The sequence below is a fragment of the Neolamprologus multifasciatus genome, chromosome 4 (genome assembly GCF_963576455.1).
Source record: "Neolamprologus multifasciatus chromosome 4, fNeoMul1.2, whole genome shotgun sequence".
NCBI lineage: Eukaryota > Metazoa > Chordata > Actinopteri > Cichliformes > Cichlidae > Neolamprologus > Neolamprologus multifasciatus.
In genome coordinates this window covers 10,217,726-10,289,814 of record NC_140442.1, presented here as the reverse complement: position 1 = coordinate 10,289,814, position 72,089 = coordinate 10,217,726, and the positions used below count along the sequence as shown (strand labels likewise).

At 37.5% G+C, this 72,089-nt stretch overlaps 1 protein-coding gene across 1 annotated transcript; it reads right to left on the bottom strand.

The window, feature by feature from the left end:
* Positions 1 to 12,354: 12,354 nt before the first annotated feature.
* hs3st2 (heparan sulfate (glucosamine) 3-O-sulfotransferase 2) lies at positions 12,355 to 41,811 on the bottom strand. Its single transcript, XM_085157509.1, has 2 exons — positions 40,732 to 41,811; positions 12,355 to 13,858 (listed from the first exon to the last, which is right to left on the bottom strand). The coding sequence occupies exons 1-2, from the start codon at positions 41,238 to 41,240 to the stop codon at positions 13,240 to 13,242; spliced, it is 1,128 nt and encodes a 375-aa protein (XP_085013635.1). The 5' UTR covers positions 41,241 to 41,811; the 3' UTR covers positions 12,355 to 13,239.
* Between the last annotated feature and the right edge of the window lie 30,278 nt (positions 41,812 to 72,089).

The following is a 72,089-nucleotide window of genomic DNA, read 5'->3' as shown; positions in this document are numbered from 1 at the left end:
AATCCAAACTTGGAGCTGATTAGTTAGTTTTTTTAAAATTAGTTTAAAAAAAAAAACTGTGCAAAAAATGTTTTTCTTGTTTGTTTATCAAATAGTGCCTTCTAGGCTCCATAAGATTTGTCTGGTGTCCCTTTTTCATATTATGTGTCAACAGTGCAATGTCAGCATTTCAGTTCATAGCACCTCATTATACTGAAATCAAACTTGGTGTGCTGAAAAATGACAAGCCAGCTCACGGTCACTAAATGGGGAAAATGCAGCGGCAGTCACTTTAAAAGCTGGACGGGACAGTGCATTGCAGCGTGAAATATTCGTAGTATTTTGTGATAATCGGTACCAAACTGCAGCTCTGTGTTGAAATGCATCTCCTGTCGACTTAACATGGTCTCTCTCTTTGGATGCTCATCAGACTCTCTGTGCAGCAATATGTGTGACCTTTACATGATGGACCATGTGGGGCCACGGTTCTGACATATCGTTTTGTCTTGGGAGTATTTGGCAAAGAGGCTCAACTCTCCTCAGTGCAAGAAAGCATGACAGAGTTCTGGAGTTTTTGAAAGGCCACTATCCATTTTCAGAACATTTAACAAGCAATTAGGGCACACTGCTATTGCTTGGCCCCATGAATCATATCTCCTCAACCACATCATACCCCTTTATTTGCTCTAATGTGAAAAAACATTGAGTTGTCTTAGTGATAAAACAGAGTTGAGTTTATGCTTGCCAGTTCTACTTCTCTAAGTTCTGTAAGTGCACCGTGATGAACTTCAACTGAAACTGTACCCTCTACATGCACATTGTTCTGTTAGTTAAGTGGGAAAGTATTGTTGCAAACATGATGTGGATAAAATATTGAAGTACTTTTTTGATGTTGACATAAAAATGATAAGAAATAACAAATGAGTTTTAATGACCAAATTCATTATTAAATAGCACTACAAGGTTCACTAACTGTTATATAATTTCTTTATTCAGTGTTTTTTATTCAGTTTTAATTCTGCCAGAATTATACAGTAAAATGATCCTCTAACAAGAAAAAGAAATAGCTCAAATTCAGTCAGTAACATAAAAACTCCCCTCAAATTATCTCTTTTTTGGAAACTTTCTGTGACGTGAAAACAATGAATTCTAGAAAGGTGGGGAAAAAACTGTATCAAAAAGTTTTTGGAGCATAGTTGACTCTAGCTTTAACTACTGGTATCATACTTTGGTACTCTAAGACTTGAATAGTCCTTGAATTTTGATATGTCATCATTTTTTTATTTCGTTTCTTGCTGCTGAGTGAAGCACATATGTCATTCATTTTGAGAGAAAGAAAAATGCATTTGGAAAACCTTCACCATGAGCTCCTCGAAGACGCTTGAAGCGTTGGCGTGTTTTAAAGAAACAGACATTCACTTCAAAGTCAAGCATTGATTTCTGGCTGTGTTAAAGCACCAACACGACTTCTAGAAAGAGAAAAAAAATCTGCAGCAAATAGAACTGCACTTGTTCTTGACACTTTGTGGTTAGTCACTGCTCAACACTTACAGATAACACAATATTTATATAAGAGCAACTGCAGAGCAAACATGATAAAAAAAAAATAAATTCTCTTGCTTCAGTCTCAGAGAAAATCTAGCATAAAACTCTTCAGTACAAGCTGTTTTCTGTTAAATATTTACATGCTGGAAAGTCAAAAAAGGTCTCTGTAAAGTCCTGAAACTCATGATTACAAATTGAACTCTCATCTCAGAGTTGTTTCATCACCTTCTGTTACTATCCAAATAGTACGGCCATTAATAGAAGAGATTCTTGCCACGCTTTTCTGTCTTTTTGTATACAACCAATGTTTTATTCAACTGAATCGTCTTACACAACTTTGATACTATAAGACAAAGGCTGACAATTGCAGTGGAGCTCACTGAAAGTCCCAGTTATGTCAGCAAACATTAATCCTCTTACATTTCGAACCCATGTAGAGTAACTTGTCATGCATTTCACATTGATTCTTTGTTGCTTGCATATAGCTGTAAAGCGCCTCTGCCAGCTACAAGCCATTAAGCTGCACCCATTTCACAGGCAGAGAGAACAGATGAGCCTTGTTATGTCTTTACCTTCTCTCTCAAGATTTTGAGGGTGTGTTTGAAATCATTCAGACTTAAATAACTGTACTTCCACACGAGGAGAACTGATGAAATCTGACATTAAATGGGTGATTTTCTCTCATTTGCAGAGAAGATTGTTGTTTTAAGGGTTCATTAACATATCATTTTAAGCTCTTAGCACGTAGTGTTGAAAAAATGCCAAAATGAGGCATGCATTAACACACACTGCCCGTGTCTTCTTGGGGTCTGTTCTAAATTTTTCTCAGCGTGGGGATATTGCCAAAGTTTAAATGCTTTCTATAAAATCAATAACTGTGCTGCAATAAGCAATGGATTGCAGAAAATTCTAGATGCATGAATTAATAAAACCACAAACATCCACATTAATCATATTCAGTCTTTAGAAGCAGCAGACTTGTTTAATGATCAAAATACTTAAATCTTCAGGTTATCTGTCTATGATGAGCTGCAGAAAGTCTCATCTCGCTATAACTTCAACCACTGCACAATCTAATTGAAACAGTCTCTGTGTGCCATAGCTTAATTAATTTTAATTCTCCTTTTCTTTAATTTTAGCCCTTATCTACGTTCTACACTTAAAATCAATTATATATTTTTTAAATGGTCTCTGTGACCATTTCTTTGATGTATTTTTGTGTCTTAGTGGGCTGTTGTTCAAAGCAGTCATAATGTTTGAAAGTTGCTATTGATATAAACTTACTTTGGATGGCTGTAGCTTTCTGTTTGTGCCAAGTTTGTCATCTTTGAGGTTGTGAGCTTAATGTTTGAAATTCTGATGAAAAGATCAATACTTCTTTCATATCTGTATTTTTCCAATTCATAATAAAATATGAATAATATTAATAAATGTCCTGGCTTGGCAGCGCCTCGTTAGCCCTGTTATTAGCACATTTTCTCTATGTAACCAAAGTGTAAAAATAATAATTTTAGCTATTGTCACTGAGTAATGTTTTCTGGGCTTATACCATGAATCACGTTTAACATACCTGTAATATCTGACATATAATTACAATTTCTATTCTATTAAATTAATTAAATATGTTCATTAGTTTCTGTAAAACTGTTTTGGCCTTTTTCTTTCATCTGCAACCCAAGAAAACATAAAAATGGCAGCAATTAAAAGGACATGGCACGCCTTGTTTTAGGATGATGTCACTGTATTAAGGTTTATAGAACAATATTGCTTTAAACAGGAAAAAAGCATGAATAATGTTGCTGCTTAAAAGTTCTGTTTGTTGATTGAGGCTCATCAGAGAAAGACAAACACTGTAGAATATCTTTCAAATGTATACACTCTCTTACTGCCTGCTCACTGACATCCAGCGGCTTTTCCAGGAACGGACGCTATTTTCCAGAGAACTGATTGCTCTGTAGGTGGTGATTTCATACCCCTTGATCTCTTATCTACAGTATTACCTGCTCCTGAGTATGTCTGCTGTGTAAGTTACCACTTCTTACCTCAGTAAGAAGTGAAACACCTTTGTAACCTTACGTTTTCTCAAATCCTGTTTATAATGCTGTGTTTCTTTTACCTCAGAAGTCGGATGTAGGAGCTGCGAGTAACGTCACTCCCAAATTGTTCACTTTTCAGAAGAATAGCAAAGAAAAGAAAAAAATACAGATTTGTTTTGCTCCCTAGCAAGGTGAAGACATTCATGCGTCACTAGAAATACAATGCCTCTTTTCTTAAACGGAGGCTGTACAGAGCCTTCTTGGAACTTTTTTCAGTTCAGTTCAATTCAAATTGGTTTCATTTACATAGCGCCAAATCACAACAACAATCACCTTAAGGTGTTTTAAATTGTAAATAACGATCCTACAACAACACAGAAAAAAACACAACAATCAGACCAACCCCTCCAAGCAAGAGCTTGGCGACAATGGGAAGGAAAAACTCCCCTTTAACAGGAAGGAACCTCAGCAAGAAACCACACAACCAGGATCAGGGAAGGGGAGGCATCTGCTGCGACCAACTGGGGTTGAGGGGAAAGACAATGTGGATGAGACGCAGAGATTAATAACAACTAATGATTAAATGCAAAGTGATGTATAACCAAAGTGAAAGCAGAGAGTGAAAAGATGTGAATGAAGAAGAACTGCTCAGTGCATCATGGGAAGCCCCCAGCTGCGCAGGCCTATTGGAGCATTACTAAGGGAGGGCAGAAGAAAGTCTGAAAACTGAAGGCTCAAGCTTGTCTACTGTTTACATGCACTGCGGCCATCTTGGATGGTGATGTTGGAGATGTGCGACTTCTCCAAATTGAGACTTGGAAGTCTGGATTTCCAATTTCAAAGCAGCAGTAGTGCAGACCTCAGTGAGTTCTGTTTGTCAGTCAGACAATCCTTAATTTGTCCCTAAATATGTGACACAGAGTGTAATACTTTGTCATGACCATTGTATGGGCGCGGTTTTAATTAATTCAGTCTCTTGATCTCTTTTAAATAACCCTGTTTGTCTGTTAGTTGTCTTCAGTATTTTTTTTTTGGTACATCTTAGTTTTTCTTTGCGTCTTTGACCTGTCCCTGCCTCTGTGATACCCTGATTATTTAAACCTGCTCCTAATTACCTTGGTATATTTATCCATTTATTTTCTTCTGTGTCCTTAGTTTGTTTTTCTCTCTCTCACCATTTAGTTGTTTTTAAGTCTGGCTTATCCTTTTTTTTTTAAATCTTCCATTTGCTTTAAACTTGTATTTTTTATTATTCCACTAATCTGCCTTTCCTCTTTGTCTCAGCATCTACCTTTATGTCCTTACACTGAACTACATAAAAAGCAGAATAGTTTGAAATCCAGATAGATGCCTCTCTCTCTTAAAAAAATAAAAAAAATCTTAAAAGCAGTGAAAACCATTGATGCCCATTCTCCTTTGCATAAAGAAATATACTGCACAGTCAAACAATCAAAGGGTATGAGGAAGAGTAATCGGGGCAGAGAGCTGGTTGGAGTGAGCAGCAAATATCTTAAAATATTTAATATGTGGGTTGGGGGTTGAGGGTTGCTGAAAGGCGAGACGGAAAAAGATAAGAGAAGGAGTTGGACTGAAACTGACTGAATAAGCCCATTTTCTCTGAAAGCATGAAAGTAATGACACAATGGAAATGCTTTAATAAGTCACATTACGCTAAAGCAGAGCCAGTGTGATTGCAAAAAACCTTTGCTACAATCTAAGCTAATTTCTCTCTAGAATTCATCCCAGGCAGACAGAGGCAATCTCAGTGGCTTTGCATTTGCTCTGATTATTGTCTCCTGTTCTCCAAAGTAAGGCCATTAGTTCCACAATTACAGAGAGTTATATTCAAAAATGATTCCCCATTCCCCCCCCCCCCCCCCCCCTAAAATGCCTACACATTAAGGGTCAATGAGGCATTATATCAACAGATCACGTCCTCATCCATGTTTATGACACTGATGGCATTTTGCTCATACCCTGAAAACAATCATGGCAGCTTTATAGTTCCATTTCATTAGAGATGCCTTCATAAATCTCAACCTTACATTAATAATTATGTCTGAACAAGCAGCACAAATATGCAGTATCATTCAAACAAGTCAAACACAAGTATAATTCTTATAATTTGTAATTGTAGTATAGAGACTAAGAGTTTAAATAGTGTACAATTGTGCAAGCATTGTGCTCATAGTGGGAGCAGAGGTGGTTGGGAACGTTTGATAGATCACCTGATAGTGGGTGAGATATGTAAAGGAGCAAGTAAAAATGTTGTCCTCAAAGTTGTTGTTTTAGAAGCAGGAAAAATGGGCATGCACGAGGATTTAAACAAATTTAACAAGGATGGAACAACGGTGATCCAGCAACAGAATCATGGGTGGCCAAGGTTTACTGATGCATATGGAGATTGCAGACTGGCCCCTGTGGTCTGATCCAACAGATGAGCTTCTGTGGCTCAAATTGCAGAAACATTTAATGCTGGTTATCAGAGAACATTATTTGAATGCACAGTCCAGAGCAGTTTGTTGTGCATGGGGCTACACAGCCACAGACCAGTCATCAGTCATGCTCACCCCTGTCCAACACCTAAAGCTCCAACAGTGAGCATCAGAACAGGACTATGGAGCAATGGAAGAAGGTTGCCTGGTCTGATTAATCATGTTTTTTTTTAATATAAATGGCCTGTAAATGGTAAATGGCCTGTATTTGTATAGCGCTTTTACTAGTCCCCTCTAGGGACCCCAAAGCGCTTTACACACCCAGTCATCCACCCATTCACTCTCACATTCACACACTGGGGGAGGCAAGCTACAGTTGTAGCCACAGCTGCCCTGGGGCAGACTGATGTCTTTGGCATGTACTACCTACCTAAACCAGACCACGTGGACTGTTTCATGGAATGGCTGTGCCCTCTTTCAGCAGGATAATGTACCCTGCCACAATGCTAAAATGATCCAGGAATGGTTTGAGGAGCACAACACCACGTTTGAGGTGTTGACTTGACCTCCAAATTTCCAAGATCTCAGTCTAATTGAACATCTAAAGGGATATGCTGGTCAAACAAGTCTGAGACCCATGGAGACCCAACCTCACAACTTACAGGACTGAAAGGATCTACTGCTAACATCTTGGTTCCAAATACCACAGCACACCTTCAGGGGTCTAGTGGAGTCCATGCCTCCACTGGTCAGGTGTGTTTGGCAGCAAAAGGGGAACCAACGCAATATTATAGCAGATGGTCATAAGTTCATGCTTGGTATGTTTTTTTCATATTCCAAATGTATGAAAAAAGAAAAGGCACTATATAAATTATCATGCAATTCATACGTTTTATATATTAGGATATAATAAAAATCATCTGGTCCTTAGCATGTCCTAAAATTACTTGAATACAATCTCTGATGAACACAAAGCACATGGCATATTACACACAATCATTATTTATTGTACTAGGTGTATGTGAGAAATTATTGGCCAGCAGTAAAAGTATTGAGATTACTAGTTTAGATGTTCTTTTTTTTTTTTTTTTTACTAGGAGTTAAGTTTATGTTTTTTTAAAATGATATTTTATTCATTTTCACCACCTGCTCAGTCTAAAAAAGTTTTCAGAAACTATGAGCTTCTTGTAACTGAGGCTGATGGGCTCTGGGATTTAGTAAGAAGAAGAAGAGTAGTGGAAGTTTGGGTCAGTGGTGGTCATTTGGCTGAGCTCCTTTTTTTTTTTTTTTGCTAAGCAATCTTGAACATGCTGCCAGGCACATTCACATAGCTGAAAAAGGTCTTAATTAACTAGTTCCAGACTACATTTATCAGGGATCCTGGAGAGTCTGTCTGTTATCATTGCGTACCTCTGCTTCTCCTTTGGGAGGTCCCTTGGGCACAGTCCTGTACACTGAACTGACTTTGTCTGTGATCCCACTTTTAAATGGAGGGCAGCGGAGAGAGCATATTCCTCTGACAACCCTGAATAGTTGCTCGTCTTCCAAAGCTGCCGCCTCTGTAATAGTTTGCCATGTGTTCTCCCAATGTTTTTATCAAAAAAATTAAAAAATAAATACAAATAGCAGTTTAGTTTTCAGCAGATTATTTGCAAATTTTAAATATTGCATTATATACTGACATAAAGTACAGATTGTTGCTAAAAGACTGTTTACCAGATCTCTGTAAAGGAGGGGTTCAATGTATTTGGCAAATATGCTTTAGAGATTTTGAATTTCCCCCATTTTGAATTAAGATCAAATTAAGATTTTTAACAGTATTGATACCAAGGATTCTATCTTTGTCTCCTCCAGCTGACACAAACTCAGAGATTGACACCTGGTGTGGTCGTATGGTACTGTATCCCATCTCCTTCAAGGTTCAAAAATGTGCATTTCTAGATGTATTGAGTTGCTGCCACGTGATTGGCTTATTAGATATTTGGATAGCACTTTCTATCACAGCACAGTAATAAAGTGGAAATAGTAGATTAACAAGGCAGAAACACAATGTGATAATGTGGTATATTCTAAATTGTTACCATGCATTTATCAAAGTAGTAACCAAGTAATATCATGGTAACAACAGTGGTTACAGTTGATTTTATGTAATTGGATAATGAGGGCCCAAAAACTGGGGGTTATAATGTGGAAATACAGCTTGGTAATAAAGTGGTAATAGTAAGGTAACAAGGCCGAAACAATATTGTAATAATGTGGTAATTTCGAAGTTATTGCAATTAACTGTGGTAGTTTCTGTGTAATAAGCAAGAAACAGACCAGCAAAATGCAAAACTGCCTGTTTCTATTTAATAACATACTAATAACCTAGCAAACTGTAAATGTGTGTGATTATTACCAGGAAACACAGGCATTCCTGATAAAGTGGCTGGTGAATGTAAATTCAGCACTGAACTAGTACCTATATGCATTTTTTTCTTATTTTTCCAGTAAAAAATATCATCCAGAAGAACGATGGAGAAGAATCTGCAATGCTGTTGGCTGGACTGCAGTAGAGGCAGTTTCTTTTTGGTTGTTTGTTTTTTTCTCTTTCTTTTTAAGGAACATTTCCTTTCAATGATAAAGCCATTGATGGATAAAAATAAATGACCAAATCTTTTAATCAAATAAGCATTTTGCATTTACATTCTCATACTGTCACAATTAAGATAATATATATATATATATATATATATATATATATATATATATATATATATATATATATATATATATATATATACTTGCATTTGTTTTATGGTATTTAATAATAAGTAATGTTTTAATGATTTGCATTAAAAATTGGGAATAGCTGAGTGATTCAGACATTGGTCTTTGGGTTTTTTCTCAATGTTACCATAAAGTTGATTTTCGTCCTGATATATAATAGTAGTGTTCTTTCATATTTCACAAGAGCAGTGTAATGCAAATCCCTTCTGTGCTTGCATTCGAAACAATATATTCGGTAGCCTCGAGGGTGGCTACCGACTGCAGCGGTCTCCTAGGAGCTGGTACGCATCTTCCACCACTACTGCTTAATTAGTTGAGTGTGTGCCTGGAGACCAGTTCTGCACTTGACCTTTCTGAAGGTAAGGCAAGCAGCACATGTTCAACAGACCAGAGGAAATGAGGTGAGGGGAAAGGTTTTTACATTGCTTAGTGGTTGTTTGCATGTACATATAGCAGTTGTGCGTGTGTGGCTATGTTACTCCTCTTTCTCCCAAGAATGTGTAGCACTCTTAATGGGAAGAATTTCATTAGTGCGGCACAAAAATTTGTCAGTCGCATCAACCATGGAGAAATTGCAGAGACATTTGAAACGTCCTCAGAAAATCCTAACATGCATCTGCAGTGGAAATAAATCAGTTTTGTACATCCTTTAATTTAGAGGAAAAGCTTGAAGTACTTGAAGATGCACAGTGATAGAACATATTCTAGGAAATACCTTGGGGAATGATGACATATTCAAACAGCGCATCGATGCAGGTAGAGGTTACTGCGTATGCCATTTTAGTATTTAATGAGATTTCATCTAGAGGGGTTTCTGGCTGCCAAGTTTCAAATCATCTAAAAGAAAGTCTGCTCTTCTCATTGTCCATCGAGAAAAGGGACATCCTCATTATCCTCCATGGCTTTGGCTCATTAAAGGGGACAAGGAGATGTATCCATATAAATACTGTCACACTAGACTTTTTGGGAGAAATTATACATTCCACCAAGAAACAAGTTGGGGATCAGTTTCCACTGCATGTGGAAATGTCAAGAAATTGAATATAAAACAAGGCACACTAGAGAGAACAAGTCTACAAATATTCTAACATTTTTTAATCATTTTATTGTTATTTATTTATTTATTTTTAGACAGGGTATACGAGCTAGAGAATATAAATAGCTGTTTTTCTTTAGATGTCTTACCTAAAATACAGTGGCACACACGCACAGACGATTGTGAAGTGTGTGAGAAGTTTCAAGGTTGAAATATAAGCTCAATAGACTTTTATAATGGCAGTTTCAAAAGCACTCTGCAGCTTTAGAGTCCACAAGAGGTGACTGTAAAAGACATATTTGAATTCTGCTTCGTTATTTATTTTTATTTAATAAAAAGGAAAATAAATGGACTCCATGGTAATGGATTTCAGTGTGTACGGCCAGACATTTCTGATGAGTAGCAGAGGTGTATTTTACCTGGGAGTCTTTCAAAGTTCATGACATTTACAAGAGCTTCGTTGGTATTTACTTTGAAGGTTAGAAAGGTTAGTCAGACAGCTTGTGAACCTTTGTTTCTTCATAATGAGGAGTTAATACAATATATACATCAATGAACTGTGTGCTTTGATTGCCGCAGCTACATCTGTGACATTGAAGGCGTAGGTTGTCTTAAAAAAAAAAGAAGAAGCAACAACAACAAAAATATAAATGTGGAAAAGCTATGTGGCCCAGTGCAATATGTTGCATTTAGTTAAGGAAGTATGAATATTTCCAAAAAAGTTTATTATCTTTTAATAGAAGTCACACGGGGGAAAAAAGTCATATTTAGGACTGATAACACATGAGAGTATTCATTGGGTATCATATGGTGGCAATGATGTGGGAGCTTTTCCTCAGCGCCATGTCATCAAGCTCTAAGCATTCTTGGGGAAAAGTTATAATTAACTGAGCAGAGATAAAGTTGAGCTTGTTGCTAAACTGGTGTGTCTGCTGATGGCTCACTAAGTAGCAGGCAGCTGAAGACAGCATTGGCAGGTTAATCAAAAATTAATGGGGAATATCACAAATGACAGTTTAAATACTGCCGTTGGCCGACGGACATGTACCGGTGGAGCACAGTCGGAATGCAAGTGAATATCTAATTTCCTTAATATGGAAGGTCACATTGTCACATTTGCACATTAGTCTAAGTGTGACTAGATAGAACTACTGAATTTAAAGCCCTGTAGCAGGAAATTGAACAATGAAAGTGAAACACCTATAGAAGAATTTACTGCTTTTCATATGCTAAATATGCAAGAACTAGTTTGAAAATTAGTATAGCAAATTGGTTCAGCCAGGATCTTTCCTTGGATATATATATATATATATATATATATATATATATATATATATATATATTCTATATTCTATATTCTAATATAGAATATTCTAATATGATCTACACTTTCAAGATGAAGCTATCCCGTGTCATTGCTGTGAAACATCACTGAAAATGACATTGTGAGTCTAGGCATTTTCATTTGAAGTTTCTATTAAGTTTAGCTGATGTCATGAAAAGTGTGTGTAATTTTTATTTGTAAAGTATTAGATTCAGATATTTTCTGAATACATACAGGTGTGTGATAACACAATGCCCTAATCTTGCCCCTAGGAGTGGACATCCCACCAAATTCAGCCCAGGACCAGAGTGTGCAGTACTTAGAGAAACTGCAAAAAAACAACAACCAAGAGCTATCTCAGTCTCTACAGTCAGACTCTTTAAGCTCATCAGTACTTTTGAAGATTGACTTTTTGTTTTCATTCATTTTCTCCTTTTTTTCTGAGAATTTTGGAGTCATCAGTGGAAATCATTAATGATTATCAATAATGACCACTCTGATTGGCTTCAGGGTGAAATTTATGTGGTTAATGTGGCCCCTGCATGGTATGTACCACCGGCTGATAGAGGAAGTGGCTGACATCCAGAAGTCCCACCAGTGGCTGCACAAAGCTGGAAAGAAAGACAGCACAGAGGCACTAATCATGGCAGCATAGGAACAAGCTCTAAGTACAAAATCAGTAGAGGCTGGGGTATGTCACACCAGGCAAGACCCCAGGTGCAGGCTGTGTAAAGATGCCCCTGAGACAATCCAGCACATAACAGCAGGGTGTAAGGTGCTAGCAGGCAGGGCATACATGGAACGGCATAACTAAGTGGCCGGCATAGTGTACAGGAACATCTGTGCCGGAGACGCCTCATAGGGTGGTTGAGAATGACTGATCTGTCATTCTCAACCAACCTAAGAAGACGAAGACGGCTGTAGTGATAGATGCAGCGATACTGAATGACAGCAATATCTGGAAGAAGGAACACAAAAAGCTGGAGAAGTACCAAGGGCTCAGAGAACAGCTCAAGAAGATGTGGAGGGTGAAGATATCAGTGGCCCACTGGTAATCAGAGTACCCGGTATGGTGACTTCCGTCTAGGTGAGTGGCTCCAGCAGATCCCGGGAACAACATCGAAGATCTCTGTCCAGAAGAGTGCAGTCCTGGGAACAGCTAAGCTACTGCGCAGGACCATCAAGCTCCCAGGCCTCTGGTAGAGGACCCGAGGTTGAAGGACATACAGGGGCGAGTGGGGAATTTTTTAGTTTTTTTTTTTTTTTTTATCTCAATAGATAACATGGTTGTGTATAAGTGATCTTGTATGATTAGTGCTTTCTGGGACAAATGTCTTTATTATATCTCAATTATAAGATTATTCACACCAAGAATTTAAAAAAGATAAAACCTTGAATGTAGTCTTTTATTTTGATGATCACAACAAAAATGTAAGCACAGCAAGAGTTGAATGAGTTCAGCAAATTCTAACCTTTATCAGTAATACAGAAGCCATTTTAATAAAGGTGATGATTTTTATTCACATTTTATTTATTTTATTCACACAGTTTCTTAATTTTCCTTGTGAGCTTTTGTCAACAGTAAGGCAATAAAATGCATTGCAGAATAACTGACAGGCTGGTTTTATTATCTGCGACATCATGTTGAGTGCTTTTTGACAGTAAAGACAGTGCTTCATTTCCAGCAGAAATACTGAATAAATAAGCAATCTTGTTAATGAATATTCAAGCAATGTAATCTTTTTATGTCTGGTGGTGTGACTACATGACTAAGCCTTCTAATTCATTAAGAAGGTGTTGGCTACTTCTTAATGAATTAGTTAATGGAGAACTATTTGCATGTTAATGAATTCCTAATGCCATGTATGACAAGAAAACTGTGTTTGTATATATTAAGTGTTTTCTTAAAGAAAATTTTGTCCCCAGAATGATTGGGAATGTTGTGAAATCCTTTCTATATTTAAGCTTTGAAGTCATAGTTCTATATCATTTCTTTTAGATCTTTTCTTTAATCTACATATCTCAATAAACTTTTCTTTCAAACATTTTGTTAAAGATACATTTCTCCAGTGGTACAGACATTTTAATAAACAACACTCTCTCAATAAGGTACATTCAATCCCACTTGAAGTCTTGTCCTACAGTTTCATAGAATTTGATGTTAAATGGTCTATAAAACTCCTGCAGCTGTTCTATGACCTCCTCCTCAATCTGTACATGAGTCCTGCCCTTGGATTTACCGAGGCATCGTGGCTGGCTGCTGCTCTCTGGTTTCTTCAGGCAGGGGAAACCTTTGGTTCGATTAAAGTAGAAGTGTTTGTCTGTAATAATTCGTTTCAGTCCCAAAAAGTCCTGGACACGTCCCATTTCCCCTGCTGGATCTGTTATCAGTCGCTCACCGCTCACAAAGTGCATTTGCGACAAGCGAAAGTATTGCAGCCAGTTCTCCAGGTGCACAATATACATCCCAATCCGAATGGCATTCCAGGAAGTATCAACAAGACCTAAGCTTCTGTTCTTAAAGGCCAGCTCTTCAAACGTGGGAATGTCAGGCTTCTTGGAAAGCGTCTGTGTGTAGTCAGAAATGGCTCTTGTGACCGGGTTACGCACCACAACGATCAGCTTGGTCTCATGAGACATGCTGGAAATGCGTCTGGGAGCCTCTCTGGTAACAAAGTAGCTGGGAGTCTTCTCTAATGTGATCTGGCTGTCTAGTGTGCGTGGCATTAGTCCCCTGGGAGGAAAGACAAAAAATAACAACACATGAATGAGTCACCAGGAGTTGTTATTTTCATGTCCAGGAATATTTCCACATGCTTTTATGTTTTATGACTGAAAGAAAAAACACACACACACACATCTATCTTAGGTAGAAGTTTAATTGCTGCCAGTTGGATTACAGAGCTAAAAAAAGTGGGTGTTCAAATATTTCTAGGCAAGCAGCAATTCCACAATGAGGAAGATCCAAAATCTTTAGTTAAGCATATTGTCATTGATAACAACCAAAACCAAAAGCACAAATTATGCATAATGGCAAATTAAAATTTATACTTAGTGTGTCTCTAATTTTTTTTTTATTATAGATATAAAATTATTCCTCACAATTGACAAATATGTCTTTTTTGGTCTTGCATTGAAAATATTAATTCATAATATAAGGAAAGAAGAAACAAAAAAAGCATTCATTAAATGTCAATGTCAAATCTTACTGACTTTTGTATAACAGCAAGAGAAAAATACAAAATATTTAAGAGCTAACAAAGAAAGTTGTCCGTCTTTTGCACTGCATTGTTAAAACAAACACCCAAATAAACACGGTGTGGATGTATTTGTTATGCATTCGATGCTGACAGGACAGCTTGTACAACCAAAACATGCATCATAATTATCATCATCATGCTGCCAAGATAATGGCTTTGCAAACCACAGGCAAATGATTTTATTTGTCCTATTTGTCACAAGAGTTTCCCTTCGCAGTGTAATATGTCATTCTGCTTTGGCACTTTGGTTCAATAAAAGTTGATTAATAACCATCTGGTGTTGGCTGTTGAGACAATGGATCCCCTGTTCACGATTCAGAAATCATCCATACTTCTCTATAGTTATGTCTTTGCTCTACATATTCAAGTGACTGCTGTAGCTTTGGCAAAATAACTCACCAATTTGATAGGAACAGCTCCGAGACAGTTCTTTTAAAATAGCCTTTTATGTTTATTATTACAAATGACAGAGCACCTGAAAACATAGCATTAATATTTTGTGTCTGCAACATGTTTGATGTTTGGCGGTTAGGACAAATGCTGGGTTGATGACATGTTAAAAAGAATGCTTAAATGTCATTCTCTTAAATGTCTGTACTGTAAATGTCTGTGAAGGGTCTCAGTCATCCAGGTCATCGTAGTCTAAGGAGCTTGGGAAAAAAAGCGTTTGGGCTTATTTAAGTTTCTTGATGACGTTTCACCTCTCATCTGAGAAAATTCTTCAGTTCTAAGAGCAATTGGTGGAGAGTCCCAGATGAAAGAAGCCATCTACGTCCACTGTGAACCACCCTGCTTGAACAGAGGGGGTGGCTCACGACACCAACTGTCTGCCATCTATGTGGAGATAAAGTATCGAATTTCAGGAGCGGGACAACGCCTCCAAACATGTTTCTTCCGGTTCTTATCTATATATGTTCCCCCAGTTCTACAAGCTGTTCATTCTCGTTTATGTGCCAATTCTTTAAATTCTTCACTTCTATTTAGTACATGGGGATCTGCTAGGCCCGGGAGCCACCAGCAGTCCCCTTCAAGGCCTTCCCCAAACCGCTGCTCAATTCACGTCCAAGCCATTCACCTTCATCTACTAAAATGCTGTCTAACCTAAAATGAGGACATGGGCCCAGCTAGTGAAAATCCAGCTTTGAGATCCCTTCCCAGACACCTTAACACTCACTCACACATTGGGTCATTTGTTCTCAGTAATTCACATAATAGGGTGGGACAAGGTCTCACAATCACCTGAAACCTTGGATGATTGTGACCAACACCCGTTTTTACACCTTGGCTGTGATTAGGCAGAGGGACAACAGGGAGTCCAAGACCCTCTTAGCGACACTCCCAATAGGGCTTAAAATTGGGGACTCGCCACCAATTGCTCTTAGAACTGAAGAAGCTTCTCGGGTGAGAGGTGAAACTTCTTGAAGAAACTTAAAGAAGTCCAGACACTTTTCTTTCCAGCTCCTTAGACTCTGTACTGTACATGAAATCTTAAAACAACACACACCCAGATATAGTGTATGCTGTAGAAGACTGCACCGGGACACCTAAACCTCCAGGAGCTGCTCGTCTATGGAAACCAATGCTGTGAAGTTCCTGGCATGCATTTTTTATCACAGATGTTAATGCAAGAGGAGGTTTCAAACTCTGCAGTTGCTGGGCCAGCAGAGTACTATGTAACTTTATGTTGTCTTTTACTTTGTTGCTGAGTTACTGTGCTTCCTTACACCTTCCAGTTTGCAATAATACCACTTACAGCTGATTGTGGAACAGCTAGGATGGAGAAAATTTCATGGACTCACTGATCACAATGATGGCATCCTATCCCAGTACCACGCTCAAATTCAGTGAGCTCTTTAGAATGATCTATTCCTCCACAGGGCAGACTGCATGGTTACTGGCTTGATTTTTGTACACTTGCTGCAATAGGACTGAAAACACCTGAATTCAAAGATTAGGGATTCTGGCCCAGTACTCTTTTATCCACATAGTTTATGTGAAGTTGTGGTTGACACAAAGTTCACACAGAAACAATGCTGAAACATCAGTAAAATGTTTAAAGATTGTAAAGTGTCAAACCCCAACTCCATTGTGTGGCGCTAATTAAAACAAACGACAGGTAGTGAGAGATGTTCAAAAAACACGGACATTAACTTCAGATGTTGGCGGGTCAGAAATATAGAGACCATTTTTTGATGAGCCTTGAAGCCTTGGAGAATGCTTTCTGTTTGCTAGTCTTCAACATTCATTTGCATGAGTACTTAGAACACACACATAACATACTGATATGCTTCATGACTGGATCATCTGCATCTGTGGAAAAAATACTATCTATGGTATTGTGGTTAGTAATTAGCCACATTTAGTGTCCATATAACCTCAGTAATTAGGTTCTGGACATGGCAAAAATAAACGTTATATTTTTGATCTGCAAGTCCAGCACAGTGCTGGGGGACTTTAAACCATGTTACATAGCTACATTCTCAGCATGTGAATTGGTTTCTGGATATCAGATACATTACTACACAGTTCTGATGATAAATATCAAACTTTCTTTATTATAACCAGAGGAAGGCTTCGATTAAAACCTAACCTTTCTGAAAGCCTTTTCTTTCAAGGTAGGGGTAGCCATAGGTTACCTCTACAGTCTTGGAATTATTGATCCATTTAGTTTTATTTATGAATCCTTAGTTGTTGGCTCGGGTGCCTCGGGGCCACCAGGGAACTATTAATCTTTTATAAGAACAGCACCTTCCAAGCAAACAGCTTTGCTACACACTGGAAAAATAAATAAATAAAAATAAAAAAAAAGGAGGTGCAGAATCTAAAGAGATCTTCAGTTGTCTTCTCGAACAAGTGTTTTTGTTATCTGATTTGTCAATTCCTTACATTTTTACCACCCTCAGAGATGAACATTGTGTAGTCGAGAAATAAATTCAATATGCACTGGTTAAAAACTGCAATTTAATATTACACAAAACTGAACATTAACACATACAGAGAAAAGGGCACATAGTGTTTACTGTGCAAGCATATACAACTCTTTTTCTGTAGAGAACATGTTAACGCCTTTGCAGCGCAGGAAGAAGAGGCTGGTACTGTGACATTTATGAAAACGATAAGGATGTCCAATTTAGAAGATATTTGACAGGGATTTCTAACTCCCACTGGTAGTGAGCCTGTCTTTTAAGCTTGTTTATTCCCAGTGAGGCGCAGGACTAGACATGGATATTGTATTGACAAGATCTCCACACATCACATTGTCTTTTATTTACAATTTGCTTTGAGTTTCTTCTGAAGGAATACATTTATAGACACAATTTTTAAACTGTCTTAATAACACTACTTGTAATATTATTTTTATTTTAATAATTAGTCCTAATGTGCTGCACCAGTGTCTTTTACACAAGTGGAATGGCAGCTCAAAGCACAGAAAATTGATCAGTTATTTTTGTAGGCTATTTATCACTCAGAATAATAATGCATTGGATTTATATAGCTCTTTTCAAGGCACCTAAAGCGCTTTACAATGCCACTATTCATTCATTCACTCGCGCATTCACACACTGGTGGAGTGTGTGTCAGTCTGCCCTGGGGCAGCATAAACTCTGAAAACAAATCTGCTAAATCTCAGCTTCCCTCAGACTTTGACTACGGCATGATGGCAGGATATTTTAACATCCCTCTGCCACTGCACAATCCTTTCCATAGTTTATATTCACATTATTTATAATGTACAGTACTTCCTGGATATTATCTGACTGCCAACTGCGACACTGACAGTCAGTCTGCCCTGGGCGAGACTGCCATATCGCGCCATCGGCCCCTCTGGCCAACACCAGTAGGCGGTAGGGTAAAGTGTCTTGCCCAAGGACACAACGACCAGGACAGAGAGCCCGGGGATCGAACCGGCGACCAGCGACCTTCCGGTTACAGATATACTTCCCAACCCCCTGAGCCACGGTCGCCCCAATACTTGGTCAATAACATTAATTTCACATTGATCTGCTAACATACAAGTGATATTTCCCCATTTTCTTTATTAGTCAGGAGGGTGTCAAAACTCAATGGTCTAAAAATCTTGCTGTTTTAAAATTATCAGAAAAAAAACAAAAAAAACACCCTCTGATATGTTCTAAATGTTTTAGAGACAGGTGTGGGTTATATATGTGTATGTGCTACAGTCTTGCCTTGTTTGCGTGTTTGCTTACACCTTCAACACATTCATTGTTATGTGTTCATGGTGAAAAAGAAACTGTGGCTGCAGAACCAAAGCATAGCTACCTGCTGCCAAGAAGAGAGTGTAAATTAAGATTTTTTTTAAAAGTGCTATATCGTTTAAAGTTTTAAACTTAACACTGATCTATGACTCACTGTCACTAATATGTACGGAGGAGGTCAGGAGACCAGTGCATGTCTAGCCATATGTAAAACATCAGAGGCTCTGTCATGGTGTGGGGCTGCATTTCATCCAGTGGTGCTGCGACTCTTGTAGAAATTGAGAGAATTATAAACACAAAGAAATCCTGTCAGACTTGGATCCACCATGCAGTACTTCCTGGATATCATCTGACTGCCAACTGCTTAATTTTTCAGAAGGGTGATGATCCCAAATACACTGTCAGTGGAAATAAAGCACACCTGGATACACACGATGAAACAATAAAAGGCAGCCAACATCCAAAAAAGAGCTTTGAATGTGCTTCAAGAAGCCTGGAGAACTATTCCTGGAGACTACGTAAAAAAACTACAAGAAAGCTCGCCTAAGAGAACTCAGGCTGTGTTGAAGAATAAAATTGGACAGAGCAAATATTGACTGTTAAGCTTGTTAGAATTATACAAACTCTGTTTTCACATTATATGCCTATATGTCATTCTATTTTTGCAGATGTTTAAGTTTTTTCTGATATTTTTTCATATTTTTCAGACTTTAACAGTGTTGGAAATCAGCCATAGAGCTATACTTAACTACTTATAGCTTGTAGATCAGGTTGATTAAATCCACAAAGAGCGCAGAGTACTGGAGTACAGCATAGGCCAGCCGATCACAGTCTGCTCACAAAGAAAAATCTACTGGAGCTCACAAAACAAATTATCATGTGTCTTATAAGTCATTCGTTTTTCATATATATGCACCCAATCTTAGGTGCTCGATTCCACTTTAACCTCTCGTGATGCTCAAAAGAGTGAAATGGTATGTCACATTTTATGTGAACCTGAAGCAGGAAGACCAGGTAAAGAGAGAAACATGCTAAATATTTTTTATACTGTCATTACCTCTAAATGGAGTTTGAGATTTTTGCCAAGAACGCCCAACTACATTAAACCTGCTTTGTAGTACACCGCTATGCTTTTTGTTTCTAATAGGAGTAATCCACCAACCAGATTAAACCACATGGTCTACTGGCGTTTTTCATTTGTGACCTGCTTCTCCTGTTCTGGTCTTTTGTTCAAGACAAAAGGTTTTTACTTGAAAATGCACGTAGCTTTTTAAATAAACATGTTCACAGAGAAAACACTGCAGTCAGCCCCATGTTAAAATCACATTAACATTTGAAAGGTGCTAATGCATGCAGCATACATTTGCAATCAAATACATCTAAAACACATCTGAAGATGGTCTGACTCACGGTGATAGGAAGGTGTAAGTGTAATCAGTGTAGGTTTAATAGATTCTTCAGATATTACATCCAACATTATGAAAGAATTAAAGTAATGGATTATTTCCTTCCAGTATTAGAAAGTAATGACACTTGAACAAAATGCATTTTCTGCAAATGCAATCATTGGAAAACTTTGAAATAATGAATACATGTTTAGAATTTTAGGTTTTAATCTATTTCTTCCAGAAAGATTTATAAAATCTAGATGAGTGGTAATAGTTCTATATATTTTTCCCATCAATGTGTGCTGGGAGGTGTTCAGCTGGTTTAGTTAATCTCAGACATGGATGCTTTCTACCTCAGCTTTTGTGTACATGTTCTATGAGCCCAAAACCAGGAAAATGAGACGAGGCCATTTAAAATATATCTTCAGGGAACATCTAGAAATCTATTTCAGAATTGAATAGGGCTGATTTCCCAGCCTGTACAGGATATCTCCACCAACTTTTCTCAGGCCTGAGTGGAAAGCATTACACCAGCAGTGAGTGTGATTCCTACTAAAACTATTCAGGCTTTTACAGTAATTGTCATTAATGGATGAATAAATCTTATATGAGTTAATTATTGTTTTCTGAGGGAATTTCTTGAATGAAGCACAATTTGTTACCAATTATGAAACAAATTGTGTTTTTTCTTCATTATCTGTTTACACAGGATTAGAAAGACAAAACAAAATTATTTTTTACATTTATCTTCGGCTTTGCATCCTCCGACTCTCACGTTCTTTTTATGATTCTTTAAATAATTACCTGATGTTTCATCATATTGTTTAACTAGCTATAACTTCAGCCAGGGAGCAAAAAGTAAAATCAAATAATCAAACAATGATGGTCCTCTTTTATATATTAAAATCATAACCATTTAACAGGGACGCTTTTATATTAGTGAGATATTTAGAGAGATGTTAATCATGAACACTGGAGCAAAGGTTTATGTCCAAGTTTATTTGTCTGGTTATCACACAATTCGGTCGGGTATGGCTGATTTTTAGCTGAAACAGACTGAATATTTTATTTTAATAAAGCATACACCTTTGCTCACTTAAACACACAGTAGTGGCAGACTCATTTGTGTGTCTCTTCATTACCGAGATAGCAGGAATCAAGCCCGAAGGAGAATATGCGATACCTGAGGCAGGTGTCTGAACCCGTCATCAAAAATTGTGCTTTTCAGCGTTTTTGTTTTTTTACCCCCTCACCATACCAGGAAACTATCAGCACTGCAGACGGCATGTGAAATAAAAAGATAAAACTGAGAGTTCCTGCAGCAGCAGGTACGCAAAAGCTGCTCACGAACTCTGTGGATAATAATTATTTGTAACTACAAAATATATAGATTTTAATTCCCCTAGACTTGCTTAGGGGGCAGTCACTGTTTCTGAAAGTTTGAATCAAAATGCTTCGAACTAAAATACACTCCCATTTGAACACTTTGCTTTTTGGACCTGCGAACACAAACACATGCACAAAAACCCAGACACACACCTTGATTAACTGACATTTGAGTGAAGTGCCTTGATTGATTACCACCTTCTCACTCAGAATAAGTAGTAAATTCTTTGGGGGTAATTTGCAATCTACTTCACAATTCTTGGTCAAACTTTAAGTCAGGATGCATTACAGTCTTGGCTCTGACATTTTAATCACTTCAAGAAAATGAACTCATGGGTGGAAGATCTGCTCAATACAGTAAATGAGGCCGGCTCCTGGAGAACATGGATGAAAGCTAATTTGTTCTGGATGCTTCAGCACTGCATTTGAATCTGCAATTGCACTTTTTTTTTTTTAAATTAATTAAAACATTCAACAGCTGATTTAATGTAATAATGTCACAATAACACGTTTTCACTTCTTACCAACACACTTATAATTTTAAAAGCACTGACTTAAATGATTGAAGTGGTGACATTTAGAATTTGTGCTGGAGTTGGTCTTAGAGTAACTTCTCTGACCATTCTGGTAATAATTACAATGTCAGTATGAGCGTCATATAAAAATGAATTTTGAAAACATTACAGACGAGCACTGTGGTAGAATATTAATGAGAAAAGGAAGAAAACACAGAAATGAACATCCTTTTGCATCTCTTATCTACAGCTTTGTTGGGGTCAACTGCAGAAAGCGCGACAGTCACTGCCTCTCATTAATGATAGTCTAAATATTAAAGTGAACCTGAAAAAGCTTGCTGGCTAGTTTGCTCAATGATTTTCTCTGTTGGCAATGTGGAAGAAGTGGGTTTGGACTCCATGCTGAGTTCCCCCCAGATGCTGCTATATCATTACAAAATTAATAACCTAAAAATATGAACATCTTCATTTGAAGTACCAAGGATTCCCTATTAAACCCGGGTACAGCATTTGCTTGTTATTATCTGTTTATATATATATATATATATATATATATATATATATGTGTGTGTGTGTGTGTGTGTGTGTGTGTGTGTATGACGGAGAATAAAATCAAGATTTTATCCTTTCATTTTGCCACCCATCACAAGAACAGCAACTGTCTGTGGTCAACTGCAGTAGGCCAGTGGTGCAGTATATGTAAGCACTGCCCTGTGCAATATGCAGCTTTGTTGTTAAAGTTTATTATGTTACAGTTATTAACATATCTATTAAAAAATTTATTACCCTCATCCTTATGACTATACTATGCACTGATAACATAAAGATTTAAATTAGGTTATCCCAGACTGCTTTCTATCAATACTGCATAATTCAGGACCAAACAATTACTGCACAAAAATACAAACATAACCTCTCTGAAGTCTTTAATTGGAAGTTCAATTTTTCTACACTACTTGGATTTTGTCCCAGTATTGTAAGTTCTGTATTTCTGTAGTGCTTTCGGTTTTGGTTTCATTATTATTCATAATTTCTGATTAATATAAACATATAAATATAAACATTTCGATTTCCTGTTGGTCCTCTTTCTCATCTAGTATTTTCAATTTCATTCTTGTTATTTTAGAAATATGTTAAATTGTTATTAAAATATTATATTTCTTCAGTTTCACTGTGATTCTATGTTCTTTTTTCCCAATTGTGAGCCTTTAAGTTCTTGTTGTAGTTGAGTCCCAGTTACTGTTACATGGAGTTTGTTATTTGTGTTTAGTTTCCTCAGTATTCCTTCCTTCCTTCCATTAGTTTTTTCCTGTGTCATTGTCTTGATTGTCTACACCTGTGTTTAGTTTGCCACAGCTGTCACCACTTCCCTGATTGCCCGTGTGTAAACAGGCCTGCCTTTCCTGAGGCTTTGTCACGATATCTGTTGTTATTTCTGTGTGCCACCTGAGGGGTATATATTAAAGATGATTTCATTCTGTTAGCTGCTTTGACAAAACCGAAGATCCCAGTGAGAGATAATGGGTATAACAACAGTGGTTATCAGCTTTCTCACTTAAACTGAGTTTTCTGTTTCAGGCTCTGAGCATGCTCAAATAGAATAGGGGGTTTTCCACATGTTATATGACTCTGGTTTCTATGAGTGCCACCTACTTCAATCAGAGATATTATCACATGATGATAAAATGGTAATAAAATGCTTTAGAGAACACATAAAAAAAAAAAAGTGTTGACAAGAAATTAATGCCGGAGGAAATCTTTAATCTTGGGCTTTAAAACACAGTGCAATTTAAAAGAAAGAAAAACAAACAAACATGTTAATACTAGATAACCATTTTAATCCTGACTGTTTTCTCTGTGCTGCTGTTTCTTTCTAAAGTTATGCTTGCACATTCAAGCTCTGAAACTATAAACTAGATACTCTTAAACATTAAAGGTGATTGAGTGTGCTCAGCTCTGACTTTGTCCAATAGCATAATAAAGATGTGGAAACTGCTTCACTTCTTTTTGACAGATCAAAGTACAACGAATGCTACTGACGGAATAGGAGTTCTTGGTGTGTTTTGTGTTCTAGCAGCTCCAATTCCAGCAGGGCAAAAGAGACTTATCACAAGTATACAAACCTTTACACATTTCCTGCATCGTTAGCTAAATATGTACAAATCCCACTGATAATGTGACACACAGTTTTTGCAGGTGTAACTTTACAGGTAGGCCTCATCTCTGATATTGATGGTTCAGCTTAGCAAATTAACTATATATTAAATCTATATTTTGCTTTGAACACACTGTAAATTAAAAAATTAATGAGAACATGGCGCATCTAGCCACATGTATTTTTAAACTGAAACCCTGAACACACAATCTCCTCTCGACCATGTTATGTGTATAGTATAGGATACCCTAGTCATTTAGCCAGGAAATAAAGAACACATATGAGACAGAAAAGTCACACTAGCAAGTTATATCAAGCTTTAAGCCATTCAGTCTTCCATCTTAGTACCTCCCTCTGCCAAGTCATGTTTCTTTTTTGTATTGTTGTATGTTTTGTACTTTCACCAATACTATCATCAATAATACCTATTCAGTTAGTAAAAAATAATTCCAATATTGTCTCCATTTTATCATCATCATCATGATGTAACGTCTCTGATTGGAGCAGGTGAAATTAGGGATCATTTTGTGAAGAGTATGAGTCATGTAAAGAAAAACACCCCTTGTGATGTGAGTGGCACAGAGCCTGAAGCAGAAAGCCTAGGTTAACAAATGGTTAGATAGCGCTGATACAATTCAGCAGAATTTAATTTAAAACTGTTAATGAGGCAGCAGGCCTTTATGTGTGATCCTGCGTGTGTGCTATACTGTTAATAGGCTACAAAGTGTATAGCTGCAAATTGCTGTGTCATTTCCAGCACAGAAAGACTGAGGCAAAGAAAGAACTGATCTTCTCCAGATGCGCTTTGTTGAACAACTTAAACTTCCAAAGAGCAATGCAGGTTCATCAGGGATGCAGACCATCAGAACAAGTAAAGGTCAGCTTTGAATCATCTCCTTGTGAACAATCAATGAACTCAGAATGTATTACTGTCATTTTACCGTGGCTTGGACTTAAAAAAACACTACTGCGTTTTGCCAGTTCAACATAAGTTCTCTGTTCATTCTCTCAGTGAAAATATAAGTGCATCTGCAACTTGTGCATTACTTATATATACCGTAGTCAGCATACCAGATGGGGAATTCAGAAAGATTAAGCCAATGCAGAAGTTTCTTTAGTTTATCTCTGACTTAATTAAGATAGCAATAGTTGTGCTGTACCTGCTCAGTCCATATTTCTCTTCTGCTAATGGAGTTGACTTGGATTGTACTTAACAAGCCAACCTTCTTTCCTGGCTAAAAACACACCCCTTTGAAGTGGGTGGAAGGAGTACTACAGCCACAAAAATCGCAACAATCAGTTGGGCATGACAACCTGGGAAATTGCTGCAATTTTGTCTTGGATGCAGTTTCGGTAAAATACAGCTACTTTTGAACCGGTTTGGTTTGGTTGAACTATTCTGTATTCTAGAGTTGACCTTAAAGATTTTTTTCCTTCTTTAAAACTCATACCAAACTGTTGTTCCTGGCTGGCAGCTCCATTTTCAATCCTTTCAATCCCACTGAATGTGGAGATCTTTGTCCAACATATCCACTATCCCTCCTCTGCACATTTCAAAACCATCTCACTCTTGCCTCTCTAACTCTGTCTCCAAAACACTCAACCCAAGCTATTCCTCTGAAACTCATTTATATTCAAATCTCATCGCTCCCACTGCTCCCAGTGAAAACCTTAACATCTTCAACTCTCTCAGCTCCAACTCTGCCTCTTGTCCTTTTGTCACTGACACCATCTCCAAACCACACATCACTTGTAAACCTTCCCTTTCACTCTTGCTGCTATTCTTCTGTAACAAATCACCCTGACTCTTGTCTTCATCCAATCCACCTTGCCTATATTCTCCTCTTCACCTCTCTTGTACACTGTCCATTGCTTTGGATGGTTGACTCAAGGTATTTAAACTCATCTGCCTTCACTGCCTCCACTCATTACAAATTCACTGTTACAGCTCTCTCCCTCACGTATTGCATTCACACATATATTCTGTCATGCTTCTACAGACTTTCATTCCTCTTCTCTCCAGAGCATGCCTCCACCTCTCTGGGTTCTCTTCTACCTGGTATCTTATTACTCTCACTACAGATCACAATATCATCTGTGAACATTATAGTTTGAGAACTTCTGTCTGACCTCTGGCCTGTTCATCAATATTCCAAATTAAAGGCTCAGAGCTTATCCCTGTTGTAATCCAATCCTCACCTTGAGCCCACCTGTCACTCCTACCACACACTTCACCACAGTTTGGTTATTCTCATACAGTACTTGACATACTTCTGTCATTCTTGACTTCCTCATACAGTACCTGTATGGCACTGGAAATCCTTCACTCGGGGCGGCTGTTTTGGAGAGTGTGCAGTTTGCCCTTCCTGCCTCCCTCTGTGAACTGTGCTCGCTCAACTCTGTTCAAAGTGGTGAACTTTGTGTGTTATTCCCGGTCTATGGTTGAGCTTAGCCTGTTTAGACTTGTCATTTGTTATTCTCACCTGTGTTTGCCTTATGTGTTAATTGGTTGCCCAGCGGCGTGTTGAACACAGCCCTGTGAGTTTTCTGTTTAAAGTTTGATAAGCTTTTTTTTTTTTAACTGATTCCCCTCAGGGTGGCCTTGATTGTGTTTGTCTCCTTAGATATGTTGCGGCTTTTTATGTTGTGGCAGTTCTTACTTAGCACCCTATCTTACACTTTGTCTAGATCCGCAAAGAAATTATGCTCCATCTGACCATCTGTAGTGCTCTTTCTTGACAGGAACTGATCATCAGTTCTCGCACGATCTGATATCGTCGTGTTGGTGTTGTTCCCAGATCATCATACTAAATGTTGTTCCAGGATCAACATTGCAAGTGACCAATCAGAATGTTGTGACGTCATACTTTTGCGACTTTGGGAAAAAACGCCGTAAAACACAAAACTGTACTTAAGCTGCGAGAAACTGCCTCTGTCCGCCGATCAATGGACCCTGACCCTGACCCTAACCCTTTAATAAATGGTAAGCAGAATTGATATTGTCCTTGCAACATTGGAATTTCATAAATGCACAAATGGCTTGGCACGCAAAAGAATAACGTCACAACAATGTGATTGGTCACTTGCAATGTTGAACCTGGAACAACATTTTCATGATGATCTGGGAACAACACCAACACGACGATATCAGATCATCCATCAGTTCTCTTCTTAACCTAGCTTCAACTCTTTCTCATAGCTTGACATGGCTCATCAACTTTATCCCTCTGCAGTTACCACAGCTCTGCACATCACCCGTCTTCTTGAAAATTTGTACCAGTACACTTCTTCTCCATTTCTCGGGTATCCTCCCCTAGACCGCATCCCTAGACATCTCCATATATCCACAGGTATGTCATCTGGACCAACCATGTTTCCACTTCTCTTCCTCTTTGTAGCTACCAACACTGCCTCCTTAAAATCGAAGACTCAATGTGAGATCTTTGCTACATTTCTGTGCTTTGTAGTGTTGCTCTATTAATGTGAGATATGTGCCATGTTTGTGGGGTATTAATGGCTGCTCATTAATGATTTTTGTATCACAGTTGAGCTTATGAAGCGTGAACATTTTGCCTCACTATTTAGATGTACCCATAAAAACAATGATTCCAGTGGGTTTTTTTCTCCTTTTTTTAAAAAAAAATTAATCTAAATGATCATTATTATATTCCATTAACAACTATTGTTTTCCACATTATTTTTTATAATTAGCAAGAAAACACATTTGACTGTGAGAGCTAAAGAACTAACCAGTGTTTTCTGCACACCATTCTTCCTATATCTTTTAATCAATCAAGGTGTTGCAACAGAGTATGACTAATAAATCAATTTAATGAGTTGGCAAATCTGTTTGGGATTTAGCTTAGAAACCATTAATCACAATGTGAAGTGTTTCTGCAGGCGCAAAGAAATTTAGTGAATGTCTTTACCTCCCATCGGACAACCAGTGTTTGCCATTGGAAGGAGTAATAATGAACCCTGCCCATTAAACAATATGCAAGCTCACAGACTGACCACAGAGACGCCCAAACTAAAGTATCCATTGCATGCCGTGTTTATCCAGTCTCAGGAGTAATTTAACAATGAAACAGTTACCCAATAAATTACAAGAAAAAGTCACTTGGGCTCTCATTGCCAGTGTGTTATCAGAATAAGCAACAAGCAGAGTAATAATAGTCATACGCCTTAGCAATGAACAAAAAGTTGGGTGTAAAAGCAAAAACATGGCATTTTCTAGAATGAACTTAAACTTGTATGGCAGTAGTGCATGGAGAAAAATGTTTATTACTGAGTCAAATCATTTACCTAATGTTAAAATCTGTTTAGTGTAAACTCTTATATAATTAGTGGCTGAACAATGTACTGTTTCAGTGCCCTATTATACAAGGATTGGTGTAATTTTTTAAATGTCTTTGGATACAATGTTTTTAAACAGAGTCCTCATCTACATTACTGTTTAATTTAAGATCCAGCAAGTTAGATATGATGAATTTACTTGCATCATTTAATCACTTTTGAGATTGTGAAGTCTGAGCTAGTTCAGATAAGCAGCTCAAGATGCTGTGTGCCATACATACTTTAAATTCTTCACTTTCCTCATAATGGATTGCATTTATATAGCGCTTTTTGGGGCCCTCAAAGCACTTTACAATCTCTCATTCACACACTGGTGGAGGCCCTGGGGCAGACTGACAGAAGCAAGGCTGCCATATCGCGAACTGCCAACTCTTGAGCCACGATCGCCCTCATGTCATATATTGAATGCAAGTATCCAGTTTCGCAGATTGTTTAAGTTTCTTCTTCATACAACCCCTCCACCACCACATCATCTACCCGTAGGCTACTCTCTTCAGTTTTATATGCAACATATTTATGGAGCATGAACTCCAAACTAACAATGTTCTGCTACTGATATAAATTAATCAGTTCAAACTTGAGTTGTCCAATTGGAAATAATAAAAAAAACAGGTTCCAGTGTTTTCAGATCTTTTTGTTTGCATGATTTCTTTGAACTGTACAAACCATTTGTCCTGAAATGTCCTGAAAAGCCAATACCACAGATGCACAGAGCTGCTCCATGGCGTCTAAATCCATTAGCACTTTGTATTACACAGGTAGACTGTGCAGAGAAAATGTTCTTATGCTGCGTGATTCTCATAATGTCTGTGACAATGCGCTTCCTAAAAATGGCATCTTCCTTTTTCCTGATATGACAGCACAGATCCAGTCTCCACTGGTGAGGCGGCTCTATTATTAAACTATCACTCACTTCGATTACAGCTGTGATGACATCTGATCATTAATCACCAGCAACAGAAGCCTGCCACCTCAAAAGTCTATTAAGCGTTAACAAAGGGCAGTCAAGGCGATTACAGCAAACCTGCGGCCAGCTTCGGCTACGTGAGGCAAAGAGGTGAATAACAATTCAGTGTCCTGAGAATCAAGCATCTACTTCTCTAATTTAATTGGCTGAAAACAGCAGACTAACTGAGTCAGATGTGTTGCAGCAGGGGTTCATTTTGACACCAGGCATGTTGTCAGCTACATTATAAAATTAAAACATATCTAATGCTGTACAATGCAGGACTGCAGCACTGTAAAAAATGCATGAAATTTTTAGCCTTAAACAAAATCCTATTGAACTGCTGTCATTTCAACTCAAGACCCCTGTTTTCCTTGAAATAACAATTATTCATGGTTTGGCCTGCAGAGGGAAATGACTGACACTTGCTCTCCTTGAGCAATAACACGTTCAATTGAACTGAGTTACGAGCTGTCACATTAACATGTGGCAAGGCAAAGTATCCATGGACACTGAAAGACACTGAGACAGACAGGAAAGCCTCTGAAATCCTAAACTGCATATTCTCACCGGAGGATTACAGCTCATTCTATATATTTCTTAAACTCTTAAAAATGAATTTAAAGCAGTTGGGCTGTTGCTGAAGTTCCAGCTGATGAACTGCTGTATTCATATTTTTTGCGTTATTTGTATATCTACAAAAAAACTGCTTTAGTATCTTTGAATTTACATGAAACCCCACATTATGACATTGTGAATGTCTTATTCACTGATAAGCAGATTACATTTTGTCCCTTCACACTTCCCCTCAGCTTCTCACCTAGTTGTTCATCTTTGCAGCACCATCTTAACTGACATGAATCAAGATGCCATGAATTTACATCAACACAGAAGCCCTTAGCAGTTCTCTCTGAGTTTACAGTATAGCCTCTAGCAATGTGACAGTCAAGGATATTTATAAATGACGAGAAGCACATTCCACACCTTTAGAGCTTTTCGATGTTTACTTAGATGATGGGAAACTACAAAAGGAGAGAGCAAAGGCAGAAGAGGAAGCTCAGACAGGATTTGATCCCTGCTCAGCAGGGACACACTGGGTTAGCCAAGAGGAGAAAGTTAACAAGCTGACGATTACTAAAAGTGAGCTAAAGACTGCTGACAGCAAAATATTTCCACAATCATAATGTCAAATGATAGTAATTTGAATCCTACTATTTAGTAGAGGGATGACTGAAACTAAAAATTAGAATATATATGTACTGTTTTCTATGCATCTAACGGCACAGTCAGATCACTGTCAGACATGTGCTGCTTGACAAACAATATATTTTCAATATCACTACAGCACATGTCTGATCACTGTCAGACATGTGCTGCTTGACAAACAATATATTTTCAATAGCACTACTTGTTTCTTAGAACAATTAAAGGTTTTGCTGAAGTTTATGTTCAAATCATCTAATAAAAAATAGTGTGTACCAGTAAACAACAAGCTTACCTGATTATTTTCTGTAAAAGGCATCAAATAAGTTGGGCTGAAAAATTAGTATTCTGTTCTTTATGGTACATAAGAGGGAGTAAATGATGGGTGCACAATATATAGGACGTTGACTCTGGTGACAAGGATTCACATCCAGGGTCATGCGTTGAGATTAAGCCTAAGAAAACTGCTTACATTATCGAAATGACAGTATGAAATATATGGACAACATTGTTCACCATGTTTAGCAAATTTTGAGGCTGGTTTGCTTGACCTGTGTTGAGTCTTCCCTTCCCCTACTGGTTTATCTGTTACTTACGATCATCCCACAGGTGTATCTGGTCTGATGAACTGCAAACCTATAAATGATGAGCAGGAAGTTGTCTACGTCTCTCTCTCTCTGGATTAAATTAGAGCGGACACCAAATCCCGCAACAATTCTCAGATGGTTTTGAGTCATTAATTTTGGTCATTTCTTTTGTTTCTTAACAAATGTGGTAATATTTGCAAGAAATCCTCGACTCTTTCTAGTTATGTTAAATTTAGTTTGTAGTGATACATTCTGGAAGCTTCTGCCACAAGGATAGCCAAGGGAAGTTATTAGAATTCTTCTTGAGGATCATATGAATGAATTTCACAACAGTCTATCTTACAGGAAAGCCGGGGTTTAACTAAAGTTATAATACATTATCAGGGGACTGAATCTGCAGAAAATGTCATGGTAACAGATATTTCTGTCTGGACCAGAAGCTAACCGGTCTGGGGCTTGATGTATGACTGAAGCATGTGCACAAAAAATATGCTTTTAATTCTTCCAGTTTCCTCATGAACTAGGAATATTGAAAAATGAAGAATGTGTGGACCTTAGATGTGTAAGACCATGCCCCCCCCCCCCATCATTTTCTTTACCTCTGCCAGCATCCTTCGCTCAAAACTTAGAGAACTAATATCCTCCATTATTTTTTATCCTTCAGTAGTTTTCGTCTGTCCCTGATACAGGGAAGCAGCCTGTTTTTAATTGCAGTAACTGTGCAACAAATTATATAGTTACTTGCAAATAGTATAGGAGTTTCTGCAGGCATTTCCAACAAAAGACAGGAGTGAAAATCACCTTTGGGCACTTGTGTAAAATTTCACAACAGCTGACATTATAAAAATTATTATTAATTTTATAAAACTGATGACACAAATAACACACATCTGACTCTAACTAGTGAATTTTCACATAGTTTTATGCATCTTGCCGCAGGTTGAACTGATTTACTCCTTACTAATCAATAATTAATAAAGTTTTGGTGGAAAATGTGATTTTTCAGCACAATACCTTGATCTATGCTGAGTTTATGCATGATCAGATTATATCCTGAACTTTTCTATAAGGATAAAAGTGCACTCTCTTGATTCAGGCTGTCTACGCAAAAAAAGTAGTTCGGTAATTAATGATAACCACTGCATGTCTCTGAGCTGCGCTAGAATAAAGACAGCTTATTAATAATGCAGAGTTAGACTTGACCATCCCTCAGTCTATAATGCGTAGTTTTCTGTGTTAAATGAGAACCATCTAACTTTCTGTCCTCATCAACCTTTCTGATGATACTGTTCCAGAGTTCCCTGCCTCCCCGAGCCAATTAATGTGGACCAGGAGAATATTTGTAGATGCAGCCTCTTGTACAATTTCAACACTTTTCAGAGAAGCAACTGGAAGTGCTTCTGACTCCTGTGAAATCAATAGAGCTGAGATGCCCTTTTAAGTCTTGATGGTGTATGGCAAGGTTTTTTTGTTTGATCTTTATGATTCTGCGAGAATGGAGAAAGTGGTGAGAAACGTGTGAGGAAATTGGTGGCAGAGAAATGTGTGTTTCATCAGGTTCTGTATGGTTATGCGAGTACCCTCACACAAAATAAATGAGGCCATGTGTGTGTTCTGTTCAGGAAGCACAGTAATGAACACTGAACCATTTTTCTTCTGAGCCTAAATGGTCTGTCACACGCTTAATGTAACAAGACAGACTGTGCAAAACAACTGGCCACTCTACTGAAACTTAGGGGAGTTAATTTCATCTCACATGTTCTATGTTTTTGACTGTTTCTCAGTTATAAGCTGCTGAGAATGAATGTAAATAGAAGAAACAAAAGAAAACGATCTATGATTTTTTTTTTTAAAGCATCTTCAAAAAAGGATGTTCCCAATTTTAAAGGCATTTTTACATATACATGTACTGGCTATTTTACTAGGTACACCTCTTTGCTAATTTGTACAACTGCTTATTAATGCAAATAACTAATCATCCAATTAAAAGCAGCAACATCTTTAGACATGTAGACATGGTCAAAATTAACAACTGAAATTCAAACCAAGAATCAGAATTTGGAAGAAAGGTTCAAGTGACTTTGAACATGGCAGAGTTGTTGATGCCAGATGGGCTGAGTATTTCAGAAAATAATCTACTGGGATTTTTCTCACACAACGATCTCTAGGGTTTACAGAGACTGGTCTGAAAAACAGAAAATATCTAGGAAGCAGCAGTTATCTGGGTGAAAATAACTTGTTGATGCCAAAGGTCAGAGCCTGGCCAGATTACTTTAGGCTGAGAGGATGCCGACAATAAATCAAATAGCCACTTGTTAGAACAATGTTATGAAGATGGGGATCACACCAAAAAACAGGAAACTGAGACAAAAATTTGCACTGGCTCACCAAAAACTGGAAAATAAAAGGAAAAATGTTGCCCCGTCTGATTAGTGTCAATTTCTGCTGCAACCTTTGGAAGGAAGGGTAACACTCAACACATAACAGCTGATCTGTACCAATATCAAACCAAGTTTTTTGTTTTTATTTGGCATTAAAAAAATAAATCGTGGTTTAAACGCCACAGCATACCTCAGTGTTGTTGCTGAGCATGTCCATGAGTTCACGATTACTGTGTATTTATCTTCTGATGACTGCTACCAGAAGCATCTTTGTCACAAAGCTCAAATCATCTCAAACCGTTTTCTTTAACATGGCAGTGAGTTCACTGCACTCCAGATCACCAGATCAATACTTGGTTGAGATCTTTTAGGATATGGCAGAATGGATTACTCACATCATAGATGAGCCCAACCGCAACTGTGTGATGCTATCATGTTACATTACAGGTACAGGTACATTACGGTCAGGTTTCCATCATGGTCCCTGACAGGACCATGATGGAAACCTGACCGTAATGATATCCCCCGCCTGCAACGTGGACGACATGAGTAGTAACACCCCTAAGCAGTATTCTGGAAAAACGGAGGCACATTCATTTACAGGCTTGCTACACGAGCACTACTTGCGCAATAATATGTAGTACACGTGTGTATTTCTGGCAGAAGGATGTGGCGCTTTGTTCTAAACATTTTGATAGATTAATAAGGTCAGTGAAATGCTGCTGTAGGAGAGAACCACGAAACTCTGGCACTCTGCTTAAAACTACTGGTAATCCTTGCCATTTACGAGTTCCACATTAGTGGTCACAGTCCTGCCTGCATAGTCAAGTTGTCTGTTTCTTAACATATCACTTTGGTGATTTAGTTTAATACTCTACTCCAAACATTTTGTGCTGTGAAAGACACACTCCAAATGCAACAATGGGTACATGTCCTGCCAATAAGTGTCCAACCTGCAGTCTTTAATTATTTATTTAGTTAGTTCGTTTTAAGTGAAATCTTCATGTGCTGAGAGTAGGAGAGCAATAACAGTTATTAGCGATCAACCCAGTCTTAATGAGCAACTAAGCAAACAGCGCTCTCTGCCCCCAGAGAATATTATTATATTATTGACAGTTTGTCTTAATAGTATTTTACTAATAAAGAATGGATTGTGTTATCTTAACTGCCTGTTTTTGTTTTTAACTCTCCTTTCAAGTTCTGCACATCTCTGATCACTGAGTTAATTTTAAGGCCAAAACGAACTTTTACACACAGGTAAGAGAGTGCAGACTGTCTCAGTGGATTCCTTCATCACACATTACATTCAAACAGCTCTCCAACCCCTGATTTTAACACATGTAAATGGTATTCCAGGAATCTTTGACAGAAAGTATTTAGAGAACACTGTTATGAAAACAATGATCTTCTTTGTATTTTCCTGAATTTTATTACAAGCTCAAATGAGGGATTTTTGCGTTTCTCATTTTAGCGCATTCATCTGCTGAGCTTCATTTCACCTGTTAATGATGTGAATAAGAGCCTTCTGCAGACAAGCAAACAGGAATGCACCATGAGGTTGCTTCTGTTTGGTCAGTGTTGTCCCACAATTCCAAAGACAGCTCCCACAAAACCCCAAAGTCCAAACAGCTGACAAGAGTTACACACCCACACACATATGTCAAGTTAACACTGGTCTAATACACTTACATTTTTGTGGTTGCAAGGTTAAAAGTAGAGCTTGGAAAGACACCACCCTCTAAGGTACAGGACTGAAAATGACTTATAAAGTAGGAACTGTCCAAAGAACAGCTTTGAAATACATTCATAAAGTCTGGAGAGCACGTAAAAAAGAAACTAGGTGAAAGCCGCTACTCTATATGCAAAATATAGAGAAATTATGGGTCACTCGAGACTTTTGTAAAATTTAAGGAAACCTTAAAAGAAAAAAGAAAGAATACATCAAAATAATCAGTTGCAACCTAACAGGAAAAAATGCTCCTAATCATAACAGAGGTCTGAAGAAGTAATAACCCAGCAAACAATAAGCTAAATGGAAAATTAAGTTTACCAGTCTCAGAAATGACCTCCACATCTGGCTTGGGATCTACGAGGAAGCTTGTATGCAAGAATAATATTTTTCTGTATTTCATTTTCCAGGAAATCGTTTTAGTGGTTTGCAGTATAAAATGTATAAATAGGCAAACTGACTGGAAAGTTTTATTATTTAATAAAACTTATTATTTTCAAAACATAACCTTTTGTATTATCGGGTGGGTTACAATGAAAGCTATCAAAAGAATGTGAAATTCAATTTAGTTTTTTTTATATACATCACCAAATCGAAACAGTGGCTTCAATGCCTTCAATTACCTTCTTATAGAAGGTAAAAACCATACAATAATACTGAGGAAAACATCTATAGCGAACAATTCAAGTCAACGTTTAAGAAAGAGAAATCTCTTTTGACATTTTGCAATTAAGTGAAAAGGACATATAGTGAAATTTAGATCCCTCCCAAGGGAAGGAGGGGTGACTCCCAGCTGCCAGCTGACCTCTGGCTATTTTGAATGGCTGTATCTGTATTTCTTAATCTTTAAATTCAGGTGTTTTTCAGTCCTATTTGCCACAGATAAAAACATTCAACAAGTTCTGCCTTGGTAAACATTTGTAAAAATAAATACATAAATAAGTAAATACAACAAAAAATAGATTGGAATGGTTCTAAGGAGATCAGTGAATTTGAGTACCATAATAGGGAGTCGTGATTACAAGTCACTTTGTCTTCCCTTTTTAGCTAGTCTACAATCAACTGTAAGCAGCGTTGATGCAAAGTGGAAGTGTTTAGGAACCACAGCAACTCATTGGCAGACCACGTACAGTGTGTGGGTGTAACCAACCTTTTAGAGTCACGGCACATCTTTCACATTAGAAAAATCACACGGCACACCACCAAACAAAAAGCTTGATTTTTTCCTGCGTATCTGGTATAGTGGAACTGGTTCAGTTTGTCCCCAGTATACCCTTTTACCTTTCTTCTGACCACTACTCATGCTAGGGTTGGAATTTCCTCCAGGACCCAAGTCAGATTGACTACTTTTTCTTTTCAAATACTAATCTATTGCGTGTTGCATCTCACAGGTGTAATTTCTTCTTTATCTTCTTCTGTTTTACTGGCAGTTAGTAACCCATTTAATTAGAGCAGGTAGTTGTACTGCCCTCCTGTGGAAGAGAAAGTAATCGTTCTGCCCGTTACTCACGCCAATTGCTTAGAGTACTAATCAGGTGGAGCCAGATAATCTTCCACGGCACACCTGATCATTTCTCGCAGCACACAGTGATTGGGAAACACCGGTGTAACATATACGTGGCTCAGTACTCTTGTCCAAATAGAAAACCTTTGTAATGGAAAGTCAAGCAATAGCTTTCAAAATCCTTTACTTTAAATCAGCAATGGAGAGCCACATGACTAATGTGGGTAAAATATGCTCATTTACAACTTCTCAAATATTAATGATGGGTTTATTTTTGCTTTTCATTTCAAACATGTCTGACACTTAAATTTTTTCATCAAAATTTAATATTTTTTGAGTGAATCATTTGATTTCTAAGCAAACAGTAAAAATGGCTGTGAAATGTCCTAAAGCCAAGAATGACATCATAAAATGTCCTTTTAAAATAATTTTCACCAAAGTGCAAAATCACAAACTAATTCATAACTATAAGAATCGAGCTACTTATTAAAGCAACTGATTATTATTATATATATTTTTTATTATAAAAAAATCAAATGAGGTATGATCTATTCAATAAAATTGTCCAATATATTAATATATATTTAAATTAAACTGCAATGGCTTATTAATATTCACTTGGATAGGCTAGAGTGGGCAGCTTGCTCTTGAATAAAGGGGATACCACAAGCTGTGGCATTTTCAGTTTGTCTCATTGTCTACTCTGAATTTGAGTGCTTTTATTATTACTGTGGATTTCTAAACACTACTCTTTAAAATTTTATTTTATGGATATTTAATTACATCTCACCTCAGTTTTTTTTTATTGCAAATTAGTTTGCTTGTTGAATTAATCATTGCAGGTATTAAACACGCAGATGTTTTGTATTGTATTTGTTGCTTAACGAACAAAAGTCAGTTTAAACTTGTGCAGAGTTTATTTTGTTTAACGTCCTGGCTAAAGCCGGAGAAACGATGACTGAGTACAACCTGCTATCGCTTGCAAAGTTTTGCTAGGTGTTGTGAACGTCTGGTGTAACATTTTGATTAGTTGGGACCAGATTGTATTATTGTTTATGATAATTACAAATTAATTATAATGTATTGTTTACTATAATTAAAAAAACAGCTGTTTTTGACACACAGTAATAAACAAATATGCCAGTTGATACATTTTGTTTCTGGAGAGTGCTCTGTTCTTTTCAAGGAAAATGCATACAGCCTATATAAATGCATTGTCTTCTTTGCCTTTGGAGAGAAATGCCACAATTAAATGAAATTTGATGTGCTGCCAAAAACCCAAACATTGTGACACATAATCACCGAGGGCCAGTCTTATACAATGAACATCCCTCAGTAACTCAGTAAAATCCAGTTGAATAATAGTTGTGTTAGCCTTAAACAATACCTTGGACACAAAGTTTAAATTAATTAAGTTGTTATCTCGTGTATATGAACTGTCCGTTTGCCACAAGTGTGCAACATTTTAGCTTTGTAATTTTTCTACAAGTGCATCATATCACTGAGAGACCTCGGTTTATTTATGTGTAGATTTGGAGTGACTCAGTGACTCAGGAGCAGAACTTCTAGTATGGCAGTTTGCGTACTAATGATGTGAACAGTTACTGTTGTGTATCATTAAGCTGTATTAAATGCCATATTTAGACAATGGGAGGTTGCTGTAGTAAGCAATGGACTAGCAGAGGGTCAGAAGCTTTATTGTTTTGTATTGAAATTCAGATGTTTGGTTTTTCTGTAATTGTATTGTTGTTGTTGCTGTGTCAATGCTTGTTATTGTAAGGTCTGTGTATGAATATACTATGTGCGTCTGGCTCAGTTGCATTATGTCTACACTGTGTTGTGTGCAAGTGTTTTCATAAATTAGCCACCAGTTTCAGCAATGAAAAGATGCAATCTTCTGGGCCTTTCTGAAAGTTTACTCAGTGCTTGCTGAAGTGTTTAGCCATCTTATCACCTCATGCTCTTTAACTGTTTCCAAGATCCTTTGTTTGTGAATGCATTATTTATAAATCAATTTGATTTGCAAAACACACAACAATAAAGACTCCATGTCCATAAAGAAACTGGTTAGAAAGTTCGACCCCACTGTTTCAAAATTAAGTTGCATGAGCATGCAAACACAATTAAGTCACAATATAAGGTTCATAACAAATGAAAGGAAAACTAAGATCAATCTCAAAAAGTGGTAAAGTCTTTAGTAATGTGAAAATATTGTTAAATAATTAAAGGTTTACTATTTTAACATTGCTGGGGGTTTCTGTGTTACCTTTTATGTCTTTCTGTGATAAGTTTTTTAATATTAGCCTCTGGTTCACTAGATTGGGATGAAAAGGATTTTCAGTTCTCTTTGCATCAGTAGGAATCTGCTTTTGTGATAATTCCATTGTATTAGAAGTCTTTAGGCCATCATTGTGCGCGCATGTGTGTGTGTGTAGGTGTGTGTATGTATGTGTATGTGTGTGTGTGTTGACGGTTCTCTTATGTTTGCATCACTACAATTTGTTCATACAGTATTCAAGAAAAACACACGTATTATAAATATGGAGTTCCAACATATTCTATGTGGAATCCACAGATGATGATATTTTTGGTAGGGGCTATATTTTTTTATTTTGCAACTTCATACACAACTTTAATTTTAGGAAGGGGAAAAATCTGGTGTGAAATGATGACCTAATAGTGAATTGGATGTACTGTAAAAAATAAAAATGTTGGTGTAGTAGTAATAGTAGTTGTAGTAGCATTAAAATTATAAGTTAATTCCAGAGATGTGAAAATTTCAAGTTAAAAGACGTTAACATGAGTTATTTTAAGAATTAGCTGCCAGTCAATCAATCTTACAGCTTTTAGCAGCTCAAATTCAAGTTAAACAAGAGATTTTATTGTCCAAAACTTTAACATGCAGATTTTATGAATGTGCTTTAATCTTGCTGCTAAAAGCCAAAAAATGTCTCAAACTGCATGTCTGAAGACATCTGAGAAAACATGAACTGCCGTGATGGAGAGATACTCATATACATGATAATTTGCTGCAGTCCGTGGTGTTCATTCCTGCAGTGCAGCCTGAGAACAGACTTCCTCCCTGTTTTGCAAGCAATGGCATGCACAGTGCTGATGCCATAGTAGGTACGTTTTTGGGAAGATGAGCTTCAACAGTGCGATGTGATGTGAGACAACAACCATCGAGCAGTTTTGGGGAAACACTTGCAGACTTCTGCTTTTGGTTTTGAGGATACTTTTTACTTTCTGCTTTATAATCAATTTGTTTCTTAGAGTTTAAGATTTGGAAATGCTCTGTGGGTTAAAAACAAGTCAGAAAGGTGTCGTGTCAGATTTATAAAAGGCCATGCAGATGGGAATCTAGTGAACACAACACACCTGTAGGCAGAGATGAGCCCTGGGCTTGTTGCGCTTGTGGGTCCTTTCACCTGCCAATGCAAGAACATTCTGTGCTCTGGTGCAGCCTGTTTGAAAGGAGCTGCGGGCTGCCTTTGTCAACTGTGGTGTTGACTGTGATGTGTGTGTATGTGTGTGAACTGCATCAGTCTACATCAGCCTCATGGCGCTGTCTGCTCAGCACCATGGAGTTCTGACAGCTAACATGTGCATGGCTGAAAAAACATAACATTACACCTTGTAAAAAGTAGAGCCAGTGTATGTCCTTAGAAGCTGGTGTAGGTGTGTTTGTAATACACAACATGTGTATGTGTTTGTGTGTGTTGTAGTCCCATCAACTAAGCTCCTTCAAATTAATTTTAGCTTATTTAACAGAGAGCAAATGATAAGTGCTTTAATTACGCAATTTTGCTTTCCAGAAATCCACTTTAATGGACCTGGAAGAGCTCCCGTATCATAAATCGCAAGTCATAAAGACAAAATTAAAGATGTGCGATATTTGGCCATATCGATGACAACAATGTAAACGTGCTTATCTTAGTGAAAGAACAATTAGTTTTCAGTGTTTGCTTCGTTTTTCTCACCTGTACCAATCTAATCCTCTGTCATAGTTTCTGTCGAAAAAGTGCGGCTCTGTTCCAAGTGCGCGCACATCTGGATGTATCCGGATGAACTCCAACACCGCCCTGGTTCCTCCTTTCTTTACACCGACTATTAGCGCGTTGGGCAGCTTCTTGTTCCCATATTTTTGCGCAACACTCATGTTTTTCAACTTCGCGTCAGTCCAGTGACTGTCAGAAGAGGGGGCTTTACTTTGTTCGCGGAGATCGCTTGCTCCTCGCTGGGCAGCAGACTCATCCAGTGTGGACCTGGCTTTCAGCAAAGCGCAGTGGTCCAATTTTCCAAGAAGTTTCTTCCCTCCTGCGTTCTTGCCTGGCGGACACCGTTTCCCCTCGTAGCCCTGATTTGTCATGATTGTGCCGCGACAAAAAATGATATTATAGCATAAATAGGTGCAAGACAGTGACACGGTGAATATGAAGGCGAATCTGGCGCTGAATCTGTTCGCAGATGAAAGGAACCTATGTGCCATGTCTCCATGGGTTCAAAGTCCTGCATGATTTTCCATGGAGCTTGCCTCCTCTGTTGGTCGGCGGTCGGAGTCCGGTAGTAATGTGGGTTCCAAAGTCAGACAGGCTGGCATATGAGGATAGGGGTGGTTTCTTGGAGGCATCAGCTGCGCACAAGTCGTGTTATTTCTTTTCATAGGCTGCCCAGCCGAATATGATCACAGCGGAGAGAGAAAAAAATGGGTCACTCCTTTAAACAACTTGTTCTTAAGTAGTTTGAAGAGAGTCATTTGGATCAATTACTGATGGCACTGTCTCGAAACGTATACCGAAGGAATTCGACGCCCATCATTACCCTCCTTCTCTTTTTCTCTTGTGTCAATTGTGTGAAAGAAGAAAAAGTCCAAGGCGTCCCCGGTGTCTCTGAAACTCTTTGCAGCGCGCTTGCCTTCGTGGGGATTTTGATGCGTGGCGCGCCTCTCCCTTTCATAATGAAGTTGTGAAGATATATGCACTTAGACTACCAGGTATAAATATTTAATCAACCCTCTGACGTCATGCACAAGATCATAATTCTATATACGTTTATCTTTTAAAGGAACATCCCAAATATTTCAGGCAGGGGATCATTTCAACGTGGGTTTCATTATAAGTGCGTGCAAAAGGTGAACTGTGGTTGAGCCTATTGAAACTTGAGCCCATGATGACGTGTAGCTTCATAATATCTTGTAAATCTGCCCTAAAAGTTTGACACTAAGCAACTTGGGAAAAATATTTTATATAATATGTGGAACATTTAGGCGAGGAAAACAGAGTTAGAGGAAATTAAAAAGTGATGAAGATGGGTGGGAAAGACTTGTTGCAGCCATGGTGACTCACAAAGTTAATTTCATGAAATTATTTTGTGTGCTGCTTAAATCTGGGTTATATTTTTTGTGCTCTTTCTTTTCACCACCCCATCTTAGGCAGCACAGACCACATACTGTGTGGAATAATGCAGCCTGCATAGCCCCCTCCCATTTGCCAGATCTGGATGACAAACAAGCTGTAGCAATTTTCTTGTTACCCAAAAATGAACCAAATAAACCGGAACTTAATCTATTCTGGGCCCGAATTAATGTGTATGGTGGCTCAGATCTCCTAGAGCCAACACTTTGACTTTAAAGCTGTTCACAGCTGCTTCCAAAACCATAAAATAAGTTTCCTGTTGTGCGTTACATATTTAACTTCTACTTTAAGCAAAATGACTAATCAAGGTTGAGTGGAATTCTCTACATGTCGAGTGTTTTCTATATGCACACCTGAGCATTAGATCACGGTGTCGCTACAATAAAAAAACTGGATGTGGGGTGGAATGCAAAGATATTTGTCTCTTTCAGTGTCATGGTTAAAGTTTGTTTAAATATGTAGGAGTGGATAGGTTTCTAAAGCAAAAATATCAATGTAATATATTACTATTCTGTTTCCGTCTCCAGCCTTGTGCAGATGCATCCCTGCCTTTTTCATGAAGTTTGGGATCCATTTGTAGCAGCTGTGTGTTGTATCGGTGTCCTCTGAAGCACAGTCTAAGCAACAGAAAGGGTGTGAAATGGTTGGAAGGGGAGATATTCAGAGCTGAGTTATGTAGCAACATAGAGCTGCTGCTTCAAGGCACAGAGTCTACAAAAGAGTGAAGCACCAAAGTGAAAAAGTTAGTTTTATAAAGGATTTTAATGATAAAAGTGTACTCAAACCGTAATACATAAAACTAAATAGCAGCTAGGTGCATGGAGGTGAAGGTGAAATTCCTCATAAATAGAATGAGGCAGAAGCTTAATATTGAGTATATGCATTTTCTAACTCTTAAACTGCACACAGAACTAAAAGGTCACACTCAGTATGTACATGTGTATATAGTATATTTTTCCCTTACTTAATCATTAACTTGCTGCTTTAATTTAAAATAAATATGTAAATAGGGATCACGTTGCACAGAAAAACAGCCAGTTTTTATTAATTAATACGCAGAATGGTTGAATATACCTCCTGCTTACATTGCTTACAGCTAATAGATTTAGTCAATGTGGGATTGCCATTGGGTTTATATTGTTTGTTGCTACCTTTGACCTATGCAGATGTTTGTGTAGAGGAGAAAAAAGGCTATGTGTATTTTTGATTAGCATTGTTAAACTGATGTTTTTGTCTGATTAATGGTGTATAAATGTATTATTCAACCAGTATGGCCTGATTGGGTGTGTGTGAATATATGGACACTGTCTTTGTATGGTACCTTTTAAAATACATGTATCAGCAGTAAGTGAGAGAGTGTGTTGGAATTATATTTGTTCTTTGGAGCTTTTCTTCCAGTGCACCTGTTGCCCATTCAGAGATTTTTGCAGAGATTTTGAATAACTTGCTTATTAATTAATTCAGAAAACATCCACATACATTTTGGAGATATTGACACACAGCAGACTCAGTGCTGTTTTATAAACAGACTGCATTCAGGGCTCCTTGGGGTTTTCCACCATGCTGCTTTGCTGTGTTTTTGGAAACAAGTGGCAAGTTTTTACTTCTACTGCAGCTGAACATTTTTTAATGAAATAATCTGTCAGCCCCCCTGTGCTGCTTACCAGACAGAATCGGTTCACCTGAAGCTGATGTTGGATGGTGTCCAGGGATGTAACCAGCTCAAAAAACATTTGCAACTCAGAAATGCATTTGCTTTTGCCTTTTTTCCACATTAGTCTCTCTGATTTCAGCTCAAATACGGAAAAATAGTTAATGTTGTCCTTGGAAAACAGGCAGTAAGATAGAAGTTTTATTTATTTTTTTCCTGTAAATTCCTAACTCCTGACACATACTTGAATCTTTAACCAGACCAGTCTTTCATGTTTGTCTTCACCAAACATATGCATCACTTCTATAGAGACAGTAATAACTAAAGAGCAAAACTGTCAGACTGAGTCAAAGACAGTTCAGTTACTGTCACTCAAAAATAAAACATGAAAGAATGGCTCTAGTATGCAAGGACATTCATACTTGTAGCTTTGAATGTGTACTCGGAATTAAAATTCAAGAGCAAAAGGAGGAAAAACCTTTAAATATATTCATGCTTCAATTTTGAAACACTATTGACTTTTTACTCAATGTAGGTAAAGCTTCAACTTGACTCCACGAACGCAAAGTAATACACACCTTCTTTAGGAAACCTCCTTCTCACACTTACACAGACAGAAGGTATTAAAAGGATCCTAATATAACACTTGAGCTCCTGTTTATCTCCGACAGGGGAGTATAAACTGATATAATAGAGTTTTCCAATAATGCTCATGATCTATAACCATACACAGATCCATAACAGGAAATAAAAACAGACACAAACACATTTATTTACAGGGCTATGTAAAATAACACAACACTTTAGGAATCATGATGGTTATTTTTTTGTTTTCTGATCACATAACTGCAATCCCATTGAGTAATGAAGCAGAATATTATAAAGCTGTTGCCTGATATGTGCTCGTATCCCACAGATTGCTTCTAAATACAAGTTTCTACAATATCTGATACTTTGTTACACAGATTTCAGAAAATGACATTTGCAGGGCAGCATGCTGACTTTCATGCTTTGCCTAGTTTTGCTCATACTGATCCTGCAGCAGAGCAAAAGTAACACACTATTTCCCTGTTGAATGAATCTGAGTTGACCACTTGCCACTATGGCCCAATTAACCTCAAATAGTATCTCTTTGCTGCTATACTATTTCTGCTAAACTGCCAGCTGGATCCTGGGTGAAACTTCTGTTTCAAACAGAGAATACTATCCCAGGGGATTCAAATAATCTTCTTTTTTAAAAGTTGATATAAACCACTGAGAATAAGCAACTTTGCCAAGAGCACCCTGTGGTAATGAAACACCTTCCCTTTCTTCTTTCCATCATTCTATAATGCCAGGGATATCAGGATATCTCACTTTTTCATTTAGTTTCTTGCTTTTCAGAGATTATAGGATCACAGTATCTGTGTGATATCAGGACTTGACAGCATTAAGTTATTCCACCCACTCTATGTGAAAACCTGACATTATGTGGCAAATTATGTGGCTTGCTGTAGACTGCAGGTTTGTAGATAAACTGAAAAAAACAAAACAAAACAGTGGTGTAAGGACAATAGCTGTTGTTCCTTTAGGGGTGGGGGTGACAAAGACAGTGATGATGGATTTCAGAACTCAAGTTATATAGCAGAATATGCCATGTTTATTTCTGGTTAACTCTCACCCAGCAGTCCCCACTCCAGATCAAGAGTCTTCACTTAATATCTTCACAAAAAAAAGATAAAAAATAAAAGTTTGTGACTCCATGGTGTAGTGGTTAACACATTCTCTTTATACATAAAAAATCTCCTGTTTGAGAGTGGGAGGAGACAGATCCAGACTCAGGGGGCCACAAGCTAGCACACTTCTCGGGCTGGTCCCAATCTCAGAGAAATAGGAAGGTTGCATCAGGAAGGGTATCCAGTGTAAAAAAAATCAAACATACTGATCCATCCACTGTAGTTACCCCTGGGGAAATAAGGGAGCAGCCAAAAGTATTAAAATAAGATATTTTGCCAAATAAAGAAGACTTTGCAGAACCCTAGCAGTTACAGCAATGTCTTGTGTCACTTCGACTGCGCTAATGTTTCAAACATTAAAAACAAAGATGCATTTCTCTCTGTCTTCTTTTTTTTTTCCTCTCACTGAATCCATAACATGTTATTATATAACTACCGAACAACCCTCATCATAATGTTCTGGCAGTGATGCAAGTGCGAGCTGCTGTAAATCATTGGTGTGATAAGACTGGAAGAAGCGACAGTTTGCTTCTTCCTTCTATTTTAGCTAAGACCTTTAATTTTCTGCCGCCAGCTACGCCTGCACAATTTAACTAAGGCATTTCTACCCCAATTAGCCTTTTTTTTACCACCATTATGGTGCCATCAAAATTAATTTAAAAATGCTTAATAAATTTAGTGGCACTCTATGGGGTTTTTTTGTGGTCCTCTCGGAGGATTGTATATGTAGTTTAATTATCTGCATGTTGGTGTTTTAAGGTCAGAGAATTATGCTTGAATTACCAACTGGTGGTCATTTAATGGTCTATTGAATGTATTAATAGTTTTATATTCATTACTTAATTAACAAATGTGCTGGAGCTCTTTCTGTGCTGGGCAAAAAGGGAGGTGTGTGTGTGTGTGTGTGATTAACAACATAAAATTTCCTGACTGACTTGAACCACTAAAGATATGTAATAAATTGTGTCACTTCTACTAGACTGCTGGGTGTACAAGTGTAGACCATGTTATCTCGTGCATGAGTCTGAGCACTATGCACATGCACCGCCTAATAAACATATTGTATTAAAATGCAAAGAGTAGAAGAAGCTATGTGTTTTGTTTAATAATTAGGGGGAAAACTCTTCTTCTTTTTCTCCATTAGCCACCCAAAAGCTTTTGCAATAAAGAAGCCTTGCCTATGAAACCTGTTATGTGCTGAACTTCTGGAAGCAAAATCATCACTTTTCAGCTTTTCTCATAATTGAGTTTTGGTAACTTGTTTTTAAACGTGTATTCCTTGTATCTGCAGTTCAAACGGGTTTCTATTGCCACTATAACCATGATTATAACAACTCCTGTTTTTTTTTCCCTTCTTCCTCTGAATTTGCCATGGATTTATCAAGAAAAGACAACAAGAACAAAAGCCAAGCATCGACTAAAGGCCGTTGAACAGCAGGTTACCTCTCTCTTTGTCAGCTGCGGTGTCTGTTAATTGCTGCTGACATTTTGCCCACGTTGTTTAAATCCAAACTATTCTGATGCACCGCTTTCTTTTGTTTCTTCCCGAACGGGGGACATAGTTTAAAAATGCCACATTCTCCGCTGTCTGCTGAGAATCTCAATATCTGACAAAATCTTCTAATTAACACACCGTTTGTTTTGACAGTACTCAGCAGTTTTCCTAGATGCAGCAAACATTTTTGATCCTCTTGCATGCAGCGTGAAGTTAACACCCACAGATTTTACCCCCTAGCAGGTGAAAAAGACTCTTAACTGTCGAGAGGAATCCTGAAATTCAAATTAGTTACAAATTTAGCAACAAAAAAAAAAAAAGAAAAATCAGATGTCTTTTATCTTTAACACTGCAGAAATTTGATGCACATTTAATTGATAAAGTAAGAAACACTGATTCTAAGCAGTAGATGCTCTTTTTAATTGCACTGGTGAATAGTTTCCAACACTGACTTTTAGAAATGGAAATCTTGCCATCACTTCTTTTCTTAACCATTTGTCAGTTCATAAAGTTGTTTAGGTTATGGAGAAGCTACTCAGTCATGCTTTTGATCAAGTGTATCTGCATCATTTTCTAGCACCGACCACTCCAGTTTGATGTAGCAGCTGTCTGACGGACAGCTGCCTCCAAAGAAGGACATCGGTGTGGTTAAATATGAAGCATTCGCTTTGCTGCAAGCACTTCTGAACACAGTTGCTTATTGATTTAGACAGACCACATGGCTGATGGATTTTGTGCACTTTATTTGTGTCTCAATGACAGAGACAAAGGGTAGCTTCGCTGAATGATTGATCACTGTGCAGAGGAGGCTACACTCCTGTTTCTGTTACCTAAATACGACAAGAGTCAATTGATGGCTGTGAAGAGGATTTCGATGTCCTTTCAGTATCTCTCAGATTTGTATTCTCTGATTGCATCACAGCCTCTTTATTCTGGATGACCAGCATCCTGTGAAAAACACACAAATAGGGAGTACCTAATCCCCTCTGTTATTCTGGGGCTCAGCAATTCTGAATCCAGACAAAATGAGAACTGTCCTTCACTGGGCCGTTGTATCACAGAACAGAATCAAACTGGGGGAACAGTGAGAAAGTCCGATAATGACACAGACCACCACGAGTCTTTCTGTGAAAATTAACTGGCTGCTATTGCTTGGTTAAGAGAAAGTTTTGTTGCGTGACTTTACTATCCAGTAAAGTCATTGTACCTTTTTTTTTTAAATTAAAACATTGGTTCTGCAAAGTTAAGAATGAATGCTTTAGATGCTATTTCTTAAGACCCTACATTTCGGTTTTAGCTGTTCCACCTGAGGAGAGAATTAACAATGACAAATATTGGTTGGGAAGTCCAGCAGAATTTCATGTCCAGCGGAGATGAGAATGTTTAATTGGCTCATATTTTGCTCCGAGCAAAACTTTAGATTGTTTAATTTACACACATGCTGAAATGGCTGCATGATTAGAATATTATATGAAGAGTTTCTACATTTCCCACTCAAACAGTCTCTACATGAACATACAGAGCAAAAATTAGGAATATGATCATATGCTACATGCATATTTAACAGCAAAAACCCCACACATACACGCATACAGATAGATAGATGGAAAGATCAATTGATATGTAGGCCTGAACTCCCTCAGTGAAATCATTAACAAGACTGGCTACAGATACCGACTACAGGATGGAGCAATTTTCAGCCACCTCTGCTACATGGATGACATCAAGCTGTATGCCAAAAGTAAACAAGACTCTGAATCACTGATCCAAGCCAACAGGATCTACAGCAAGGACACTGGAATGTCATTCCTATTGGAGAAGTGTAGTCAGACGGTAACAACAAGAGGGAAGGTAGTCAGAACTGAGGGGATCCATCTACCAGAAGGCAACATTGCAGACATCGAGGACAGCTATAAGTATCTGGGAATCCCATGAGACAACGAACATCCATGAGTAGATTAGAAAGATGGCCACAACCTACCGTGTGCTCAGTGAATACCTCAGGCAGCAGAGACCCAAGAAAGCGGAACAAGAGGAGAAACTGTTATGGAAGGACAGGCCCCTGTGTGTTATGTACCACTGGCAGACAGAGGAGGTGGCTGACATCCAGAAATTCTACTAGTAGTTGGACAAAGATGGACTGAAAGCACATGTGCATGACTATCAAAATTTTTTGCATGGCTTTCATCATTAAATGTGGAAAAAACTCTCTGACTTCGATGTCCCTGCTGACCTTTTTGATTTTCCTGTAATAAGCAGACTGTTACATGACAGTAATAACACTTGGGGGAATATTCCTCCAGCTCTAAACTTCTCCCTCTCTGCTGAAAGATTGAGCAGACTATTTTTTTAATCATTCACTCATTATTATTTTCATTCCCCATCCTCAGTCACGGAAGCCCTTTCCATATTGCTGCCCATTCCTCAAGTTTGTGTTTTGCTAAAACCTTTTACGTGTTTAATGTTTTCTTTCTTGCTATGGCCCACAAGCTATTTTTCAAACCTTCAATTTGGCCATAAGAAAGAAAATTGCTACTTTTTAACAGCATGAAAGAAACCCATACTTTGTAGAAACTCAAAGGGGTTTGGTTATGTTGCAGAGAAGTTGTTTGATATGTAGGCCTGTGAAAAGCAGGGATGAGATGATTCCTAAATTGGTGATTGACCAGAAACCATTTGAAAACCCTTCCATCTAAAAAAAACAGAAGAGAAAAAAAAACATAAAGTTGGTCTTGTTGTCCCTTTTTTTCCTTCAGCCTTATTTGAGGTCCACTTTGTCAGCTGACTGTTTTCTGTAGATAGTGGATCATTGCTGTTTTTCTGCAATTGCAGTCCACATTATTTTTTCCTACCTGGTATCTTGTTAGAATGCACAGATTATTGGGCCCTCAGCTCCTTAATTATCTCCCAGTGGGCCTGAACATGAAATAAACATGTATATACCTTGCAGTTTGCCTGAAATTATCCTGGTAAGATGCCTCAAGAAGTAGTTTTTACTTTTCTGCACAGGCATACCAATATCCTCCCATCCAAAATGCAGGTCACATTACGTGTTATGACTGAGGTGACTGAGATGGGCAGAGAACCTATCTGCCTCTATCCATGCATACATTTTTAAAGATACCTGGTACTGACTCCCCTAAAGCATGCTATTCCTTGAACAGAATTTTTTGATTTTCCCAAGAAGTCTTGCAGTTCATCAGTACATCTCCGCATATGAAAGGTGTCAGTGCAGGAAAGAGCAGATCTGCTCTTACACAGCATCCCGCTGTGAAAACAGAAGTGAGAACAGAAGGTGTTTGTAAAAAGTATCTGTGTGTATATGAAAAATGTGTAAATCTAGCACAAGTAACATGCAGTGCAGTGCAAAGATCTGGGACTTGGTATAAGAATGTTAAAATTTAGAAACAGTTTATTTGTCTCAGGTAAGACACCTCTTTTTTTCCTCTCCAATAATGTGAAAGTTAAGAGCTTAAATATATTTCATTTCTTTACAAACAAAACCAACAAGCCTGAAGTAAATGCAATAATTCAAATTTATAATATCGAATCCTATAAGTAAGGCTGTGCCTGAAAATAACACACTGATTTCTGAGTTCATGTTTACTAAACAGGAAATGTCTAAACAATACTGGAAATTTCAGTCATCTAATATAAAAAGGAACAACTGCTGTCATCAGTCCTGCAAACACTGGTGTATAAAACAGGATTGGCAAAGCACTAAACCAAATCTATTATTAAAGTGCGAGGGAGAATTTTTAGAGCACTCTGAAATTCTGCTGTATTCATAATTTATTTTTAAATCCTTCTTGGTCCCCACTACATATTCAGATCTCATTTACTGTCATCCGTGCAGACTCACCTCTTTTATCCTCCAGGAATCTAGTCTCAATTAATGTTCTTATTGGGATTTCAGGGAGGATTTGAAAGGAAAGGTGCTCAGCAGTGACCATGGAAACAGGTAGCAGAAACAATCTGTGTGTTCAGACACAGACGGTGGAATAATGGCATTATTTTTTCCTTTTTTTCTTCTTCACCAAGTTCCTGGAAAATCCTTGTAAGTTTATCATAAGTTGGTAGATATAACCCTACACAATCTGAAGAGGGACTTTTAGAATCGCTACACAAATATTTTATCAACTTTTATATAAATTGGTTGTTGCAAATAGTGATGGAGGTGTTCAATTTTCTGCCTAGTTTGTCTTTTCACAGAGGGCTGACTCTGTATCCATACCATTCCTGTGCTGCTCAGGGGAAACTCCACTCACAGACGTGTCTGTCAAAGGAGATAGTGTAGCCACCACGCAGAAGAATGTGGAAAAAATGGTTGGGTGAGGGGGTAGGGGAATTCAATCATTTATCACCTTTTGCTGCACCAGTGTCATAGGGGTGGAGATTCAGAAAACAAAGAACAAGGGTGAGGGATGATAAAACTGCAGAAACAGAAGGTGGTTTAGTGATTTGTCATGTTTTGCATGGTAGTCAGAAATGAAATGCTACATATTTGACTCTGAGGAAGAACTTGCAAGGCCACACGGTCACAAGGGTCACATTTTGTTTGCTTCTCTTCAGAATTATTTTTCCAGCTCTAAAGCCATAAGAATATGTGGAAATGTAACAGATAATCAAAACACAAACAACCAATTTTAAGAGCCAAACATAAAAGCTCATAAAAATGATTAAAGTTTTTTTTTTCTTCCTTTGTAGCTGTAGTTGGTTGTGGAAATGAGTTTTCTATTCACTTGCTTGCCATTTGCTACTTGTTAGCTGATGGAGAACACATCAGTGAGTGATTTGAATTATTTATCATGGGCAAATGTTAGACACTAAATTTAATTATGAATAAAAAGGGCCCACATTTCACTTTAATTTTTTTTTTTTTTGCACCTTTAGGATCTTAGGACGTGAAAGCTGTGCTGCAGGACACTCTTTCTCTCTTTCCTGTCATACACCAAATTGTTGTGACATGCACAGCCTAAATATTATTTTTCCCCTAAAAGTAACTGCGAGGACACCTTTCAAAGGTGAGGCTACCTGCTGAAACATAGGATGTGTTACAGCTGCAGCCAATATGCAACAACACAGATTATGTTATGTCAGAGCTTCCCAAAGTGTGGGGCCCGCAGAGCCATCGCAGGGGGGGTGCGGTATGAAAAGGGAAAAAAAAGAAAAGAACGCTTGGACACTGCTAACATAATGGACAGGTGTTTGACGGGGCTCCCACACAAACGCAAAGCAGGAGATGAAGCATTGCTGAATATGTTTCCAAACCAACTTAATTCTAAGCCAAAGACTAGAAAATATGGTGAAGCATGTCTTCCCTTTGGCTTCACCTGCACAAGTGCCAAGGTAGGTCTGCTCTGCAGAATTAGTTTTCCTTTGTGTCGGGAGCACATGCTGGGCTCTCCAAATCACGGGCAAACAGTATCCCACATTCTTGATTTTTATTTCACAAACACTCGTTGTAATAACTAACTACTCCTGACATTTTGGAGATGCTAGCACTTTATACAGTAAAGTTACAGCAGGATACAAATAATCCTGCCACAATTTGTTCCCTCAGTTCAGATCACGGACTAACAGTATCCCACAGCTGTTTATGTTTTTAAACCCATTTTGCACAGAGAGGCATTTTTTGAAAAATGTATTGATAGCAATGTTGAATATTATTACACAGTAAAAAAAAAACTACACGTAACATAATTGCACCGTGACGCCTCTGCCTTTCTAAATGGAGGGACAGTAACTGCGTGTGTATATGTAAGCATGTAAAACCTGAAGAGAGTAAGATTAACAGTAACAGTATTTCGTTTCTATCTGCCATTCTGCAATTCATCTCATGTAAACAATAACGTGGCGCACAGCGTGACGTGAAAAAAGGCACATACCTTGACGTTGCGTGGCGAACTCTGTATTCCTCGTCCACACGTAAACGCAAAAAATGAGTTTTAAAAAATCTCAGTTTTCGGCGATTCGAAACGCCGTTTACGTGTGAATGAAAGTCCCAAACGCATAGAAACAGCTGCATTTTAAAAAATACCCATGTGGACGTAGTGTAAAAGAGTTAGTAGTGCATTTTATTACTACCTGTAATTTGTTGTAGATTAATTGCTTAATTGTTTACTAAATTTTTGAGGTGTGAAATAAACCGCAATGAAAACAACCGTTTGAAAACAAAATATGGGTGTGTGTGGTTGGATAATGTGTTTGTGAGAAACAAAGGGGGGCCTAGCAAAAAAAGTTTGGGAACCACTGTATTATGCTGTCTGTTGATAGACAATATAAATGATGCAGCTTTTGGGTTTAAAAAGTAAAGATGAGGCTGGGGTTCTTTCCTGATGAGTTTATGAGCTTTCCTGCTAGTTTGAGGTTTTTCCAAATAGAACATAAAGTCCATTATGTGAAAATATGGTCAGATAGGAGGAAAGGAGTTCTATTACAAATCCACCCTAAAAACAAAACAAAAACAAAAACAAAAAATAACATGTTGGCACGGAGAAAACACTCAGCATGAGGCTTCATAATGAGACTTCATAAAACAGTGGGTGAAGTCCCCATGGCTCCGTCCATCTTTAAATCTGTTGATATGTTGATAGTTGATAATCTACAGTACTTCCCTCAATATGTTGAACACTTGCATGCAACAGCAAAATGCTATGCAAACACACAAGTGTAACATTTTAAAGATGTAAACTCAGGTCAGAGTTATAGCACTGACTAGTTTTCATTAACATGCTATAACTTGGCAACTAAAGTTAAGGTTAACCCATTAAGAGTCTGCAGGGATATCCTCTGAGAGAGATGTACGGGAGCTTTGCATACACTGTACGCTATGCGAAGGTTATCTTGAGGATATTTATCAGCAGAAGGTTAATGTGATTTGCGAGTACTGAAATTACCATATGTGCTCTGGAGGCACTGAAATAATTCGTATAGCCGGCGGTATGGTGATATTTACTTTGAAACGTGCACAATTAATTACTTATACCTGTTCAGGATTCAACAGCTGAGGATGCTAAGAATAATCCTCTATTTTCCACTTAAACTTTCACTTGAGGTTTCGGAGACAAAAGCAGGCAGAGTAGGGATTATTGCTAAGTGGATTCATCATTTCAACCCATAGTTTATAGTTTAATATGAAGAGATTGTGAATCACACTGTAGATATAAAGGCTTACATATGTTCCTTCAGCCTGGCTTCAAAAGAATCAGAGATATTACCATCAAGAAGTGATGAGTGCACTGCTGTTCCATAAAGCCCCCATAATCAGTATTTTTATAATGACAAAATGAAATCACAGCATGAAAGGGGTTGCTTTTATTGATGGCCATCATGTGAATATGCACTAATATTCAGTGTTTTGTATAGCTTTAATTTCAGTGCTTTGGTACATTCATTGCTCTAAACAACCTGGTGCTGAATGCCCAGAAGACAGTGGAGATTATTGTGGACTTCAGGAAGCACACAGCCCCACTCCCCCCCATCATCCTGACTGACACCCTCATCACCTCTGTGGACTCATTCCGCTTCCTGGGTACCACCATCACCCAGGACCTGAAGTGGGAGCCCACCATCACCTCTGTCATAAAGAAAGCCCAGCAGAGGATGTACTTCCTGAGGCAGCTGAAGAAATTCAACCTGCCAACATGGACGATGATGCAATTCTACACTGCAATCATCGAGTCCATCCTCACCTCCTCCATCACCGTGTGGTACGCTGGAGCCACTATCAGGGACAAACAGAGACTGCAGCGTGTTGTGCGCTCTGCTTAGAAGGTGATTGGCTGCACATCCCATCTCTGCAGGACCTGTACACCTCCAGGACACTGGGGCGTGCAGCTCGGATCACAGCTCACCCTTCTCACCCTGGACACAGTCTGTTTGACCTGCTCCCCTGAGGCAGGAGGCTCCGGTCCATTCGCACCAGAACCTCTCGCCATAAGAACAGTTTCTTCCCCTCTGCTGTTGGACTCATGAACAATAACCATATGACTCTTCCCACCACTAACACATGACCCTACACTGTGTTCACTGCATCATTCCATGTTTGGCACTGATCACCACCTGGACTCATGTATATATCTATCTACTTAGCACTTTTAATTCTTATTTTTATGTCTATTTAAGCGTTATATGACACTAAGTACCGAAGCAATTTCCTAATGTTGTAAACCTGCTCAACATTTGGCAATTTTCTGATTCTGATTCTTTTAGGGTGCAGCAGGCAAAAAAGTTGTAAAATCCAACTGTACACATCTTGCTCATCACCAAATAGCTGGTAGACGCAAGAAGAAAGAGAAAAATTATTCCCAGCTTAAATTTTCAATATTGTATTAGTTTATTAACTTTATTTTGCCCTACATTATAGTGTTTTAAATTCTAGAACAAATGCTGCTCACCTTGTTACACATTTAACTGTTCATGCTGTTGTTTTCTCTTTAAAAGAGAAAGAGCACTAGTGAAGTGCACAAGTGAAGTTCCATGATCCCCAGGCTGAACAAACTTGATGTCCTGATGCATAGACTGAAATATAGTTCCCTAGTCCCTATCTCAGTCAAGCTGAACGCATCCTTTTTGAAGAAGATGGCAACTAAGAGGATCCAGATGATGGAGCTGACACATCCAGAGTGCAGGCTGTGATGTGACTGTACTGAAGCTTGAATTTTTGCCACACTATCAGCGTAAGACTGCTTTTGAAGTGAGTTGAAAGAACTTAAATCCAATGACGACTGGGTGCACCGGAGTGTGAGCGTAGGTACACAGCAAACCTAATGAGGATGCTAACGTATCACTTTTCCTCCAAAACAACCTTCAGAAATATTGATTATGTTTTCATCATATGTTTAGTATTTCAATATTATTCAGTTGCAAAGGGTTCTATTAAAATGCAACTCTTACTGAAACAAAAAACAGAGAAAATATTGAATATAAACTGGTCCAATAATCTAAGAGGTTATTTTTGTTCATCACCCTTGGTTAGGTTTCTTTGTTTGGATCACAGACTTTATTCACGCTTCTTCTTTTAGAGGAGTTTTTATTTTGCAAATTTTCATGCATCATTCATGCATGATTTAGGAAAAGAAGTTATAATTAAAGACACAAAGTATAGTACGTAGAGGAAAGAAGATCACTTTCCAAGTATCTGAGACAAAGGGGCATATAGTCAACTATGAGTCAGTGAACAAAGATGGAAGAAGGTGGTGAGTTCAGAGTGAACAACAGAGCAATTACTCTGGCCCGAGGAGACAAAGAAAGCTAATCACACACTTGTTATAGTCTTCTAATGAGGAAATGAAAGTTAGCTTGACATTCATCAAAGCACACCATCTTGATATTTTAAGGTTTTTCAGGATATTTGTGCATTATCCTTAAGAGGCTTTTTAATTTTTAAATTCAAACAATATTTTAACTAATAAGAATGCAACGGGCCTTCTAGCTTTTGTTCTTCCTTGACTCTTATCTTACATTCCTGCACCTCTTTCTGTGACCTCCTGTTTTATTCTTTTTATTTATTTTTGAAAGTGCTTCCACTAATATTAACTAGTCTGTCTATGACTTGAGGAAGGCCAGAAAGCCTGTTTCATATTTAAACAGTCTGGTTTCAGCAAACAAAGATGGACAAACACTCATGCCATAGTTTTTGTTTAACCTTAACTTTTAAAGAATGATATTTTGGATGGATTTATTTCGGATGGCTAGACACACACTGACTGATTGCTCAACTCCAGAGGTCTTTGTTTTAAACAGAAAAAACTGACATTGCAATTTCATGGTTTTACATTAAATATTGAAAATGAATTGTGTGGAAAAAATGTGCTCCTTGTCTGTTCAGTTTCACTGTTGACAGAACCCTGAAATTAAACCTGCCAGTCTGCATGTTTCCCTCCTATTTTGCAATTTCATATTTGCACTAACTGTAACAGGTGTCCAAACACATCTTATATGATTTAGATATTTAGGACATTGAAACCACGAATGCCTAATTTTTCCAAATTTCTCTCAAGTAAATGACATGTTGCTTTAGACTTTTGAATGCTGAGGATGGGAGCAGATGAAGGGCAAAGGTGCAAAGAAGAATTTTGGAAGGCGGAGTGCAGGAGCACAACCACAGACAGCTGAGAGTCAGTGGTGCTAATGTTGGGTCTGAATGTGTAACCTCACTCTCAGCGTGCTCTGATTAAAGAATGATTTATAGGCCTGCTGGAGAGCCCCTCAGCAATCCGTCTCCTCAATGAGATTTTTTTTCCCCTTTCAAGGGGTTTGGTAAATCAAGCCATCTTTGAGAGGATCTCGGGTAGACAATGTCAATGTGTTACTGAGAGGGAGCCATTAAATGCTATAATCACGAAAGCATGGAGGGGGTTCACAGGTGCATACAGACACTTGTCGCATACAGTGTTAGATCTGACACCTTCACTGGAATACATCAACCCATAGAGACAGCCGCACATTTATCATTTCCACAGACAGATTATCAGACTAATTTTAGTGTCTCGGCTTTAGGGTTCATTTGCATCTGAAGATTTAAGATATTTTGTAACGAGAGGGTGAAAATATAATATAATTCACCCTCCTTCATACTCATGCTGCACTGAGTTTTTAATATTGATTGTTCAGATGTAAATATATGACCCGTGAGTCGACAGCTGCGCAACAGGACTAAACCTCACTGAACTCCATTGTGTAATGTGAGTGTCCCCCCTGACATTAGTGAACCCTAAATGTCATGTGTATCTATAATAGCTGACGGCCATGCAAGCGGCTAAATGCTAGATGTCGATTCCACTCAAAAACAAAAAAAGGAAAATCTTGGTAACAACAAGAAAGTAGTATCACCTTTTGGTGATTGAGGGATTATTAAGGGACCCAGAATGTTCCCTAATTAACACGAGCCAAATGTCACAGAATTCCAACCAGTAATTTTGGGGTTATTTTAGTATGACTAGTGAGCCAATCACTGAAGCAAAATTTCACCTTCGTCGGAAGGAATAAAAAAATAAAAAAATAATGAATTGGAATTTTGAATGAAGGGAAAACAAAAAACGAGGCAGAAATTCTCTTGAAATGCAAAATAGCAATTTGCATTGAAATCAAGTTCAGACCCTTTCAATGCTCTGCTCACAGACATAAGGGACAAGGACACAATAATCATCAAAAACAGAGCATAAGATTGAAATGTCCCTTCTGGTATAAAGACTTTGCACAGTTAAAAAAAAATGATGACAAGAGTCACGATGTGAAGTCAGTGAGTCCTCTGACATTCCCATCAGTCATTAAGATATCATCCGCAGGCTGAATGCTATCTATCAGATGTTGTCATGATGCCATTTGTTCAGTGTGTCCAGTAGGAAACTGGTCTGCATTAGAAATGCAACAGTTATTGCAACAATGAATAGCTTTTCATTTCCATATCATCTCCAAAGAATACAGTATGTCTGAACCGGGTCACAATATTAAATTTCACATAGTTCGCTTATGATTATGTTGCATTAAAGTTTGTATTCAATGACCGTGACTCTTTTATTAACCAAAGCACACAACAGCTCTGTGTGATGCTTCCCAATTATCTCTTCCTGTTTACCCCATTACATTAATTAGAATGCATAGTATTTACATAACCCAGAACAAACAAGCCATTGAGCTAAACCTATTAAGCTTGAGTGAAAATAATTACTCCACCTACTGTTGCCATTGTCATACTGTAGCGACATTTGGAAACTACATTTGGAAACTGTTACCGCATTATTTACCAAGATGTAAAATCAATCTATTCAGTGATGACAGGATATTGATGATGGGGATCATAGCCTGTGATTTTGCCATTTTGAGCTCTTAGTTACTTTTACTTTTTATATTAGAGTTTATTAGTCTTTTCAGTTTTATTCTTTCCTCTGTATCAAGTATTTTTTCATGTTTGAGTTTTCCAGTTTAGTTATTGTTACTTACTTCCCGTTTTACTTTGCTAATTAGTTGTCTTTTGTGTTTTGTATTTAGTATTACCTCCTCCCTTGTGATTGTGTTGATTGTGTGCACCTGTGTCTCATTCCTTCAGCATGCGAGTATAGTGGTGCTGTCTTCCCTTTGCACTTGGATATAACGTCTTGAGGTGAACACTACAAACTTTGGACTTCCTTACTGAACTTTTCTCCACCAATAAAGGTGCACTTTTTTGTTTGTTCCACCTGCTTCTTGAGTTTGCAAACCATCACAGGGTGTGTGTTCTTTAATTCTCCAATACAACAGTGTACTTGTGCATAAAAAGTTGGACTTATTGCACTGGTAATCACAGTGAAACTACATTTTTCATGGAATGAATTGTTGCTAAATATGTTAGGATACTATGACATGACGTGCTGTGAGCTCATGCACCAAAATGATCCTACATCAGGCATCAGAATACCAAAACATTTCCATATTCAGGTCAAATATATTCACTGGAATTTTATTAATGCAAAACCATTTGTCCTCTGACTTCCCAGTGTGACAATGTCTTTTATCTACTCAATAACAATGTAAACAAAACCAGCACAGGGACAATTGTATCTCCACTGTGCTTCACTCTATATTTTCAGATATGGCCTTTAACAATGTAGCCCACGTACAAAACTAACCTGCCTGAATAACAGTGATTAAACCGGCCAAACGGCTTGCTCATCATTATAGCACAAGGAGAGGGCAGTCAGAGAGTGCTTGAAGGTGCTTAACAGTCACAGAACACAATATTTTTCTCTGCTGATTAGCTTGCACAGAGCAGAGGAGCATGGGCGATGATTATCCCTGAAGATGACAGAAGCAACATTTTGAAATGCGATGGAACTGTGCTAGTTCAACAAATGTTGAGGTAAGCATCGTAATTCAGTGTTTTCAGCACAAATCTCCTTTCTGTGTATACCCGCCAAAGCAAATGCACATTTCAGGTGAAAATACGCCATAGTTTACAATTACTCAGAGTAGCCTCAGTAAAGACTTGAGGGCAGGGCCAATTGCCAGCTGACAAAAAGTGGAAAAAAAAAATGTCACTACATTTGCAGTACTTTATTGCGTTATACGTATTACAGCAGTGCTTTTGTGTGATTAACCAGGTAGCCCAACTTGTGTGCATATGGCAAAGCCTGCAAACATAATGCCCTTAATCTCTAAGAGATATTTCTGCAAAAAGTGTCTGTAACACCCTGAAACTCAGTTGTCTTTCTGGAAAAAGTGCCAATTATAACATTAAAACTGTCTACTAGCGACCTTTTTGCATTTGCTCTGTATGCGATTACACTCAATCAAGAAAGGTCAGTGGAGGACGTGGGCCCCATGCAAAACATTTTTTTCTTATTGTTTTGGCTGTTTGTACAACTGGATGTCATCACTGCAGTGGGAAAGCACATGGAAATGTGCCTGACTCTGCATTCGATTCAGTTCTTTAATAACATTTACTTTATTGATTATGTTTGATTTTGAAACTGTGTGTACTGTACTTTCCTTACACTGCATAAAGAAGTAAAATAAATAAATAAATAATACTCTGACTATAAGAAGTCTAAACAAATGGATGTTTTCTTTTTAACATTTTTAAAGACATGATTTTTTAAAATAAAAGATGGAAATATTTGTTTAAATAAAAATTTAATAGGTTAATCTAATTTTGTGGTTATGATTAAGTAACAGACAGAAATATTTAGACATGTTCAGCTATGACTGAACATTAGAAATATAAGGACACTGGTCTAAATTTCTCTTGCATTAAAGAAAAAAACCCCATCTACATTCAAAAATAAAATCTTTCCAACTTTCATGTTGTATTGAATATTCTGGTATTTATTTATTTGAGAGTAAAAAATGTGATTGCTCTATCTTTGTTTTCTTTCTTTTTTTTAACAAATAAAAAGAGCATACAGCACACGGTGGTTGACTAACATTCAAAAGAGTCAAGCTGCTTTGCATAGTTATATCAGAGTTTGAGGAGGGAGCCCCTTGGTGGGCAAACTCTGAATTTCTCCCTGTATCTTTCTAGTAAAATAATACAATAAAAAAATAAAATGATAAGAATTTTTATGACTATGGACACCAATTTAAATGACTAATTCTTCACAAAGGTAGGTATCCCAAGGTTAGGTATCAGCTAAAAGTCCATATCATTCATTTGAAATTTGAAAAAAAAAAGTTTTTTCCATATTTGGTGTTTTGAGTAAAGATGAAAGTTTTCAGCAGATTAATCATTTTGAAACCCTAAATGAAATTGGAAATAAATAACAGTCCAGCTGTGTATGTCTCATGATTTTTGCTGCACATAATTATACATATCTTTACATTGTTTCTGCTAAAATATTTAAATGTGCAGTTTGAATCCCTGAAACTTAATTTATGCAAATTTTTAAAGTATATTCTTCCTGATTTTTAACAGTACTCTTGAGGCTGTTTCCCAGTTGTTTGCATCAAATAGCAAATTTACATCAAACTAAATAAACAGTATGATAAATAAAAACCCTGCCTCTTACCTTACAAGCACTGGGATAGCCATCAACTCTATGACTATATGTTGGAAGTAGTTAAGGCAACTCATTTATTTGGGACTCAGTTCATCTGAAAGTCCCTAGTTAACAGATTGCTAGATAGCAAAGTAGTTATAACCTAAGCACAAAATGTAAGAATACTGTATTGAATAAAACCTCAAACTTCTCTTTTTTTTAAGTGAAGTCTGTTAATGAATAAACTCAGGTAGCTTCTGTTCTGCAAAGGTCATCACACAAGTTATCAGCTGACCATCTCTCAGGATTCAGTTCTCAGGTGAGCTTCTCAAAGTCTCTACAACATTCAATACACTCACCAACTGGTTTAGTTCAGCCCATGAGATTTCATTTAAGTTTCTCTGGAGCTATACAATTTCAGGGAAGTCTCGAGAATTCTCCACAGGTTTAACACCCAAGCATGGTTATTCTGTTCTAAGGTAAATTTCTTCAGAAGGCTTTGAGATAGGCAGGTTTTCCAGATCACATCTGTGATCTTCAGATGGACAGACAGAGTAAGTAATGTTAACTACAAAAGCTAAGGTAGCCTGAGTACTTCAACAGTCTGACAATGACTGAGGGATAAAGACTAGGGAACTGAAGTAGCAGCAGAAGAGAAACAGAGAGAGGGATTCATACCTGGAGGACAGGAGGGACCTTGACAGCTGCACGTTTTGTTTTTTTCTTGCTTCTAATTACAGAGAAACTCCACGTTGTGGCAAAACAATGTCACCTAGTGGTGACATTCATTTTTAGTTCTATTCTGCCTATTCTAATAAGAATCGGTATCTTTAATGATCTGCAATATTAGTGTCACTTTTCTCTACTACTGGATATGTCTGTCTTTTAGGTGCAGTCTATGATATCTGCTGATTATAAGTAATTATTTATTCCCGATGCTTAGAATAATATACATCAGAACCCATTTTTCTCTTTAAAATGTAATAATAATAATAATAATAATGAAATAAAAATTCAAACCAGATGAAATAAATAAACTGCTTTCATTGTTTCCTCTCTCTTATTATATTTAAAAAAACGTTATTTAAATCTTTTGTAATATTATTTAAATTCATGTGCATTCAAAAATATGCAAACAAAAACCACAACTTGCGGTTTGCCACAAGGGACAAAACGTACCTTTTATTCTGATTTGAGTTTTATCAAATCACTTACAAATGTTGTCATTTAAATTCTGATTGAAATCAGCGAGAGTGCATTATGATGGATTTTTAGATTTTCCTGCTAACAGAGTCTGAAAGTATCTGCAGCCCAGGCATTGTACTTACTTTGCAGTCAGTTTAGTACAATGACAAAGTTGGCAGGCTGCACTGTGTTACTGAATGAATATTCTACCACTATTGAAAATCTTTCATCTGTGAACATTTGGACTCGGCTCATCTATTTGTCGCTTGCAGCAGCATTATAATTCTGTCTTTTGAGAATACATTTTGTTAGTGAGAGGAGCTCTGTTTGTGGGGTGCTCCCTTCCTGTGTAGACAGAGAATGTTAAATCTTGATTCATCATTTCCTATGGGTGGAGAACTGTCTACTGCTGAACACAAGATTTTATTTTAATAAAAAGGGTGCCTGAATTGGTCTCAGTGGGAAATCTGTGCTAAATTGCTGTTAAGGCACTATCACAAGTACGCATTTACCACTGAATACATTTACAGTAAAGTCACATAATAAAGTCTGTCATTACAGAGGCAAAGTAAATGACAATATAAGCCAAAACGTAAAGGATGAAGCGTGTTTCAATCACAAATGCACCGTTTGTGTAACTGAAAATGAAACAAAAATGTTTGATCACTTCTCAATTTAAGGTTTAATGATGATGAAATATCTGACAAATGTACTACAGCAGGCAGTTAAAAGCACATTTGTACATTTTTCATACATTTTCCCCCCAATTTAAATGAAATGCGCCAAATAACCAAACATACATTGACACCTACAGTACACTCGCATTGGCTCTGCTTAAAATCGGTCATGTACGCAATGCATCTAATTTTCCTTGATTAGCTGAACTACCAGTCAAAAATAAGATTTTTACACACTGATGTGACCTTTGCATGTTGAACAAGTTTTAATAGTACTAATACTGCTTCCTGAGTTTTTTTTTTCTTTCTTTAAACACATCTAATTAAATCTTAATTATAATGCCTTCTGGCTGTCTATGTTTTGTTAGTCACTATCATTGATGTTCATGTTTATAGTATGCATTTGAATGCTGTAAAAAAACAAAAAACAAAACAGTGGCTTAAGAAAACCCCCACAAAAATCAATATAAGAGCATACATAGAGCATTTAGAGAAAAAACATGTTCAAAACAGAGACAAAAAAAAAATATGATAGTTTCAACGAAAGAAAAGTGGTTTTGCTTTGATGGATACACATTAGGGGGAGTTGGTGTATAAGCAGAGCATGGATGCTGTAATATCTAAACACAGATATAACAAAGTTGTAATAACATTTGTAATAAATCTTTATTTGAGGAGTTGAGTTAGAAACATGGGTGCAACTGATGGGCTGGAAGTATTAGTCCAATGGTCCTTGATGTCCTTGTACTGATTTCAGTGACCTCTGTAGGGATTCATTCACAGCTAATCAATTCACTGATCAGAGCAAGCTGAGCTCAAAATAGCTCTTGTAACCACATCCCAGGCCCTCACATTATACAGATGTCAGTATAAAAAAAATGATCAAAGAAACCTCTCAACTGCTTCTTATTTCAAAAACTCTTTTAAAAATTGACTCAGAGTCCATACTACAGATATGTGATTCAAATCCTACAGTACATTAAAGTAAATGCTTATGCTCAGTATATAATTAGACAGGAAAACATGGTCACAGAACTGTTAAAATAGAGGCAACAGTGAAGATTAAAGTCAGCTGGGCTTTTAACGACATATTTCCAGATAGAGTTACAGATCAAATAAAGCTGTTTTAGTTTAGGGTCTTGCTCAAAAGTATTTAATCGGAGTATACACTGTCTTATGAAAGGTTTTAAACACAAGAACGGACATGTTTGTGCTGCTCAAAAGCCTTAGAACCTAGTGAGAAATTATACCAGTAACATACATTAACAATGCTTTGAGCCACTAGAAATTAAATTATTGGATTCATAGAGGCTTAATGGAGTGTTTGATTGATTTTTAATGAGCTACTATGCAACACACTTTACCATCTTTGTCAAACAAACAGATATGATGGGAAGCATAATAATGATCACCCATTCCTCTGCTGTTGGTGTTGATGTAGTGCCACCCATAGACAGGTCAATATATTACATCTTCACGCCACACAAATAGCAGACTGAGAAATTAGCAGCAGCATGGTATTTGCATTAGAATAACATAAAGCACTGACATGATGTAAGTGGTGTTAGAAATATATTTAGACTTAGTATATTTAGGTATTAGGCTAAATAAATTAATAGTATTAATAAAATGTTTTCTAAAACATACATTTTCTAATAAGTATGTAATAAATAAATATGTACACACACACACACACATATATATATACACACATATATATATATATACACATATATATATATATATATATATATATATATATATATAATATGAAATGCCGTTTAGGAAAATAATATATATATATATTACAATCAAAGTCTGAATATATAGAATGAAGCTTGAATGTATTGAATGATCTTCTGAAAATATAGAATGAAAATTGAATATATAGAACGAAACTTGAATATATAGAATGATCTTCTGAATATATACAACAAAACTTGAATATATAGAATGATCTTCTGAATATATACAACGAAACTTGAATGTATTGAATGATCTTCTGAATATATAGAATGAAACTTGAATATATAGAATGATCTTCTGATTATGCATGCCAGATGCTTCGGTTATTAGTAAATTTGGTTGTGTTCATTAGAAAATGGTTTTTTTGGGTGCCAGACACTAAAAATTGTGAAATATCACAATATTGAAAAAGTTCCAAGGCTATTATTTAGGTAAAGGTTGATAAGACTGGTTTTGTCTTCATATTCCTTTGTGCCATTTAAATCATAAAAGTAGTCAAATAGTAGTCATTTCATGACAAATCATACTTGTCACAGTAAAAAAATGTCACACTATATGTTACATATCATGGTATGATATACTAATTTATCTGTTAATAAACATGAATTGTGATTCTTTTATTAAATAAAATACCTGTTATACATTTTGAACTATCAAACAGAGAAATGTTTTTATTTAAACTCTTACAGGCTGATATTTGGAAAAAAAAAGACACATAAAAGGTAGGAACACAGAACACTTTATTTGTGTATTTCCAGTACCCAGAGGAAGAAAAGAGTATAGTAACAGGGCAACACTGACCTTAAAAAAACAAAGAAAAGAAAAGAAAAGAAAGGGAAAGGAAAAAAAACAAACAAAATACAATTAGCCTGTCTAATCAAGTAAACAAAATCCTTAAAAATTCCCTAAAGAATGTAAAGCAGGTTAAGTTTAACAGTTATTATCATTATTATTATTAGTAGTAGTAGTAGTATCATTAGTTGATAAGAATGCAATGTCATATAGTGCGATGATGATATAATGTTCATATTTCAGCTATATATTATTATATATTTCATGTCTGTCACATTTATAGACAACTTGCTGGCAGTGTTGGAGATACCGTCAGCCCCCCTTTAAATATTTTTTCATTAGGGGTACTATAACACTTTTCAAAACTTTTCCAAAACCTAACAAGAACTATTATTTAAACCTGTGAGTTAATCTAGAAATCAAGTGAAAATTTAATATGAATTTCAATGTAAAGCATAAATGTTCAAATGGGACACTGAAATAAAGCTTAACTCATTGAAAATGTAAAGAAAAGTTGGTCTAGGTGGCAGATCTTTCAATGACCACATCTAGCTATAGTATTTAAAAAATAAACAAAGGTATCTGAAATACAAAACATGGCTGATAAACCTGTATGTTATGACATCACCACTGAAATTTTACATTGTGTGGAATAGGTGGACACAGGAAGCATTTGAGAAAATTGAATTCTTTGTAACCGTGAGGTTGTGGTCCTTTGCTCCCTGCAGGGGTACTAAATAATCTAATGTTACTATGGGTCATATCAGAGAACAGAGATACAACATGCCATAAAGGCAGGAACAGATAAACTACAATCCAAAAACAAAATATGCCTCATATGTATAAACTGAAACCAAATGCATCCATCCATTCTCTTCTGCTTATTTTTATCCGCATTGCTAGCCTATTCCAGCTACCACAGGATGAAAGGCAGAGTACACTCTGGACAGGTTGATAATCTGACGCTGGGTTAACAACATTAACAAGAAACAAGAAAATTAAACATGCATATGCAAAATAAAAAAACAAAAACAAAATCCTCATCAGTTCTGCAATCCTTGAGAATACACATCATGCTCTTCCAAATCCTGGTGAATTCTGTATTGCAAAATCCATGTCTGATTTGAAAGTAGTGTACACTACATGAACTGGTATACGAAGGATATTTTCACAAGTATTGGTCACTGGAAATCTGCAGTTAGTGATGAACTCAAGGCTCCACAATTTACCAAATTAACTGTTGTGCACAGTCTAGTCTCCACAATCACACGCTGTGAGTCTATTGCACACTGTTTTTTACTGTGATATTTTTGTTTACTTAGCTTAGTCTAGCAATTGAAACCTACGGCCAATTACTAACCTTACCCTAGTAATTTCAGTGCATCTAGTTCCGTTCTTACCTCTTCTGCCTTGGGCCCTTTCGAGTGAAAGGTCTAAGATTGTAGATGGGACCCCTTGTGGGGGACTCCTGTGATGTGGAATGCAAGTTCTCCATAACGTTAGCTGGTTAACCAGGGGCCATCTGACCGGAGAGGTTCACTGCATTTGGTCTTCCAAGATGAAACAGTGAATAAATTTCTTCATCAGTAGTACGATGCGGTACACTGGTACTAATATTAGGTTGACCAGAACATGCATTTGCCAGGGTGGTTATTAGCTCCTCATTACTTAGAATTTGAGCCACAAGATTCCGTGCAGACTGGCTCATAGTGCCATTCTTCGCAGGTACAAACAAGGAAAACACTAGATGGCGCAAGCGCCTCCGTGACGTCAAGTTTCATTCTATATATTCATAAGATCATTCTATATATTGAAGTTTCATTTTATATATTCATAAGATCATTCTATATATTGAAGTTTCATTCAAGTTTCATTTTATATATTCAGAAAATCATTCTATATATATAATTAGGGATGGGTACCGGTATCCGGTGCCATGTTGGCACCGGTTCTGACATAAACGGTAGTAACCAGACCGAAAAGCAGCACACATTTCGGTGCTTTATTTCGGTGCTTTTTTTCCTGAGCTGTGATACACTTTCTTCTTCCTTACATTTGTATTGGCGGTTGGCAAACAACTGAAAGGTGCATTACCGCCACCAACTGGTATGGAATGATACACTTTAGATTCTAGCCAATCATTTTAAGTTTCCGAGAATAGTAGGCGGGTCCAGGTACGTACATTCTTTTAGAGCAGAGCTACAGATTAAAAATGTCCAAGGCGAAGCGGTCAAAAGTCTGGCTGTACTTCACAGCAAAAGATGCAAACTCAGCAGCTGCAACAAGTGCTTTAAGCTGATACTGTGATACTGTCAAAGAAGGTAACACCTCAAATCTGATGAAACACCTGGCGACGCATAGTGTTTTTTTTTAAAGCCGAGAAATGCGCCGTATTTAATAGCTTGCTGCGAGACCTCACACCGAGCACATCTACTGCTTGTGGGTTGCCTGTTATCGGACCCGGAATTAGCAACATCCCCCAAAAACCCGAAGAGGAGAGTCCTGGCCCCTAGCCCTGCCAGTGTAGCAGAAATGATGACGGATGATGATGGCAGCAGCAGCCGTTCTTCTCTGCGTGAGTAGCTTAATGTTGTTCGTGTGTAATTTACGTTGAGTAGGCTAACCACGTTATTACATTAATGCATGTAAGGTGAACAGCAAACACCATCATAGCTACATGCAGCTGTCTTCTTGTTTGATGGCAGATACTCCCTTCACCCTGGCCAAAAAGGCTAAAATGACCAAAGAAAAAGTGGAAAACAGTTAAACATGAGAGGTTTTTGGACAAAGTTTGTGTTTTTTTCCATTGTTTAAGCACTGCTTCCAGCCAAGAATGATACCATATATGCCCCATAGCTGCAGAAAAGGCTAACATTGTTATCTTTTTACAAAAAAACAGCTGAACATGAGAGGTTTTTGGACCACTTTTGTGTTTTCCATTCTTTAAGCACCGGTTTGAGCACCGTTTAAGCACCGGCACCGTTTCAAAAGTACCGGTTTGGCACCGGTATCGGATAAAACCTAAACGATACCCATCCCTATATATAATAATTTCCTAAATGGCATTCCATAATATATATATATATGTATATATATATATATATATATATATATATATATATATATGCATGCTGTTAGGTCCTGTTTAATGGATATAGACATAATGTGTCTATATCCATTAATAGACACATAATGTGAAGACTGAGCTTTCTTTCTAGGGTATCCCCTTTTAAACTGGATGAAGGGTTTGGGAGTTTCAGCTTCCTAACATTTGTTTAAAAAAAAAAAAGCAATTGGACAGTTGACTGAAAGGCTATTTCATGGGCCGGTGTGGGCAATTCCTTTGTTATATCATAATCAATAAAGCAGATGGAATTTATTTGGGGTGTGGCACTTGTATTTCGAAGATTTTGCTGTGAACAGACAACAAAGGAGGTCTCCATGCAGGTGAAATAAGATGAAACAAGGCATCCTTATGCTGCGAAAACAGAAAAAAAACATCTGAAAAATTGCTAAATTTTAGGGAGTGTCAAAATCTACAGTTTGGAACATCCTAAGAAAGAACTGGTGAGCTCAGCAGTGCAAAAAATCTGGACATCCATGGAAGACAACAGTGGTGGATGATCACAGAATCATTTCCATGGTGAAGAGAAACCCCTTTACAACAGTCAACTTAGTGAACAACACTCTCCAGAAGGTAGGCGTATTGATATCCAAGTCTATCATGAAGAGAAGACTGCATCGCCTTGAGGCGACTTTTGTTGTGATTTGGTGCTATATAAATAAAATTGTAATTGAATTGAAATTGAATTGCATGAAAGTTAATACAGAAGAATCACTGCAAGATCCAAGCCACTCATAGGCCTAAAGTACAGAAACGTTAGACTGGGCTTTGCTAAAACAGCTCATGATCCAAAGCATACCACATCATCTTTAAAGCATGGTAGAGGCAGTGTGATGGTTTGGGCGTGCATGGCTGCCAGTGGCACTACAACACTAGTGTTTATTGATGATGTGACACAGGACAGAAGCAGCCAAATAAATTCTGAGGTGCTCAGAGACATCCTGTCTGCTCAAATCCAGCTAAATGCAATCAAATTGATTGGGTGGCATTTCATAATACAGATGGACACTGACCCAAAACGTACAGCCAAAGCAGTCTAGGAGTTTATTAAAGGAAAGAAGTGGAATATTCTTGAATGGCCAAGTCAGTCACCTGATCTTAACCCAATGGAGCATGCATTTCACTTGTTGAAGACTAAACTTTGGACAGAAACAAACAGAAACTTAATGTCGCTGCAGTAAAGGCCTGGTAGAACATCAAAGAGCATCTGGTGATGTTCATGAGTTCAAGACTGCAGGTTGGCGGAAAAGAGTTTTCAACTCTTTTTATTTTCAGTCGTTTAATTTGTTTACTTTTGAGCCCCTGAAATGAGGGTATTGTGTTAAAAATGCTTTAGTTCCTCACATTTCTTTGCAATCCCTTTGTTCAACTCACTGAATTAAGGCTGAAAGTCAGCACTTCAACTGCATCTGAATTATTTCATTTAAAATTCATTGTGGTAATGTACAGAACCAAAATTAGAAAAAAAAACTTACCCCTGTCCAAATATTAATGGACCTAACTGTGTGTGTATGTGTGTGTCTGTATCTTTGCTGTTAGGACTGTACTCATCAGGACAGAGCAGAGATAGTGTGCCTGGAATCTGCTGGAGCCACTCTTGCAGTTTGGAATTTACTCTCCATATCTGCTACAGTTCAGGCCTTCAGTGCCCATGCACTTCACAATTTTCTCATGATCTTGTTTCTTGTGTTACTGTCAACTGAGTCTGTCACAACTGAACACTTCTTCTCCTTGTCAACCACAGCTTTGATTAATTGCAGCTGCTTGTCTGCGTTAAACTTGAGGTTTCTTAGTCCTGTTGTTCTCTTTGTTGTGCTTGTTTTTCAAAAGGATTTTGTTTTTTGTTAAAGAATCAAAAGTAGAATTCACAATATTAAAACTGTATGACCATAAACAATGAAACAATTAAATATTTAAATTAGTTTCATCTATAATGTCATGGTTTAAATAATAGATGCATCTTGAACTACTCTGTTGAGCATACACAGACGGTTATTGTTATCTACATAGTAAAACAGCAGATAGACAAAATCCCAATTGTGTTAATCCTTTAAACATATATCTTCCTATTGGGATTAGAGGACTGAACCGTGACAGTCAAACCATTAGACCCAGGAACCATTAATTGTTCTTGTGGTAAGGGAAAAAATGGTTCCAGATTACTTTCTTACATGCATATTCCTGCACTAATGGCTCTGACAGAAACATGTCCTTCTCAGGCAAAGAGTACTTTTTGTTTACTATATACTGTGTTGAACAACATTCCTAAAAAATGGTCACCATACAGTACAGTTTCCTAAAACCATACATATTTATTGTCAGTTGTCTGCGCTTCCACCATAGTTGCTGTGGATTGATCTGTTCTTGCAGTAATGGGGGAACATTCACTGTCAGCCTGCAGGCTGTCTGTGGGTTCCACCACATTGGTTTTGCTTGATGGTAGATGTCAGCAAGACCATAGAACAAAATAGTTTTTGAATGAATGCTGGCAAATTGAATTCCTTCTCCATTTGTTGGATGCCAGTGTAAATGGATGCTTATTGACATCCATACTGTGGAGGCCAAGATGACCAGCCCTCAACATCATAGATCGATAATATAAACTAAGACGTCCCTACAGTGAGTCTGTGTGAATAAAGGACAGGAAGAAACAGCCGGAATGGACAAAAATGAAGAGGTAATGCAAAATGTGTTTTTTTTAATGGGTTCATTTCACGGAGGTACACGGTGACCCTAGACACGACTCTGTCGCCTTTATTAAGGCTTCTTATTTCACCTATTCATCTTTGTCATCTTGACAACATTGCCCATCGATCAATAGCCATGGAACAAAGTAGTCAACATGAATAATGTGCTAAATTAGGATCTTTAGCAAATATTGATTATGAATTTGCCCCTGCCCTTGAGCTCCCTCACACAACTTAACTGGTTTATATGCAAAGAAAGCTTCATGTCCTTTCATCACAACAGGAGAAACATACAGTATAGGTCAAGCTTTGCAGTCTTCCATCTATTTTTGAGCGTTGTGGATCGTGTGCATGTCTTCACAGTGAGGCATCCTTAAGAACTGCCCTTTAAAAATG

What these genes read in the sequence shown, in the direction of transcription:
- hs3st2 (XM_085157509.1), bottom strand. Translation starts at nt 41,240, where the DNA reads ATGGCACATAGGTTCCTTTCATCTGCGAACAGATTCAGCGCCAGATTC. An exon ending in AGAGGATTAGATTGGTACAG is followed by an intron (nt 13,859 to 40,731) that starts GTGAGAAAAACG and finishes CTTTCCTCCCAG; the next exon opens with GGGACTAATGCCACGCACAC.